The 71,908-nt window shown below is 48.1% G+C and overlaps 1 protein-coding gene across 1 annotated transcript; it reads right to left on the minus strand.

Annotated features, from left to right (window-relative positions):
• Positions 1–14,455: 14,455 nt before the first annotated feature.
• Positions 14,456–41,971, minus strand: LOC149370917 (uncharacterized). The gene is made up of 3 exons (XM_089578839.1): positions 41,573–41,971; positions 20,375–20,668; positions 14,456–17,371 (listed from the first exon to the last, which is right to left on the minus strand). Exons 1-3 carry the CDS (start codon positions 41,969–41,971, stop codon positions 14,750–14,752), a joined length of 3,315 nt encoding a protein of 1,104 aa, XP_089434965.1. The 3' UTR covers positions 14,456–14,749.
• Positions 41,972–71,908: the final 29,937 nt, after the last annotated feature.

The raw sequence follows: 71,908 nt of genomic DNA on the forward strand, positions 1-71,908 counted from the left end.
ACAGCGTCCTACCCCGCGAAATCCGCAGGTCGTCGTGACGTCTCTGAGACAGACACGGAAGAAAAGCAAACGCGCAAAACTGGATATATAGCTGGGTCAGTGGACACCTCATTCTCGTTTTGAGCTAAGTGGCGGTAGTGGTAGAGAGATGTACGCTGCATGCTTTGGCAGAAACGCGGTACTGCATGGGCCGCGGCGGCCGCGTTTCAAATGCGGTGAAACGCAAAAGGCTCCCGTGTGCTGTTCGATGTCAATGCACGTTGAATATTCCTGGGTGTTCGAAATTATTCCGGAGCCGTCCACTACGGCACCTCTTTCTTTCTTTCTTTCTTTCTTTCTTTCTTTCTTTCTTTCTTTCTTTCTTTCTTTCTTTCTTTCTTTCTTTCTTTCTTTCTTTCTTTCTTTCTTTCTTTCTTTCTTTCTTTCTTTCTTTCTTTCTTTCTTTCTTTCTTTCTTTCTTTCTCTCTTTCTGTCTTTCTTCCTTTCTCTCTTTCTTTCTTTCTTTCCTTCTTTCTTTCTTTCTTTCTTTCTTTCTTCCTTTCTTTTTTTCCATCTTTCTTTCTTTCTTTCTTTCTTTCTCTCTTTCTTTCTTTCTTTCCATCTTTCTTTCTTTCTTCCTTTCTTTCGTTCCATCTTTCTTTCTTTCTTTCTTTCCATCTTTCTTCCTTCCTTTCTTTCCATCTTTCTTTCTTTCTTTCTCTCTTTCTTTCTTTCCTTCTTTCTTTCTTTCCATCTTTCTTCCTTTCTTTCTTTCCATCTTTCTTTCTTTCTCTCTTTCTTTTTTCCTTTCTTTCTTTCCAACTGTCTTTCTTTCTTTCTCTCTTTCTTCCTTTCTTTCTTCCTTTCTTTCTCTCTTTCTTCCTTCCTTTCTTTCTTCCTTTCTTTCTTTCTTTCTTTCTTTCCTTCTTTCTTTCTTTCTTTCTTTCCATCTTTCTTTCTATCTTCCTTTCTTTCTTTCCATCTTTCTTTCTTTCTTTATTTCTTCCTCTCTTTCTTTCTCTCTCTCTTTCTTTCCCTCCCTTATCCCTTCCTTTACGGCGCGTTTCGGATGCCCACCGAGATGTGAGACAGATACTGCGCCATTTCCTTTTTACAAACCCCTCCTCCCCCCTTTCACCCCCCCCCCCCCTCCGGAAAAAGAAAGGCTATACGCGTTGGAGTTGACTCCCAAGACGAAATGAGTAAAGCATGAACTTTTTGTCTCTACCTCTCTCTTGGGCAAACTGGCAATGACAATGAAAAAGTTAGACAGTTGATTTATAGACGAGCAACGCGGTTGAGATTTTAAAACGCGCGTGACAAGCCTAAGGCGACTCAGTCTGTTCTAAGATAGGTAGCGCGCCTGGGCCTTTACAGAAACAACAGATTGCGGTGGTGTCCCCCCTGCAAAAACCTGCTTTCGCGCAATATTTCGTGCTTAGCAATGCTAAACCGCCATCAATTCTTGCTTGCCTCGCGATTGCCGTAGGGATGCCCCACGATGCTTTGTCGCTGTGTTTTGCAGTAGTTACGAAAGTTGGTCTTAACCGTGGGACGCGTAAAGCATGTAACGTTCAGCGGAGTTTTTTTTTTCCCCATTAAGTAGATGGAACTGAACTAAATTGAATATCGTTCGCCTTACCCGATAACTCATACTCGTTATGTAGCGAAGTCAGCTCTGAAGTAAGCCAGCAAAACTTCGCGCAGTCACTGATTTCCCAAACCGACTACCTTGAAAGAACTCCGAAGTTTTGTCGTCTTGTGTTCATATATTGCCGCCGCGTACGCGGCGGCAATATATGAACACGGCGGCGGCGGCGTACGCGGCGGCGTACGCGGCAGGAGTCGTCTGCTTGTCGTCTCCGTTTGCTGTACGAGCTCGTTTCGTTGGACATGTTCGTAGATAAATGGATCTAACATTATAATCAGTAGTTCAAAACTGAAAAAGAGACGCTGGGTAGTTTTCACGGTCATGCACCACGCTATATTTGACCCAAAACCAGAGCAGAAAAGATGAAAATACACCTGATGGTAGTTTAGAATGGCAGTGCTTGCTTTCATATTCACTTCATTAAGGCTTGGATTTTAAACATGGCTGAGGGAAAATGTGGCCTCATGAGCTCAATGAAGAGCTCAGCGTTGACACTATGTTCTATCACAGTTCCATGTTCATGCAACACATTGCGAGGACCACACTGAAAAAAGCCTGTGAGAATTAGGCCTAAGCGGGGGCTCTAACGGGGTGGCGACACAAACCAAGGAAAGTTAGGTATGGTTAGAGCACTGGAGGCTTCACAGGAGCAATTAAATTATGTACCGTACTGTAGCGGAAAACGGCGACAAGCCGATATCTTGTACCGCGGCAGGCGCCCGTGAAGGAGCAGAAGTCAGCAGAGATCCGGCGACGATGGTAACCAAGCGGTCTTCACTCACCGCCGTTATCAGACGACTGACCAGAAGCAGACGAGACGCTAGGTGGCGGGTGGATTGCACAAAATGGTGTTTTTTTACTCCATTTCGGCACTGGTGGAGTATTTGGCACAATTAACTCCCTTTCTAGACTGGAGTAAATGCTGGTAAATCCTCATTTTTATTCCCTTATTCCCTCATGGGAGTAAAATGGAGGACAGTCCACCTTTTTACTCCCCGCTCATGGAGTAAATGTTTTCACAAATGGAGTAAAAAGGGTGGCCGCCACCCTTTTGGGTATATTTTTGTTTACAGTGTATTGTCGAGCGCATCGCGTCTTCTTCGGACCATCGTCGCCGGGGCCGTGAAACTGTCCACATTGAGCGCCTGAAACCGTACTATGACCCGCTCGTTCTTTCCGCCCCGTAAGTAGCCAAGATGGCTCTTTTCGGCGGGTGTGGGGAGGCATTGTAATGGACCCGCGGCGTCAGACAACGCGACCCCAGTTAGAAGGCAACGAAGATGAGAGCGGACTAATTTGTTTTAGGATAACTGAAATCATCAAGGAGAAATATAGGCGCATTTGGGAATCTGACGACGATGTTACTTAATACATGATCCGAAGATGTCCCGTTAGAGATGCGGACGTGCGCATAACCTCAAAGCAGATCTGTCCGGTTAGTTACACTGTCACAGTTATAAGCCAAGAATGGCCTTTGTTGCAGCTGATGAGAATTTGAGGCTTTTGGGATGTCCTACAGACGTTTGGTGTTGTCTGGTATATAAATACCTTAAGAGATGACGCTGAATATTGCGCTATAAAGCGGTAACCGTCCTGTCAATTTTCTTTACTGTACATTGTATTGGTATTCCGCACTAATATATGCCGGAGAGTACTTTCGGTCCCCGGGTAAGCGCCACTGGCTCCAACAGCAGGTCCAGGAGAGAGAACGCGTTTCGTTTTGTTCGTGGCGGGACAGTAGAAAAAGTATGCTGATAATGACTGCAAACGTTATTTCCACAACTGATAAAATGTCCATTCAGCGCTATGAGTGAATCTTTAACATTCAGACTACAGTCATTTAGTGCAACATTCAAAGTGTGTTCCTGCCCATTTTTACCAGTTAAGTTTCTGACTTCATAGCAAATTTTTCTGGTATCATTAAAGATACGCGTAAATAGTTCCTCGTAGTATTTATGTTTGGCCGGTTTTATTTCCGTATTAACCTTATTGCGAAATTTCTTGTACCGAACAAGTTCACTGGCATGGCGACTCTTTATAAATGAATGGAACATTTTATTCCTCTCTTGTATTCTCCTGTACAGTGTGACATTTATCCATGGTTTACTTACTTTTTTATGCTGGCTAGCCTTTGTTTGCACAGAGAAAGCTCTTTCGTAGCACGTAATAAAATAACCGAAAAATTTATTGTCAGCACCATTTGGGTTTGACTCATTTATTACCGATACCCAATTGACATCTTCAATAAGGATGCGAAAGTGTTCCAGTGAACTTGAATTTATGCGGTGGTAATAATAAACACCTCTTCTACTTATGCTATTACGTTGCTGTATGAAGAAAAAAATTGGTAAATGGCCACTAATGTCTACAGACGTAACGCCAGCTGACGAGTTTTGGCGATGTGCATTTGTGATACACAAGTCTATCAGAGTGGAACTATGCTGGGTGTTACGTGTGGGTATAGTGATAGCGTTCGGACATGCGTAAGTGTTTATTAAAAGGTTAAGCTGCCTTGAACACATGTCGCCGATCAACATATCTATATTCATGTCGCCTAGAATTGCAAACGTTTCGCCGGAGTTATTTAGATACGTCAACAGGTCCTCAAGAAAAGAAAACTGGATTTTGCTCCCGCATGGCGGTCTGTACAACACTGCGGCTAAGGCACCGTTTAAGCGAAGTAAAAGGCATTCCACATTCTGATATATCAGGGAAAATTCAGGGATAACTTCGTGTTTTATAGTCTTTCTTACATAAGCTGCCACATAATCTTTAACCTGCATGGGACTATCGCGCTCGGTTAGTCATGTCTCCGAGAAGAACAATATGCAAGATCTAGTGTGTACAATTAAATTATGTATGCTGTCTTAATTGTTTCTCATGCTACGAGCGTTTATATGTATCATAGAAAGGAACCTATTAAAGTCTGAAGTTTGATTAAACGTTCTGTAATCATAAAAACAGCACTTAAACTTGTTTACAGAGTCCGTTTTCCTTGGTCATCCATATCGCTCGTGTTCAAGTCATCTAACCTGTCATTTGATTTAGGTCTGCTGTACAGGCCTAGTGCATGCTGTCGCGCCTACGCAGATTTTAAATGCTAGCTTACTTTTTATTTTCCTTTTAGCAAGGCAAATGATCAGAAGTCGGCAAATTTTAATTGGCTCCATCGAGAGCCATTCCTGGCTTTTAACTGAACACGCCATACCAGGAGTATGTTGGCAACCTTCTTTCGGCCAGTCTTAAGCCATTGTGAATCACCAGCGTTGGACCAAGCTCACCAGGAGGCGTCGGCCCATGCGTCGTCCCGCCATTTGGGCTTGCACTGGCCTAATGCTGGCCGAAAGTACGCATAACCTTAATGTGAATCCTGTCCGGTCAGTTACACTCTCATATAGTTACAAGCTAAGAATGACCTGTGCTGGAGCCGATGAGAATTTGAGGCTTTTGGTCGGCTATTTGCTATATTTTAAGTAAAGTAATAAAAGCTGACCAGCATGTAAAATCTGTGCCGCCGTGAGAGTGTATGTAGGTCATTGTTATGTCCAGCATTTAAGTCGCCCTACCCGTTCACTAAAGCCTGTCCTTTGATCTACTTTGTTTTGTTTCTAGTTCACTAAAACTGACTTTATTTGGAATTATAAATTCCAAGTCATCACAGGTCTCTGCTGTGGTTTCCTGTGCTAGAGATGAAGGACCTTGCACTGCAAAATAATATGCTTCATCGTTTTTTTTTCTCGCGTGCAGCACGACGTCACTTTCATCCTATCCATCCAGCGCCATCTGGAAGTCGTAGGCCTAACAAAAGACTATGAACTAAGCCTCCGAGATTGGCGTCTGTCGACGCGAGATGTGGGTTGCATTGTCATTAGGTTGAAACTTTTAGGAACACATGCCAACCTTTCACCTGTGGTTGCACAGGTCGCTACACTCATCAACACTCGTTGCCTTCAGCGCCAAGGGCGTCCGCAGAATTTTTTGCAGGGGGGGGCCCCGTTGGTGCCCCGGGGGGGGGGGGGGGGGGGGGGTATGTTCGTAGCAGAAAGGCGCTATTTGCGGAGTAAATTTATTTACTTATATATAAATAAAAATTAAACAAAATGCACACATGAAAGAAAAATTACAAACAGCAAATTAAAGCGCGGCTAGGAGAGGTACATTGGAGTTTATCAACGAAGAAACAACTAAAATTAATAAAAATGCAAAAAGATGCTATATCACTTCGTGGAGAAGAGTGCTCAGTCTTGCTGCATACGGGTTCTCGACTCACCCGGATTGATGACCAGCACACAGCACAATATGTTCACAAACACGCAACTACAGTCACTCAGTCAGTCTTCCTTGAACAGCAACTGTAGGCGCCTCGGATTTTTCAGGGCGAATTGCGTAATTACACGTGTGATAAATTCACTTCTGTGCTTCATTACACGCTCTCGGTGCACACTCATCATACACATTGATTGGAAAAACTGTTGAACGCGTACGTTGAAAACAAAAGATGACTATATATACAACGAAAACTTATTTACAAGATAAATGCACGCTCGCAGCTTCATACACCTCGCTCCATCTTGCTTGCGCATCCGCACAGTCGAGCAACCGCACACACACTGCTCTCCGCTCGTCGTTTTCTCGTCCGCTGTCTTGGTTGTTCTCAGCTTCGCTGACAACCGGCCACTAAAAACACCCAAGCACAAACACAGAGGCGCGCACACGTGCAAGGGCTTACTTGCCGCAGTATCCCCGAATGCGCACTTTGGGGGTGAAAGGAACGCCGCGCAACTTCCGAGGGGAAGGGACACTCGGCACTCCGGTCGGAAAATTTGTTTTTGTGTTTTTATGGGGTTCAGAGCCCCAAAACGACTCAGGCTATGAGGGATGGAGTAGTACAGAGTTCCGGGTAATGTCGACCACCTGGGTCTCTTTACCATGCACTGACACGCACAGTACATGGGCGCTGTTGTGATTTGAGGCCCAGCCAGAGGTGACAGGCGAGCCAGGCAGGCGCCATCGGGCTGCGTTGACCAAAGGCGCTGGTTTTCACAGAAGACGCAAAGAACGCTGGTGTGGGGGCGCCTCGGGAGACTGCGTCGCCGTGAACAAAAGCAGCTAATCCCCTTTGCCGGAGATTCTGAAAGCGGCGCTTCTACCGAACTGCGCTACACGTGGATCGGAGGAGACAGCGAGCGGCGGCGGCGCCAACTCATCGCCCGCTTGCCCCTGAGCAGCCCGACAAAGCGGGGGTGGACACGGCTGATTTGTCCTTCCCTCCTTAAGAATTCATCGGTGACCGGCGTAACGACATAGGCGAAAACAAGATGCCCCGTGCACTGTCTGCCTCCGTGTCGCTATCTCTCTAGAGATCAAAGAAACAGACACCCATCTCAAGGCGGCTCGAAACACATGCTCGCCGGTGCCGCTGTATGTCTGGAACAGGTCGCCCTTCAGTAGAGCTAACGATGGCGTGGTTTGAAAACGGCGGAACGACGCACGCCCGGACGCGGCATTTCGCAGATGTGACCATGCGGGGCTGCTTTTACCCTTTTGACTGAGCGCACCACCGCCCCTGGTGTGCGGCCATCACTCACGGTTCGAGTGAGTGATTTTCCAGGGGGGTGCAACCGCCCCCCCTTGCCCCCCCCTCCGGACGCCCATGTTCAGCGCTGCTTTAGCCACCGAGACAGAGGCCGCAGCCATTATTGTCACGGCCGTTCTGTGCGCTATTCAGTGGAGCATTTTCGAAACGGCATGATGCAGTGGGTAATAGCAAGATCTCCTCCAGCATGGTGGCCATCACCTGCCGCACACTAAACACCTCCAACCTGTGCTTCATGGTATACCCTTTAGCCTATTGGGGCAGAAGGGTAGAGAAATCCGCGAACAGATCACAGTAAAAACACCATAGGTTTTACTCACCCCAGTGATCCACAAGGTCGGACTTGTGATTACGGTAAGAATGCTAATACAGCAGGCTCGAACCGGAACTAACACAGCGCAAAACGATAACACTGCTTCTCCTCTCAGCATTCATGGTGATCTTTTTACACATTGGAAAAACAGCGCAATGAAAGACGACACAAGAGAAGGAGCCGCCGCGGTGGCTCAGTGGGTATGGTGCTCGGCTGCTGTCCCGAAAGACGCGGGTTCGATCCCGGCCGCGGCGGTTGAATTTCTTTGGAGGAGAAATTCGAGGCCCGTGTACTGTGCGATGTCAGTGCACGTTAAAGAACCCCAGGTTGTCGAAATTTCCGGAGCCCTCCACTACGGCGTCTCTCATAGCCTTAGTCGCTTTGGGACGTTAAACCCCATAAACCAAACCAAACCACAAGAGAAGGACAAAACACCAGAGCTAACTAACAACCAAATGGTTTATTGTTACAGGTGAGGCAGCATATAAATGAAATGGCACGAGTAAAAACACAAAATAAGCATGAGAGAAAGATACCGCGCAACCACACAACTTGACTGAAAAAAGGCACGTCACTGATTAGGATACGCAAGTTCCTTAGGTAGTAGATTTATCGATGGGCTGCTGATACAGGTGTTACCAAGCCTCCGAAATGAGCCTTGTGGTCTCTTGCTAGGTAACACCTGTATCAGCAGCCCATCGATAAATCTACTACCTAAGGAACTTGCGTATCTTAATCAGTGACGTGCCTTTTTTTAGTCAAGTTGTGTGGTTGCGCGGTATCTTTCTCTCATGCTTATTTTGTGTTTTTACTCGTGCCATTTCATTTAAATGCTGCCTCACCTGTAGCAATAAACCATTTGGTTATTAGTTAGCTCTGGTGTTTTGTCCTTCTCTTGTGTCGTCTTTCATCGCGCTGTTTTTCCAATTCGTAAAACATGTACCAACCAGCGTATTTGCCCTCTTCTGGAATCTTTTTACAACGGACGCATTTTGCTGCCAGCTTTGCAAACGATAACGTGCGTACGCGGTGGAGGTACGGCTTCACTAACTAATGATCCTCACAAGCATGCGATCGTGCGCAACACCGAGCTCCTCCTGTCCATTCACACACGTTAGAGTAACATGTTTTGAGCTCTATGTTGAAGTTCACGTGCTCGGTGGGTGGTCGCAGACGGCGTGGAGAAGAATCGGAAGAGAGCGAAGATTCCTGGGGGATAGTAAGTTGGAGTGCCTCGTTGAATCGATTCTTCTTCAAATTCAGATGGTGACTGGAGTTGAGTCAAATACAGAGGACGAGGAGAACTTGCGAATATTGCTAGAGGCAGAAAACATAGCACTAATACACCGTAGCGAAGACATTTAAAAAGTTCCTGAAGGTGGGAAAAAGGCTGTCGGAGATGGAATCTGAAGATTACCAAAGGCGTCATAAGGTAATCACATGGCAGGGAATGCGACAGAACGTTAGAATGTGAACGCTCCAAGGAATCTCCGTTTGCACTAGTCCTTGTTCGTGCTCCATTTTTTTTCTTGTCATGTACGAATTTAGAAGGAATTTCGCGGTCTCCTTTCGTTGTCTGCCGATGTTTAGCTCACTGAGGAGGCTGTGACACAAATTGCTAAATTACACAATTCGAGCAGTATGATCAGTTTAGATGTGCTATCGTTCTGGTGAAAAGCAACCAAAGACTGCAAGAACCAAGAGCTTTGGAGTGTGAGGCGGCGATAAAGATTGATATATGCGCTTATGTCTGCTCTATGCTACATGATAGCCCCAGGATGTCAGCTCGTAGCGCAGCCGCTTGTTACGATAGACCGATTTCACCAGCAGTGGGCTTTCTGAAATCGGTCTATTGTAGTTTGTAGTGTTTACATACTCCTTTTTCGCCACACTGACGATGCGTCCTATGTTTCTTTCGACGGAAGCTGAAGGCTAAAACATCCTTGATCCCCGAGCCCCGCGTATTTGAATTTCGGTGAACGTTAAAAAATCTCAAGTGGCTGAAATTAATCGCGAGCCCTCCATTTTCGCGTGCCTCATTGCCCTAGGTGTTACGTTGGCAGGTAAAAATGAAAAATGAAGCATTACGTATTTCGCGCCGCGCTCTTATACAACTACTTGCCCTCTTTTGGTCTAGATGGCGCTCGCCTCGCGCTTGCGAGCTTAAAGGCATTCGTCGTGCTGGTATAGTTTTTTCTTTTCCTAAGGTAAACAATACATTTGTCGACACAGTGTGAGGTGTCGCGCACGGACCAGAAATACACCGAGCAAGGAAAGGCAAATGAGAATAGAAGACTAAAGCAAGCAATTTGAATTAAGTGCGGTCTAGCTCCCTGGTTACTCTGATAGTGGCGCAGCCGACAGGATTTGAATCCACAGCGGGAAATTAACGCTTGCTATTTATTACAAAAGAGACAAGAAATTTCCGGCCCATGTTTGTCCTGTACTCAGAAACACACGCAGACTTACTATTCCCCACGGTATCTTTTGTCTAACGCGTATATATGTTAGGGTACTGGCTCAAGCATACACCAATCCCTGTCTTGAAAATTTCACAAATGTAATTTACATGGTATGTTGTCTCGGTGCACTCTCACCGCGCAGCCAGCAGTAGGAACTATGGTGTCCACAGGCGCTACCACAAGGGGAAGAGAAAATTCCTGTTGTTCGTTATCACGCTTGTTAAGACAAAGGGATGGATGTATGTTCTCGTCCTGAACCTTGTTAGGCGTTTCGACTTCTGGGTCTGCTTGCGTATGAGGTCAAAATTCTACTTAGGCCTGGATTGTTTTGGCAATCAATGCGACCGATGCACCCTTGGCTAGTATCCCTCCGAGTGGCTCCTTTAACTTTAACTTGGTATAAAGGGATCCTGTCCAGTGCATGACAGTTACAAGCACCCATTTGATTGTGCACGCGTACAGGTGGAAACCTGCCTCCATATTAAAAAAAAAAAAAACTGCTGCCTTCGTGATGTTGAAATTCTTTTCTCCCGACACGTGCATCCGCTAAAATCTACTCACAGGAGCCATAGTCAAATTCGCAGTTACTGGCCAAGGTAGAGGCCATGTTGCCTCACCGGTAGCTAGAGAGGCGTCGATGCGAGATACCAAAATGACTTCTCGTTTATTGAGCTTCTTCTTCCATGCTTTCATATTGTATTTGTCAGGCTGTACAAATATCTACAAAAGCCAGTTTATTGCTCGGTCATGGTGTGCACTTCATATGTGTCGCACATGGCTTTGTCAGAGAGGGAGACAGACTGACAGTTTTATTTGCAAGGCAACTCCCCGAAAAGTAGCTATAAGCAAGGGCGTCCGCAGAACTTTTTCCAGGGGGGTGCACCCGATAGCCGGCTATGGGGGAGGCGGTAGGTTAGCACCAAAAAGGAACTATTTGTGGTCTAAACTGCGCACATTAAACAAAAATGAGAAGTAGCAGATTAGTGCTAGGCTTGGAGAACAAACATTAGAATTTATTAATGAAGAAAGAATTGAACTCAGTAACCAAGAACCGATAACTTAATATCACCTGAGCATGCTAATCAAGCTGTGTAGTTGTTTTCTACAAGTGCATAAATAATATCCTTAATTCCAGGGGGGGGGGGGGGGGGGGCAACCTTTCCCCCTTGCACCCCCTTCCGGACGTCCATGGCTATAAGGTGAACAATGTGACGCACCAAGGGTGTCTGGAGAATCAGTTGGTGAGCCTGTTCTTTTTGTAAGCCAGTCTGAGAAAGGTCTGAAACTCTTCACACATAAAGGGAAGACCATTATCAGCGCCAATGTGGTTTTGGATGCCATGGCGCGAAAACATGTCACCCAGTGCATTCGCAGTGTGCGCATCGTTTTCAGAATTAATCTGCAGGAATAAGGAACATTTTCCCGAGAAAAAATTGGTGGCCGCCACCTATACGGCCCCTGACTAGGGACCCCATATGGAAGGACGATGCACTGCACTCCATTTCAGTCTTTAGTTTATTTAAATGACGCTGAAAAATCCAACCGACGCCGCTTTATAAATAGGTAAGGGGAAAGGCAACTCAACAAGCTTTCAACTGCGTATTTTTGACGTTCGATATCCGAAACTACATTGCCGATTAAGAATATTTGATAAAATTTTAGAGATTTTAAGATTTGGTTTGGTTTATGGGGTTTAACGTCCCAAAACAAATCAGGCTATGAGGGACGCCGTAGTGGAGGGCTCCGGAAATTTCGACCACCTGGGGTTCTTTAACGTGCACTGACATCGCACAGTACACAGGCCTCTAGAATTTCGCCTCCATCGAAATTCGTCCGCCGCGGGCGGGATCGAACCCGCGTACAAGGAAGAAAATGGAACAGCCAAGCACGCCTGGAGGACCAAGAAGGTCATGAAAATTTTGTGGGGGTTCCCCGAGCCCGGAGAATGCCCCGCCTATAGCAAGTAATGTCACAAATGCCGAAAGAATAGCCACTTTGCAACCATGTGCCAAGCAAGCAGGAACAAAATTCGGCATCTTATGTACTCCATTGATGACCATCAAGACGTATAGACGGGGTGTCATGTTTTTTGCAAAGCACAATCTCCACGCCGTCCTTCAACATATCTGCAGTTATTTCATCCTCACCAGCCGCTTCCCCCCTTTTGAATTGCACGTAAGGCTTATTTGCTTCCTCTTTGCTCAATGGTGGGATGTCCCATTCCTCCACACCACTGGCTCCGTCATTACTCTTCTGATTATTTCGGCTGCTTTAGAGACCTTCTCAGAATTCCACGGCTGCATTAACTAAGTATCTTATCCATATTAGTTATGACATTGCCCTCCTCTGCTCTTAAGGCGTGCATCTGATTTTGGCCTATCCCTAGTTTCCTATTGACCGCTTTTAGTCTCCATTCGTTATATATAGTGTGCTTGATTCTCTCCATATTATTATTCCCTATGTCGGTTACCTTGCGCTTATTGATTAGCTGTGACAGTTCTGCCAGTTCTATTTTATCTATGGGGCTAAAAGATTTCATGCTTTTGCGTTTCTTAACCAAACCTTTCGCGTCGTGAGAGAACTTGCCAGTATCCTCTCTAGCCCCGCTACCCCCTACTTCTACCGCACAATCCGCAATGATATTTGTGAGATTATCATTCGTCGCTCGGACACTAAAGTCACCATCCTCGGTTGAAGCAGAATATTAGCTCTGGAGTGAGATCTCGAATACCTCTGCTTTCCTTCTTACTGCTAACTCGTAGATGTGCTTCTTTCTCATTAGTTTCCTCCGTTCGCTCTTCAAGTCTTGGCTAACTAGAGACCTCACCACCCCACGGTCTCTAGAGCTCACATAAATACATACAGCTCATACAGCTTTTTAATTACGCACGCAGAGGAACCTTGTGGTGCAGCTTCATTTCCGGTCATCATCATATGCAGCGCTGTGGAGCGCGGTTTAAGTATAGCGGGTGTTTTTACGAACACTTAGTGCTTAGTGCAAATGGCAAGTTCATAACTACGGAAAATCCAATGTCATGCCGTATTAATTTAAACACAGAAAAAGTCGTTGTCTAGAACCTTGCTACGATAGCAAATCTGCTGCGTTTTCCCGCACGAAACCGGCAAAAAGCGGAACGGCCGCTGGTGAAGTGCCACAGTGCTTATACGACAACCAATTTTAACCGTCTGCGCTGCTGTACCACGGCATGCATTTACTTCTACTTCGTTGCTCTCCAAAATGAAGGCCATGCTGTTGGAAGTAACTGTCCTTTATCTTTCAAAGAATCAACGAAGCAAAAGAGAGTGCATTACACGATACAGCAGCTCAGGCGGTTCGAATTGGCAGCTGCAAGCACTGCAACGTCTTTAAGAGACGTTGCTTTTGCACAGAACTTCGTGGGCCCCTCATGCGCTGTTTCGGTTTTATGTGGGAACAAGCACTAAATTTTCTTGCGCTGCAGGGCTTCAGAAAACGGATGTTTCTTTTTTTTAAAATACTGATACAGCACCGTATTGTCCGTAGCTACGAACTCACCATTGAACCTGACCACCGCAATGTGCTAATCAATACTTAATGAGTAAGGTTAGTAAACTAACGTAATTTTCAAAATTGCTGACGTCCGCCGGGGCTGCGAGTGTGTTCTAGGAAATATTTTGTTCCGGCCACCATATTTTAAGGAATCTTTGAAGGAGTTCGCTCCTGGTGTAAAGTTTTCTTTCCTGAATTTTCTTGTTGCAGGTTAGCACTACCATGAACAGCGCACATGACGTCACCTGCTTCCATCCCGTCGAAGCTGATGACGTCGCGCTCGCCCACTTACCTTTTCCGGGCCTTTTACTCCTCGCTATACGCTCTGCAGATCCCCACTTACCTGAATGCGTGCAGGGTTGCTTTTCTTGCATTGAAAACACGACGCATTGTTCGATAAACTGCATACACTCAGCTTTACTGGACTGAATTACACTATGTACAAGATGCGCCATCCGGCGCTCGCTGCAGACAAAGCTCGACGTCGTACTGATCGGAAGCCAAACGGTGCTGTTTCATTCGATTTCACTCACACTCGCAATCTTTACCGGTTAGTTCCGAGTTAAAAATAAATAAGTTCGTTGGACTGCGGCTGGACAAACGGCGGAACAAAGTAGACGGGCTCTCGGTCGAAATCCGGTGGCACGAAACGTTCTGTCCCACATCGCGCTTTTCTTTCTCGGACGGGGCTATAATACATTCACGCAGACTAATGCTGATGGTAGGGAATCACAAGAAACACACGCAAACACACACGTACGCACACGCGAATTGGTCATTCGTCCCACGCTGAGAGCCAACGGCACCGGTGATGCTGTTGCTGCGCGTATCTTCGTGTTTCATGTGCCTTACCGTTTCATGCGTGCTGCTTCGTTCGGCGTTCCTGTGGCGGTGTCTCGCTGGACCGACTGCAAGTGAGGGTAACTTCAAACCTCTCCATATTTTTTCTAATTTCTTCTCGATTTTAAAGTTGCGCATTAACAATAAACGGCCTTCGCGGCGCGTTTCATCGAATCGTGGATACAGCATCACCTCCCTGTTGGCGTTGTGTTAAGTTCACTATCTTCTTTCATCTAAGAGTGAACTCTTCGTTGCCTTGTTGGTGTTGTACTTGCGGTCTTGTACGCAGCGTTGTACAAGGCGACAAAACCGGCCTGGCAGGCTGGCTATTTTTTGTTTCGCAGTGTAGAAGGGCCTATGTCATTCGTGTCTACCCGGATCAAGACTGGCTTTTTTGTTGTGTCCTGGGCATTTTCAGCCTCGCACCGAACAGGTTAGGGGGCGAATTGGAGCTGTCCTTGTTCTCTGTTGTGGTGGGCTTGTTCGTGGTCGTCTTGAAAGACTTGCGCGTTGTGGCTTGCAGGTTGGCCAGTACAGAGTCGCTGACTGCTCGACCAGAGTTCTCCCTCGGCTGGATGAAGGAATGGTAGGTGTGCTTGTCGCCCGTACTCGTACTCGTGCTCACGGACACGGATGTCTTTACCGCCACTTTCTTCTTGTCTTCTGCTTGAGATCCGACCGTTTCAATCTTGACAGTCGATGTCTGAGAATCCTTGTCTTCCGCCTGCGAATACTGGACCTTGCTTTGCGTTGTCTTCCCTGACAGTTTCTTGTTGAGGTCGCTTTCGGAACCGATGAACTGGATTTCGGCGTCCTTGAAGAGCCTGTTGAATTCCTCCACGGTCATCCGCACGTAACCTGGAGGCGGCTTGTGTTGCGCCGGAGCGTAGTAAGCGTGATAGAGTTGGGCTTTTTCTTCTTCTTCCTTCTGGGCGGCCTGCGTGCGTATCGGATGGAAATGAATCGCTCCTCTCTGACTGGTCTTCTCCTTCTGTTCTTGATGAGGTGTCTCGCTGGTCGGTTTTGCGTCGGGAGCAGTGGTCTCTGTAACTTCATCCGTGTATTGGTCGTAGTCACTTTCCTCTGTTTCGGAGTCCGAGTTGTGGCCTGACTCTTCCCTTGAGTGTTCCCTACTATCTTCCTCTGGAGCCTTTTCTTGAAGGTGCCCCTCCTTCTGGCTTTCCTGGTAGACAGGATCTCCATGGTTCTGGCTTTCCTGTTTGCGATTATCATGATGATAAACGGTGTGGTCATAATAATGGTTCTTGTTTCTGTTAGCGTCGCCAGTGGCGTTGTAATCGCTTTGTTGGTGACTGTCGTGAGCGGGGTCTTGGTGGTGCTGATGCTGGAAGAAAGGTGCGCTCGCTACGTCTTCAGGCCTATGGTAGTGGGTGAACACAGGGGCTGGAGATGGGGCAGATGTTGTAGCCGGAAGTTGTCTAGGAGGGAAAGGCGGAGGTTCGTGGTGCGATGGTGTGATGATGTTGAGGTTGATACCATCCACGCGTATTGGATGGCCGCTCGGATGGATACCCGTAGCTAGGACGTCGGCTGGAACGTCTTCAACGTGGATTCTTGGAGGCTGCCTTGGATCGTAGTCACCCTGCGGTCGTCCTCGAACTATTTCGGCGCTGATAGTGTGCTCCTGGTATCCTGGATAAGGGACTGGATGCTGCTGGTGCTGCTGATGTTGTGGATGCACTGGATTCTGGTTGTACTGTTGGTGTTGCGGCGGTGGCTGGTGGTGCTGTTCTGGATTCAGCGGAGGAGGATGCTGCTGGTGTGGCGGCGGAGGTGGTGGAGGCGGCGGCAGAGGCTGTGGAGGCCTCCTCGGCGCTTGCCTGTCGTAGCTGGGAGCATCGTGAGGCCGGGCAGTAACAAAGTGCTGCTGGCTGTCTGCGTGGGCGACGTCAGCATCCAAGCCCATGAAATGGTGAGCCAACGGTGGAGCTTCGAGCTGCTGCAGCGGGCTTGCGTGGGGTGCGTGGCCGCCGTTTCCTCCCAAGATGGGACCGTGAACTACGGCCAAGTGGACGGGTGTGGCGCCCATAACTTGGTGTTGCACATTCTGCATAGCGTGCAGGGCGTTCTGCACAAGGACCTGCTCGGTATTCATGCCTCCGCCGCCTAGCTGGAAGTTCTTGCCCTGCATATTCATCCCTCCAGTCTTCTTGGGTGCATCCTTATAAGTCGGCTTGTGTGGCGGCGGCGCTGTAGCCCTCGGCTTGGGGTACCAGCGGAAAATATTCTTGTCGGGGCGTGGGATGTATGGCGGCGCCGTCGGGTGCTCACCGTACTGACCTCCGGGACCCGGGTGGGCGAGCGGGACGCCAGGGGGCAGGCCTGGCACTGTCTCCTCGTGGGCATCGTGCACTTGCAGTTCAGGGCCGTGACCCTGTGCTCCCTGAGCTGAGTTCACCATGGCAGCAATGAGACGTTCCACGTCCGGCGCCACTCCGCCGGACGCGTGCACGTGCTGGAGTAGCTGTTCGAGGTTGGACGGCTGGATGCTGCCGTCCAGACCGGACAGTGCCGACATGATGTGCTCTCCCTGGCCCTGAAGAACGGGTTGAATAGAGACCGGCAGTTTGCTGAGCACACTCTCGAGCCCCAATGGCGATGGCCCGTGGCCTTCTGGAGCATCCTGAAGAAGCTGGTGCGGCAGTTGGGGTCTCTCGTCTCCTATGGGACTTCCGTGCACGATCTGCGAGCCACTCGACTTCATGTCTTCCCCTTCGGGCTTGGCGGCGTCCTTCTGGTAGACGTCCTCGTCGTCGTCTCCCGCCAGGTTGGTCTCGGGCCTCGCGGCGTACCAGGCCGGGTTCGAACCTTTGCCCACAGGACCGGAGTTCGACTGATGCTTGACGTACAGCACGGGCTGGAAATCGCAGCAGCCAGCTCCGCCGCTGATAGCTGGGAGGCCCATCGGGACCTGGCGAGCTATCGACTGCGACTCGGCGACTCTTTCCAACGCACTGGAAGCCTCTGCCTTCAGGTCCTCCTGCGAATGGTTTTCGTGGTTAAAAAAAGTAACGTACAAGACGACGTTTGGCTATAATTTACGGGCCATGGCATAAGCACGGTCCCTATTTTTTCCAGGAGTTGCACACCAACAGCACGGAAAGAAAAAAATAAAGCGTAATTTTCACATTTTTAGGTCATACATTGCCAATTGCCCGCTGTTATCAAATTACGTATTGACGGCGTTAATGACGGCCCGGAAATGCGGGGACGTTTATATTGAGGTGAAAAGGCGGCCGCTGCTAATCTGGGCCCCCTCCGACCCAGCTCTACTTTGTCACGAATGGGCGGACGGGTCTCCGCGCACCGCATTTCCGGCGTACGCGTGTGTGCCGTAGGCGCCGCTCATTTTCAGGTCGTGCCGCCGTCGCACTGTTGCTGGACACCAGGAAGCGTTCCTGCGGCGCACTGTGCAAAGAGGTGCCCGAATTTTGTCACCGTGACGACAGCCACCAACACGCAGAAGCACTCGGCTACCTGAGCGTGTCGTCGCTCTCTTTTGCGCCGTTAAGCAGGGCCGGTGGGGACATATGTCGGCGCCTCCGTTATGCGTGCGTCTAGCTCCAGCCTCCAGCCACACTTTTTAACCCAGGACACGATGCTCACGCTCGCTTTTCTACAGGCCACTCACGCTGGCTTCCGTCACGAAAATTTTGCGCTCGGAGAGAGGAAGCGCTGCGCTCGGTGCGCAACCAGTTGATACGCGTGCTTGCTAGTCTGCGTCGGTGCCGGAGTTTCCGTGTAAAACGCTCGAGTGGGGCAACCAGGCTTGTCTGCATGGCAGGCAAAAAGGAGAGAGAGAGCAAAAAGGAAAAGAAAAGATGGCGGACGCGTGACCAGCCTAGAATTCAAAACGGAAAGCAGCGTTTTTTTGTTGAATACGAATGCAAGACCGAAAAGCAAGAAACGAGGCGAGCCCATACGCGTGCGTACGTGCCCCTATAGTGCCTCTGCGAGGCACGATTCTTTTTGCCTACTCAAGACAACGAATGTGTTGCAGGTGACAAGAGTGAGAGACTGGCCTATATATGCTCATGGCGTCAATGTACTGACGCCTGTTACTTTGCGTCTGAGCATGTATGTATAGCCCCTGTGAAACAATAGTTACACCAATAGCTTTAGAGCAGTCCTCCGGCAAGATGTAAGGGGCTTAACGTCCCAAAGCAACTAAGGTTACGAGGGACGCCGTAGTGTAGATAGATAATTTCAACCGCCTGGGTTTCTTTAACGTGCACTTACATCGCACAGCACACGGGTCCTTGCATTTCGCCTCCATAGAAATGCGGACACCGCGGCCGGGATCGAACCCGCGTCTTTGGGATCAGCAGCCGAGCACCATCACCACTGCCTTCCGAAAGATGATTTTTAATAGCTTTTTTTTAACACCCACTTCAGCGCAGCTGTACAGCTGCAAAGGGAAACTGTGTTTTTTTATTTTATGTGAGGGGGAGGAGGGATGTAGCTGCATCGAAGCAGAAGTTAACGAATATCATTTTGCTGTATGAAAATAATATTTTCCCACTGTTTTAATGCTGTGGCTTTATGTGAGCTTCAGAAAGGGTCATACAGGATTATGCTTCTTTAGACAATGCGCGGAGCTCACCGCGACGTGAGCTTGCCGCATGTGCGCACACCTGACCGTGTACTCTGGCAATGACCGCACTTTGCGCTGATAAGACAATAGTGAGCAGAGTGATAGCCATGCGTACGTAATGACATCCGCTGATACGCTTTGGCTATGTACAAACAGCCGACGTCATAGCGACCGCCATGCTGGTAGAGCCAGAATCACAAAGCGTGTTTGCTGGCTCATCTAATCTGCTTATCGTTACCTATATAGCTGATCTGAAGTGTACAGTCGTCCACACATGTGCACTTGCTTTACAGCGCTCTAACGGCGCGCTCTCGAGTTTTTATGACAGTGGCTGCTGAACTACAGGCCAGATATGAGTTTTCAATACGTCAGGAATTAAAACTCGATTCATATGTCAAAGTGCATGCACGGTAAGGTCTTGTTTCGAGCCCTAGGCCTCTCGTAAATGACGGAAATGTACTCCCCAGCGCGCCTTTCGAGTGCTCTAGACAGGCGTGTGGACGACTGTACAGTGGATGTGCCATGCGTGGCCCACCATCATGTATTCAAGGCGCCATGATGTCATGGGCACCATGATGCTGGACAAAATTATGCTTGAGGGCTTGCGGTCGACATCACGAACGCCATGATGGCGGCCGAAGCATAGCTTCCAAAGGGCCCATGAGAGCAGGTCATGATAAACGAATCAAATAAGCTTGAAACATGTGCTGTGCGTGGTACACCACCATGGCACCACGGCACCATGATGGTGGACTAAGCGACCAACTGATAAGTCGGCTGTTCACGGGGCAGAAAGAGTCGGGTTCAAGGTGAAAGAGTTGGTTTCATGGTGAAAGAGATAGCTTCGAGGTGAAAGAGTTGGGTTCAAGGTGAAAGGGTTGGTTTCAAGGTGAACGAGATGGGTTCATGGTGAAAGAGTCGGGTTCAAGGTGAAAGAGTTGGCTTCAAGGTGAAAGAGTCGGGTTCTTGGTGAAAGAGTCGGGTTCAAGGTGAAAGAGTCGGGTTCAAGGTGAAAAAGATGGGTTCGTGGTGAAAGAGTCGGGTTCAAGGTAAAAGAGTTGGCTTCAAGGTGAAAGAGATGGGTTCGTGGTGAAAGAGTCGGGTTCAAGGTGAAAGAGTCGGGTTCAAGGTGAAAAAGTTGGCTTCAAGGTGGAAGAGTCGGGTTCAAGGTGAAAGAGTTGGCTTCAAGGTGAAAGAGGTGGGTTCATGGTGAAAGAGTCGGGTTCAAGGTGAAAGAGTTGGCTTCAAGGTGAAAGAGTTGGCTTCAAGGTGAAAGAGATGGGTTCGTGGTGAAAGAGTTGGCTTCAAGGTGAAAGAGATCGGTTCATGGTGAAAGAGTCGGGTTCAAGTTGAAAGAGTTGGGTTCAAGGTCGAGGCGCGCATATATACCTTGGAGTCCTCCCTGAGGCCAATCGGCGCGCGCATCCGGACAGGCGCATGCGCCGACGCGCTGCCGTCCAGCGCCACGGCGCGGCTGGTCTTCACGAAGAAGAAGGGGCTTCCGGGCATGATGGGCCGCCAGCCGCCGTACTCCCAGCGGATCTGCGACTGCAGCTCGTCCATGGCACCGCGGCGGGAGCGGGTCGCCCCCTGAGCGGCGGGGGCGGCCGACTTCGCGGTCTTGTCGCCACCGGCGGCCACCAGGGCCGCCAGCAGCCACAGCGCCGCCAACAGCGCCGGTAACTGCGGTTGAGGACAAGGACAAGAGGAGAGTTGAAGTGTCCACCAAGATGGGCACCGAACTGAACTGCAGTGGGTTAGAGAAAGAAACATGGGTTTATAACATACTAGCTCAACTCGAGAAGAGGAAATTGGCATGGGCAGGGCATGTGCTGCTGAAAAGAAAATTACCATGTCCCCTTACGGTAAGGGAGGAAACGTGAAGAGACGGTAAATGCTGCAGGAATCAAGGCACAGCAGGTAGTCGGGCGAGCAGACGCGACGAAGCAATTTGCAGGGATAGTTTGGCTGCAGTTAAATTGGCAATTTATTGCATTCCTTTATACTGCAATCGACATAGCTGCACTGTATACTGCAATCGACAACATCATTACCATATTATGATGAAACTGAATTCCGATGCATACTGTAGAGCGAGGAGCTAATCTAGAGTTCATTATTGCACTGAAGAAAACACTACGTTGTAGAAGAAACCACTCTGTAAGAAAATGCCAGCTCCATCGGAAGCGCTCCAAAACTTCCATTCGTTTATCGAACACTCCATTGGAGAAGACAGCTGTGGACTCCATCGGCGCTCGCTCACGCGTAATAATAAATCCCCTGACATTTTGGCTTAGACAGCTACCCTTGCTGCTAGATAATTCAAGAAGAATACAGTATAAATGTCAATACTGTAGGTAAATAAATGGCGCCAGCAGTCGCGCTGAAAACTCGGAGAAATAAGCAAACCGCCTCATTCACATCGTTTTTAACCTTAAAAAATGCGCCCGAAAGCGCATGAACAATAGTGAAGGCGGTCTAGAGGTTGGAGAAACCATTTGGAAACAAATAGAGAATTCATGTGATCCGCACTGCAGTTTCAGATAATGTCATCCTTTTTTATGTCGTTTCATTGGTTCTCTCTCTTCTTTTTCTTTTGCTCATCGTCATGATAGTGTTCCTCACTGCAGCTCAGTTTCGGAAAGGATGTTACGTTTATTTCCTTTCTTTAAATCCTGAAGTCTCTTGTCTGTTCTCCAAAACGTAAGCCAGCTATTCCAAAAGCGGTTTCTCCGTTTTCCTGTACGCCCACGGCTCACGCTGCTGTGACGGGTTTTCGGGCCCGGTTAAGCTGTCCGCCGGGAACTTTTTGCTCCAATCCCCACATAAGGCTTTCTTGCAGATTTTATTGAAACTAAATTACCATCCTAAACAGGGGCTTCATCGGCACAGTTGCGCCCTTTGCAGTACCAAGGACTCTCAAAATAAGCTAACTCTACCCTGCGCCAGCTACAGCAATCATATTCCGATAAGCTTCCTATACTCGTCCATTCTCTCTCCCTTTCTTCCGCCCCTTACTATATTTCCATACTCTTGGTATCCACTCCGTTAGCATAAGTGACCACCGATCATATAATCGAAGATAAGAAAATAAATACTCAGATAAACATTCCAAACATTTGAAATTGCCTTCGTAGTCTCTCCATTTGATTCCAAAACACTGTGGGCTATGCGAAACGCCGTAGTGGAGGGTTCCCGATAAATTTAGGATACCTTTGGTTCTTCAACGTGCGCAGCAACGCAGAATACGGCCGCCTTTTTTTTTATTTCGCCGTCATTAAAATGCGGCCTCAGTGGCTGAGGTCGAATCCGCAAACTTGTTTGTGCTCAGTAGTCATTGAGGCACCGCTCCTGGTAACCGGTTGATTTACGATGTGATCGATTACTTCATTCACGGTATGGTATGGTATGGTATGGTATGGTCTGACATGACGTATGCTATGCCATATGTAAGGTATAGTATGATATGGCTTGGTAAGTCATGGTATAGTCTGGCATGGCGTATGGTATGGCGTATGTATGGTATGTCTGGTAAGGCATCGTATGGTATGGTGTGGTCAGACATGGTGCACGGTATGGCGTTTTAGGTTATACGGTATGGTATGGTATGGTTGGTTTGGTTTATGGGGTTTAACGTCCCAAAGCGACTAAGGCTATGAGAGACGCCGTAGTGGAGGGCTCCGGAAATTTCGACCACCTGGGGTTCTTTAACATGCACTGGAATCGCACAGTACACGGGGTATGGTATGGTGTGGTATGGTATGGTATGGTATGGTATGGTATGGTATGGTATGGTATGGTATGGTATGGTATGGCAGGTTTGGTATGGTATGGTATGGTATGGTATGGTATGGTATGGTATGGTATGGTATGGTATGGTATGGTATGGTATGGTATGGTATGGGTATGGTAGGTATGGTATGGTATGTGGAGTTTAACGCCTTATACTTGCACACAAGCTATGAGGAATTAACTCGCGCTGACATCGCAAAACACTCGCGCGTTTATAGATTGAGTTTGCGTTAAGCCTCCATCGAGTTCCGGCCGCCTGGGCGCGCTTCGGGAATTATTATTTAATGCTTTTCGTAGAGAACACCAAGTAAGTAGCGCAGTACATGTGAACAGACGTGTAGTTAGCTGAGCGCCACCACATGGGGTAGCAACCTGGTATACACCGATGGACGTTCACTCAGCCAATTCACTGGCGATTCTGTGTGGACTATCTGAAGGCTCTCTTAATTTCATTGCTTGTATAAAAATCGCGCAGTGACGATAACTTCAACTGACCAGGAGAAACCCTTTGCCTCTGCGCTGTCATCCTGTGGTTGCATGTCGGATATTCGAAACTGAAACTCGCACAGTTCTTCTGAGGAAAGTAACTTCGCCCATAAATACTATTGAGTTGCTGCAGCTTTCAATAGAAGAGAAAGCTGAAAAGAGGATTGAAAGAGAGAGAAAGATTGGGGAGTGGGGGGGGGGGGGGGGGGGGGCAATAGAGAAATATTTTACCAGGAAAGCAATTTTTGGAAAAAATATAGTTTAAAAAAGTGGATCATGCATGTGAGACCTCCCACACTGGTACGAAAGGCGTCTACAACATGGAGTTCCGTTGTGGGTGAGGACTTACCCTTATGGATGTGCGTGTAAAATGCTTGTTGTTGGGTTTGAATGTTGTAAATTGATTTTGACCAACTCCTCCCACTCAGAAAAAGAAAAAAAAAACACTTCCAGTCTATTTACCGCGAAGATTTGTATTTGCAAAGTACCTGTTATCTATAATTGAAGTCTCGCTTAGGTACGTGCAAGTTCAGAAATGTGCAGGCCGCTCCAGCTGTTTGCTTCGACCATACGCTGCCGCAATATGCAAAGAACTTGACTGCCAATGTGCTAAACGGTTTCCTGGAAGAACATCTGTTCCAGTATCCGAGATATGCAGTTATTTTAATAGATGCCTCTCAACACGGTGAAAAAGTAGCAGCAAGTGTTTATTTCAACGCACTAGATGGGAGTTACTCTGTCCTGGTCCGAGATTATTCGCCAATTTTTCTGCCGGATTTCTCACCATTGGTTTGACCCTTCGAAAAGCTTCCCGCTATATTTATCAAGTAATCATTCTATCGGACTGTCCCTCCGTCTTGGCAGCGCTTGAAAGTACGGGAACTAGTCGCTTGTACCGATCCCTGATGTACATTGTGCCACTTCATGTGCAAGAAGGGCGTTTTCAGTGGATTCCAAGGCACTATGGCATTACTTCAAATTCGATGGCCGATTACTTAGCGAAATCAGCCATCAACGGGCTTGTTTCCCACGTCATTCCAAACCTTAGCCTGCTGACTACGTCCCGTTATGAACGTTTCGAATTACACCAGAACCTGAGCCATGAGCCCATCCTTGCTGTGGCGGACTATGAACACTTAAAATTACCATGGAACGTTCGTTCGCGTGCTTCAAGGCAATATGAGGCTTCCATGACGCTGTTGCGCTGCAGGTTTCCTGGTCTTAATCTATTTACGCCGTTCTGGGATCACGCCGTCGAATCTATGTGCGTCATGCGGGCACGCTGAATCCTTAGACCATTTCATCCTCTCCTGCTGGCGGTTTGCACGGCAGAGAATTAGGTATTTGCAAATTCCCCTCGCTCAGTTAGGGCTGCCGTTTACACTTCCCATCCTCCTCTCCTTCGGTGCAACCGTCAAAGGGCATGCCCTTAAGCTGGTGTGTGAGCTTCTTCACAGGTATGTTATCGAGATCGGGAACATTTCTGTCTTCTTTCCCTTTACTTTTCTCTGAAAAATTATTTAATTACGATTATTTCTTTTTAATTAATTTATCTTAACCCTCACCTCTTTGTTTCCTCGATTTTGATTCCAATCTCTTCAGAATTCTTTATTCGTTTTCCCAGCTTCCTCAAGTTTTATTTATGGGCCGCTTGAGATAAGTCTGGATGAATTTTTCTCCCGTTTGGATCTGCACCAAATCCTGGCCAGTCCCCTACCGTGTGTATGTGCAATCGCTTCAGAGGCAACAAAACAACAAGTGTACAGCGCCAACTCCGTGGCCCATATGTTCTCATAGCACATTGTTATCAGACAGAAGGTCAACACGAGACTCTTCAGTAGAGTCGCACTAATACGACAGAGCTAACGACTGGACCGACGGTGCTTACGCTAGCAAAAAAAGATAACACTTATGTCCGAATCAAAGCAAAACAGCTCAGTTTTGACCATTGCGGCGCTCCCCTTGTGTATCGTTCCTGTCAGTCTTTCCCTTATGTCGTGTAAAACTGCTTTACAGATTCCACGTTCCTTGCCAATGGGACCCATGAGAATTTTCTATGACGTGAAACTCAGAGTTTCGTTCACCATTAAATGCATGCATCTGATCCACCCCGTTCTGAAACCTCATGACGTAGAATTCGCACTTCGTAGAGAAAAGGGCAGTTGAAGTGATTAACATGTCGAGCCGCCAAGGTTCACTCTACCTCCTTTTATTTTTTAATGATAATCGGGGGATATTGGTGCTTCATGCACGAAATTTTAAGCTCTACGAAAAGGCACTCCTCTTCTGGCGTGAACAACTTTGTGTGTGTGAATTTATGCCCATGTCGGTCAGTTGGCATGCATGAAGCGGGAACAGCAATAGCTGTGTCACACATCGTCGCAAGGTACACGTAGCAAACGTGCATCACGAGGTTCTTCATGTGTAGCCCTTTTCAAAATTAAGGAGTCCAAACGGGTTTGGGGATAAAGCGCTCAGTGGGAGCCCTTATTGTATCCCTTGAAAGCCCCGACTTTCGGAGACGTGAGCACGAGAGCTGCTCTCTCCTTCAAAGAAACTGAACTCTGGCTATGCATAATTAGCCGCACAGCATGGCCCAGAAGTAAATGCCTTGGATTCTTCACTTTCGACAAAAGCTGTACCTCATTACTTCATACATTGTGAAGTTCTCTCATCGTGCGCGTTGGTGCAGATCAATGGAAAACAACGTTCCCGCCGGCCAAACGACTCTAAGCGACATTGTGGGACTCGCACAGCGCCTGTTAAAGCATCTTTTGTGCTTCGCGTTGACAAAACTATGGTCTGAGTGGTACAAGGCATGTATGCCTCGGAACACTAATTCGAGAGAGCATGGGGAGGGGATGGGGACCGACCGAGGTTTCGGGGCAAGACCCGCGCAGGCATGCCAATATTGGCTCGGAGGGTGACCGAGATTCCAGAGACACGGCGGCACCGCCGAAGCCAGCCAAGTGCCCCGCCCGTAGGGCGCTGCACCCGCGTGTGTCTGCCCGCGCGCCCGGCGGTGACTGCTGCCGAGGAGCTCAGTCCGGCGCACACGTAAGGGGCTGCGCGAGCAGGAAAAACTGCGCCCCATCCCTCCCCACCAGACGGGCCCGATCTTGACACACTTCTTCCTGCAGCGGCAGCAGCGATTCCTCCCTTGTGCTTCGGGTCCGACGCGCGCTTTCTTAATCTTCGCCTCTTTCTTTGTCTCTTTATGCTTTTCTCGGCCGGCCGTCCGGTCGGGTAGCATTCCAGCTCAGAAACGAGCCCATAGGCCGAAACCGTGGCCGGATTTTTGTGAGTGTGTCTATATGTGTGGAAGGAGGCGGGGGTTCCATAGTGGATGAGCCACCTAATTACGCTGCCCTTGCAGTTTCTCTGGAAGAGTATGCAGACGCTCATACGCAGACGAGTGGGCCGCTGTGGGAGAGCGGTTACGTCTCACCTCTTCAGCGGTGTTTTCGCTGCGAGTCTCGCGTGCCTCGCGAAAGCGTGGCAGAAAACCACATTGGTGTCGGCTACAGGGGAAAACGGGTGTAGCGAATTGTGCCCTGTAATCGTGTGTTGCTTGATAGATGTCCAGATTCGCGATAACTCTCTACTGAGAGTATTCAACGAGCTCACGCCGTACTACGGTTGCACTCATTGCGTGGACAGCACAAATCGCGGTGATGTGTATCTTCTTTAGTGCCGGCTACGATAGGGAAGAGACCACGTGCATTAGGTGCCACCATCGGCATTGCCATCTAAAGGTGGTTAACCAGTTCCTTAGGTACAGCACTTTGCTACGTGCCTTTGAACGCCAGAGCGTACTAGTCCAGCGTCGCGAACTTGCCCTAGATTGCATCGTCTATTCTATTTTTGTAGTGGCAAGCACGTTTGACTTCTGGATTCCCAGCGAGGACTCCTCGCCTCCAAAATGTTCAGGAGACTTTCCGGTTAACCACACGTGATACGAAGAGACTAAAACAACATCAAAATGTCGGCGCGGACTCTAAAGACATGTTCACTTCCTTAGTCATAGGCTACGAGACAAACAGCAACGCAAAAAGAGTGAGCGGACTAAAGCCCCTATGCCACCCGGAAATGGATGTCGTCTAACCAGACCTGTCCAACCCTGTGAAAGTAGAGACCATGGCATGGGGACGGACGTCTGTATCCAATTAAAAAAACCGTAGTACTAAGAGCACCAGTCAGCATCTCAGAGAAAGGCGTCAAAATCAGACAGATATCTTAGGTTGCGAGTTTCAGAAATGCGCGAACTGTAGACGGTCCTTCTGGCTCCATATGCCACCTGCCGGAACAGTGATTTTTTTCCTTCCCACAAATGCGACAGCTGCAGAATTCCAGGCAAAACTTTTAACACCAATATCGTCCCATTTGTATTCGATACACAAAGTAAGCACGTCAACTTCTTTTCAATTTGAGCGTTACATACGAACCTTTTATTAAGGAATTCGTGTATATGCATCAGGCAGAGTGCTCTTTCAGCGCCAGGCTACGCGGAAAGAGGTCGTGTGAAGCCTCCATCAGCATCACCATCCTTTCGTGAAACACGTGATAAAGGCTCTCTGTTGCCTTCCTCGTGGTGCACGCACGTACTCGCACGTACGTGAGAGGACAGCTCCACTTCGCGCCCTTGTCGCACAGCTTTCTCCTTACAAAAAAAAAAAAAAAAGCGGTGTGTCTCAGCTTATCGTCCAAGAGGGACGACGCATCCGCTACTCTTGGAGTGCGGCCGCCTATAGCATCAACGCATGTCACGGCGTGCGATGGGAGATCCTTTGGCTTTGGTCGCTTTGGCGTATCTGAGGACGCAATGGGCAACAGGAAAGAATGATACCTGCAGAACTGAGGTAATGCCTATGTCTGACCCGAGAACAACTGGGTTTTTGTCGCTGTTGTAGAGGAGAGCCCAGAAGTCAATGGCGGTATCTATGGTCCATGTGGATCAAAGCGTGATGTCAGGTACAGAAGTATAGTGTTTATGCCTACTCAGCGGGCTCTGTATTTCGCGAGATTGAAGCTCCTCTTGTTCAGAAATAGAAAGAAGGAGGCTCTGTGCTAATGTTAGGAGGTCTATGCGCACAACCTTAGACAATAAATGGACGGGTTCGGACAGCGAGCACTCATTTTTGTGTGGGTCTCGTCTTCTCTGCAAGGTGTGCTTTGTAACTCTGACAGCCCCTTTTGCGAGACCAGCTGCTTTTCCTTTCTTTGTGATTAGCGGAAACTGGAAGGCGCGTGCTTGAATCCGCAACATCTCATCGGAGGACGAAAGCAGTTGTTTTGTGAAACAATGTCAGTGATCCATGACAACTAGGCTGTGTCTCGCAGATGTGGACTTCCAGTGCGCGGCTAACACATGCCGAAGTCAAACTGAAAAATAACTCGCTAAATATAGCTTAATTAGCCCCCAAGCAAAGGTGGGATTCACCAGCAAAACGTTCATTAGGACCTTTACCCTCGGCCTTTCGGAAACATAAAAAAACCGGCGTTTTTTTATGTGTGCGTGTTTGGCGCTTGCGTCAACGGAGGCCATAAGCTCTATAATTTCTTTGGTTTTAGATGCCAACTCCAAAGAAACCGGCCACGAGACGGCACTCATATTGTGGACTTATTGTGGAGAACCCGCTGAGTAAGTTTCTTAGAACTTTGCGTTGATACTATGGTTGATGATGAAGTCTTCATGCGGCCAGGGATTCTTATTGTTTGCCCAAAGATCTGCAGCTGCACGTGCATGGCTTTTAATGAAACCGTCTATATGTTGATCCTACTCTGCTTCTGATTTTTTTGTCGCTTCCCAGTACTGATGCATGCGTGCTAAAAAGAGAAAGAGAGAGAAAAGGCCTCTGGCAAACTCAGGTAAGTAGATTCAGAAGCAAAGCTAGACACGAGAGAGAATGCCAGAATCACCAAGAGCAACTCATGTTGTGCGAAACTTCTTGTGTCAGTTCACCATACTGTCACAAAGGTCACGCATAACCAGAAAATCTGTGCTGTGGGCCTTACAGAAGCAAAGTGACTCATGCATTTCTTCTTCGATGGCGTAGTGCTTCTATAAAGGAGGCTTTTCTTTGTACGCCTCGACATAAAGCCAGAGTTAAATTCGGATAGGTACAGAGATTTTGCTGTGAAACTGAATGAGAGAGCTACAAGCAGGTTGATTTTCTTCTTGGCATACATCACTGCTCCAAGAGAACAAAGCCCTTCGTCTAGCGCGGTCCTCCCCCACATATTCCCTGTCCGACAACTGCTGAGAGTTGGCTTATGTAGTCGTGTAACTGGGCAAATATAGAGATTCAGAACTGCTCGTTGGTGCCCTTCAAGGAGTTCTCGTGCACGCGCCGGCAACCCAGGCCCCGAATCTAGGGTGGGAACGGGGGGCCCACACAAAACAGGGCTGCGCTTGTGTTTTCCTTTCATCGGCGCTCGTGCGAGGCCTGTCCGTCTCCCCCACTCTCTCTCTCTCTCTTCTAAGAGATCTTCACGCATCACCTGTGCCCCGGCGCCACCGCGGTCGGCTAAGCCAAGAACGAGAAACGCGAAGCGCCTTTCGTTTCCACCTGGTTACTCGCCCTGGGAACCGAAAAAGCTCCGCGACTATTCATAGCCCCGTCAGTCGAGTTGCAACGTCTGCATCACGCGAGGTGTAGCCGTGGTCTTAGGATAAGCGCCCGATGCGCTGTCCCTCTCGCCTTGAAGAGCGACCTCAAACCGAGCATCAACCCGAAGGGGCATGACATTAGGCACCCCGTAGAGTCCGGCGGCGTTTAGAGTCCTTCGCAACCTGACATCTATTTTCCTTTTGAATATTTTTCTTCTAACGCGATAGTGTGAAATGCCCCTTCGTCCAGAAAATCCGGTGTCGGCGTTGTTGGCGTCGTTGCTGTGGGTGTTGGCGTTGTGAGGGAAAAATCACGAGCACAACACTGGCAGGTGGTCCCCAGAGAGCAACCTAGGAGACAGGTGCGGCACCTTGGTCACGTGACCTTGCAGCGTCGTCACAGCGTGGCCACCGGATTGTGAGCAAACTGCCCACCGCGGTAGGTGGCAGTTAAATTAACGATTGGTCGCTCGGGAAGAACAACCTGGGTCGCAGAAGCCCCACCGGGGGCAGCACCTGCCATCGCAGGGCAGTGACGCATCGCTTAACCGCTGCACCACTGCGCCAGGAGGGGCATGAGGACACCCAGGGATCTATGAATGCATTGAGAATGAACTTCTGCATATATGGGAATTAACGCAATACGCTATCGTGCCATACCCTCCAGACGGAGCTTAAGTCTCCCCATCCAATTTTTGTTTTTTTACCCTTGCAGTTTTAGTTTACGCATGCAGGAGCACTCGATCGTCTTCAAAGCCCGAAGCTGTTAGTGAACAATATTTTTTTCTTTTTTGCATTGCTACCCACGTGCCGGTTGAAAACGTAAGTAGAACACCTTCGCTGTTTGAGAAGGCCGTAATAGCGATACAACTGGTCGCGACAGTAGAAACATTTCCTTCTTGAGCTGAAGAAAGTTGCGTCCCGCCGACCAGAGCTGTGCAGTTTTTAGGGGCTGCCCATGAGCCCATGTAAAACATTTAACAACTGTGGCTAACAGTAACGCATGCACGTGCTCATTGTGCGTGGCTATTCATCTTTCCATTGCACCCGCATAGCATGCGCGCGTGCTTCAGGATTAAGAACAGCCTAGAAAGCCGCCTTTCGTGTTGGTCCGCGTACTCCACCAGTGGCTGACTCGATCAGGAGCAAAGAAGAAAGGAAAAGCTCAAAGCGAAGACTGCGAAGAGTGTGCAGACACCTAACATCCTCAGAAGTTCCGCGTTGTTCGCATAGCGTCCTTCGTATCCACTTATCCGCCAATTCACTTCTTCGCTTTTTTCTTATCGCTCCAGCTGTGCACCTCACAGGTCCGTACACATCTCTATCCATCCAGCACCGGTACCCGGACACCAACGACAACTCCCATCCTTTTCCTCGCGGTCTCGTTGCGAGTTGCAATTCGTGACAGCTTCGATGTAGTCATTCCATCGCCACTCCCGCCAGGTGGGTCTGCGCCGCGGTGCCTTCTGATGCCCGACACGCAGAGAGAAGCCCCTAGGAGGGGGGCGTGGCCGGTCCAGCCTCATCCATTCGTGACTAGCGCTCACTGTCCGCAAATACGTGCAGGTAATAGTCGCATAGGCTCGCGCGCAAAGCACAAACTTTGTAACAAACACAAACTGCGTGAGTAGTTGAGAAATAAGAGAAAGATGGGCGACCTCTCCTCCTCCACGCGGCAGATAAGAGTGGTTGGTCGCCCTGTCCGAAGTAGGGCGCTCTGATCCCGGAGGCACGCGACGAGGTGTCGCTGTTCCTTTCTCCGTTGTGCCGCCGAGCAGCACGTGGCACCGATTCGCCGCGCTGTCAGGCCCAGCCGAGCCGAAGACCGAACAGCTTATACAGCGTCACCGCCGCCGCCTCTGCGCGCCGCCGTGTCCCGAAAATTGCCTCGTTCGTCGTCGACGGACGACGCCGTAGCTCCAGGTCGTTCCGAAGAAAAACGGCGTATTAAACTCGATGGGAACGCCGCGCCGCGGTCCTCGCTTTCGCCCCGGCCTTTTTTCCCATCTGCACGGAGCAGAGTCACTCGCCGCCCGCTGGCTCCGCGAGCTGGGAGACGTCAACTGTGAAGAAGAAGCGGGTCTAGCTTCGCTCTCTTTCTTTGTTGTCTTCTTTCTTCGCTTTCTTTCTTTCTAAACTGAGTCGCTTTCGGTTGCGTCAAAGCGAAACGGCGTTCTTTTTGTCCACGCCTGAGGCATTAAAGCCGAGCCCGACGACGATGCCGGTCGAGAGCAGCGTGCGTCTCGCCTCTGTTTCTGCTTTTGTTTGCTTTCTTTTTGCCGCTGAAAAATGTAACGGCGAGTCGGTGCTCACGTCGCAGTCTGTAGGAACGGTGGATGCCACAGTCGCTCCGTGTTTATTTTATTATTATTTTTTTCTTTTGTTATTTTTCGACTGCGAGAGTCACGCTATTACGGCAACAGCGTTTTGGACGCCGCAGAAAGAACGCTTTAGCCAGCCAGCGCACGTTGCAGCTAAGGTTTGCCGGACCGTTCTTGAAAACGCTTAAATCACGATTCCCGAACAGTGCAGTGTAGTTTCTGGTAAGTTAGCAAAGTAAATAAAACAATGTCAGTTTATGCATAATCTGGCTCCATGTCGAGCTCTGTATGTCCATGTGATGTGACCGCTGCCGCTCTCAAAAAGCACCACTATAAACATAAATGCTGCACAGTAGACGTGCTACCCTTAACTGGTCCCAATTTTTTGACGCACGTGCTACAGAGAGCGCAAGAAGGTCAATGGCCGAACTGTTAAAGCGTTTTGCACGTAAAAGAAAAGTTTCTTATCCGTACGAAACAGTTTCTACGAAGGTTTCTAATGCACTTTACTACAACTGTTTCTTATGAAGATTCCTTGTACAGTTTCTCATAAAAGTTTCTGAAAATTGCTCTTCTGCAATCGCCACAGCCGTCATGCAGCCTAATTAAAAAGCGTTCTATTAAGGGACCAATCACGTACCGTTCTCATGCGCGAAAAGCTTCGGCAATTCGGCTCCTAATTTTCTGGCCCCCGTTACAGCTTGCATTTCAGTGGCAGCAGGGTTGTAGGCTGGAGCTGATAAAGTAAAAACCCGTGCTATTCAAGTGTATATCGTATACGCCAGTGTGGTCCGGCTTGTGCACGTGCGGGAACTTGATCGTCCAGCGTTCAGACCCGTGTGCCTCTCAGCGCACTACCTTCGCACGGTTAGGGGCAACGTTTGCGTGAAGAGTTCCTGAGAGGCTTTCCAGCAGCTGTCAGTCACGTTTTCGTGACGAGCAATGGGCTTCGCATGGGACTGATGAGGTAGTGCTACATGGAGAGAGACACCGTGTGCTGTTCAAACCGAATCGCATTTGTTCTCCAAATATCACTGATGCACTCAACCAAACGGTGCTTGCTGCTGCGTTTCTCACTGGGATCACCATAAAGCGAGCGATGCATAGTGTAGCCGCCGACTCATGCTCCTCACATGTCATTAGCAGTATAAGACGTGGGAATGCTGGTTAAGATACATTTTTCTTCTCGTGTACATGTGAAAATGCGAAAAATGGTCAAATCCTTTTGATTGGCATCACCGGCAAGAGTACTCTTGAAGATAGTTCACTTGGAATCTAGGCGCTGCAGCCGATAGGGCTTCACGAGCGGTACTGTGATGTATATGCGCCTCAGATAAAAGCAAATTTAGAGTATAGTTATGTAGAAATTTGCCAAGCTCCCCCCCCCCCCCCCGCCCCCCTAAAAGAAAAAAAAACTCCTTTGCACTACGCTGTATATGATCCTCAGTACAGCAACCTCGAGGTGTCACGTGACCCAGAAGAAAAAAGCGCTTTCCAGAGCGAGAACGGGATGTATCTCGAAGGCAGGCTTCGCGGCTTCTTTCTGTGCCACTGAACTGAGTGACGAGTATGGATAACGACAGCTAAAAAGCTCTCTATTTCTGGACACTCGCATCACACAGGAAGGACCCTTAACAGTGTCATGAACGGTGATGTTTCTTTTCTTTTTACATTAAGCGACGCTACGGCTGACCGATTGGCGGTAGAAATCGCAAAAGCTATATTTCCGCCTGTATCCAGCAAACACTCAACATCAGCACGCTATTCGCGGCACATCAAACCACGGCCAGTCCCGCACATACTCGGGCTGTCCAACTCAGTGCGGTCACAAACGCAAAAAGTTTTCCACTGCGGAGCCCACTCTCACGATTTACTTTCCCGCTCCAACGCAAAGCACACCGGCGACAGACACCCATCTCGACAAGCTCTCCGCAGACACACTGTCCAACGCGGTCGCCCCAGATTACGCCTCCTTAAAGGACATGTACACACTGCGGGCGAGCAAACAATACCGGCAGGCGCTGTCATCACGGTCAGTGCCAGGACCGCCACGCTCCTTCCTCAATCCTGTCAGGGGCATCGCGCCCCGCTCAGAGCGAGTGTCGCATGCAGTGTCGCCACGACTTGTATGTTATCCAGCCTGCCTCCAGATGTCTCTAAGCCCAACGAGCTTCTCGTTATACCGACAGTTCTTCCTCGAACAAAGACTGGTCCAAGTCACGCGACGTGATAGTGGCGCTGCAGTCGCTGGAGCGTCCGTGTATACTCGCGTTTGTGCTTTCGCGGTCTCGCCGCTTAAAGTACGTATCGAGAGCGGAGGAAAAAACTGCACGCTCAAGGTTCCCGCCAAGCAACAACAGCGGAGGTGGCGGTGCAGACAAAACATTTTGCGAGGGAAGGGCTCGTTGAACGTACGTGCTCTTGCACGGCTGGACAGACTTCCGTGACAACTATATTGGGCTTCCACATCCGATGCACGCACGCGCACGCACGCACGCCGTATATGCATGCAGGGCGCGGTGAACAAAGCCACCGCGTTGAGGAAGCGGTCGTTTTTCTCTCTTACCATACGTCCGCATTGCTCGCCCTGGTGCAGCACTGGCTGTCTTCCGTGCGGGCTTGCGTGCTCGAACTTTTTTTCCTCCCCTCCTCAGTGAAGCGTGCTGTGTGCTCCGCACGTGCTCAGCCGAGGAAAGGGCTTATTGGCTCGAATTCGTCCCGGCCGTTCGCTCGCGAGAGCGATTTCACGCGCCCCGTTTTATTTATTTTTCTTTTCGAAGTACGTGCGGTCACGCCAAAGCGAGATTTTAAAAGTTGATGATCCGCACCTCGGTTACCAAGCTCCTTGTCAGATGCGATCCGAAATAAAGAACCGTTTTAGCTTCCTCGAAGTGCCGGCATGCTTCGCCTTTTAGAGGACGGAAGGGAGCAGTCTTCCGCTAGTCACTTTGCTTTTTGGCGATAACGAAACGTGCGCATGTCTTGTGGTGCGTACTATACGTGCATCATCAGTATCTCGTGGGAAATAATCGTGCACTTAGTCTCTTGCGAACGGATGGCACTTTCTAAGCGTACGCCTTTCTATTGCCGGATGGAAAGGCACTTATAGGGCGTGTACTTTGCAAGGGAAGCTCTAGGCGGAGCCCAGGAAAAATGCAACCACAATCCGGTGTAAAACTGGCCAAATGCATTGAGCTAAAATCGGCAGCGGCGATAGTTTCCAAAGGAAGACATAGCCCCTCGCTTCCTCTTCTCAAAAAGAAGAGAAGGCAGAAAACAGAACACTTGTCTCCATTTAGAAAGTTCCTTGGCCGGAGGAAACACAAGGGCCATAAACGCCCATAGCGGAAATTTCCCCATCGGAATGGCGAGGAGTCAAGTCTTGTTCCTGTGTAGCCACAGACATGGAGTGATTTTCGCGAGCTTGACGCGAATCTTTTCAAATCATCGAGGCCTCTTCGAATCCTCTGTCTCTCCTAACTCCGTGACTCCGTAGCTCTCTTAGCTGGCGTCGTAACTGTTGCACGTATATTGTCAAGCGCTGATGGCTGCTTCTAAACAGCTCGAAGAACCAAGCGACCGGGAGCGTTTCAGGCAGCGCATCATCGGAAGACTTGCCGCAAATGAACGCGTTTTACAGACACTGAACAACTACTTTCCGCAATTAAAAGAGAAAAGTTGTGCTCGGGCCAGGACCCAGTGTTTACAAAGAGGAGGTGAAGATGCGCGGCACTGTCTGATGATATGCATCGAGTGTCCGCTCTAGATCTTTCCCACTTGGGCGTCGCCATATTGGGCTCTGGACTGCTGTGAACGCTGAATGCCAGGTGCCCACATAGGTCCAGCCAGCAACGTTATGGCGACACCCAGGTTGGAGAGATCTGTTGGCACAATGGTCACTGCGGCATGTACAATGAGAAAAAGCCGCCTTTTCTGTGTTGGTGCCCGACGCAGACTGCAGCCGCTCTGATGTTGCATTATTTGTACGAAGCAATACCACGCTGATGCAAACATTAGCCACCAAGCTATGAGAACGCGTCGTATCGGAGTCGCAGGTCAGCGTCACGAGTCTGTAATTCTGCTTGCTTGCAAAGTTTGAAAGTCTGTCCATCCCCTGGTGGAAAAGGCCATGGAGGCTCAGAACCCGAGCGCTGAATCGGGACCGCGCGCCACTAAAGCTTACTCTCCTTGCGCGTGCTTGGAACTGCGTATGAACTGAAGCATCGACAAATGTTTTGTTGAATGTAAAGGTGTTCGCCTCAGACAATCAGGGCAATGAACCGGCCCATGGGCACTCAAACGCGTCGAAGTGATGCTGGGTACGGACTACAAAGCTGTGACGGGAGCACGCCATATCACTACGTAGGCACGACGCCATGAACACGTACCGATTTGGGAGAATGTGAGACTAAAATTTCAGCGGGCCCGCGCTTTTCCCTGAGTTCTGTGTTGTATTCAAGATTCATCGTCATTAATCGCCAACCTTGATTCTTCATTTTCCTCCGTTGCTTTCCGACAACGAAGGGTACAGTACCCGGCAAACTATGCACCGATTTCCTGTGTCTTTTCATGCTAACTCATCATCTGCGCCTCAAACATTAACTCACCATGTTAACTCATCATCATTAACTCTTCATGTTAACTCATCATCTGCAAAGCTCTTGCATTACTTATTCTTATATCCTGCAAAGACGGTTCCTTACCTGGCGTGCTATCCGACGATGTTACCGAGAGATTACTCGCTGTATTCCGAATTGCCAGCACCTTTTCTGGGCACCAGTTGAGCAGGCACATAACGTGCTACCTGTCTGCGTTTTTCTCCACGGAGCTTGTAGCTGGCAGCGGCGGACACGCGCTAAAGACCGCGCCGCGTGTTCGTCGGAGCGTCCAGACAAAACTCTTCAGAACTGCGCATACGTCGACGAGCTTCAGGCGCGTGGAGCAGAAACAAACCCGAATCCGGCTCTCTTTTCGTGAACCGGGCTCTTGCGCCCCTTTCTGCCCAGTTTGCTAGCGTCGCTCTTTTCTATATTTTTTCCTCTTTCTCGAGCGTCCAGACAGCACACGGATTCCTCTCACATCGCCGGCGGCAAAAGTCTAGCGCAATTAACGCCTGACCTCGATTTGTTTTTCCTCGGCGCGCGCGGGGGCGCGCTGGGCCTGGTGGCGTTGATATATGACGCGGGATCTCGGGGGGCCTTTCTTAGCGTCGCTGGATGCCTTCTTCTTCTGTGGCGGTGGTGTATTGCTGTGCGCTCATGAAGAAATTGAAAAGGCAGCGAACAAGAACGTAAACAAGAACCTGTGAAATTCGTGTGCAGATGTGTGTATCAGTGTTCCTGACATTGCGTGTCTTATCCTTCATGTGCATGACCGTAGCGCGCACTGGCGATCCGAAAGAGCTTGGAATCTCGGATTCAGCTTGGATGGAAGGAGCGCTTAGGTATAACACGAGAGGCTAGAGGAAACATGCGCATCGAAATTTTTATCAATGCGTAGCCCCAAGATGACTTGAAGTGAACTACTCTTCTTCTCCACTTGGCCTCATTGAGTACTACGGGTTACCTTGGTACAAAGAAGTCCCTGAGACCTAACTTTCTTCAGGAATCCCTGTAAACATTCATTACACCCAGGAGCTCTCAGGATACAGCATTAGAGGGGTATGAAGAGTGGCTTGGTGCTTCGCTAAATGTGCAAACATAGCTTTCAAATGATGCAGGCCGCACCTTTGAGCAGCACACGCAGACGTCCTTGAGATATTATTAAGCATAAACGATGCGCAACTGCACGATTCTTTCCGTAACACCTGGCGTAGCGCATCATCAGGGGCGCGCTTATTCTGGCAGATACGTGCTTATACTTTGTGCCTGCACCGCGTGCACGAGCCGGACGCCTGAAATTCGTAGTCGGGAGCGAATCCCTGGCATGAAGATAAAACAACTAAACGGAATATACATAATGACATGCGTAATCGCGGCAAACCAATATGTAAACGACTCTGAACCATGTTGCCTAATGCATCGCGGATACAATGAGCACCTGCGAGTATGTTTGAGGAGCCTTAAGAGCAGAGGTAACCTAGAGGTATTTCGACAATAAAGAATTTAGTTACGCTGTTAATGGCGACCATGAGTTGAGGTTGTTTTTTTTTTCTAGATGTGCGCGAAAAACGCTTTCAAGAAATATCACTCTGGTTCTCTTTACAGGGTCACCCACACATATGTTCTGTTGATTGTTATTCTAAGCTTTAAAGCATTTGCTCCTGAAATGTGCAAGTTCCCGAAGAGGCAAGGTTTGGTTTGTGCGCTTGATTTCAATATGCGCTTGCAGCTCCGTGAGGTATTTTCATTGCGCCAAGAAATGGAGAGGGCGCCAGTGAAGAGTAAGAATTGGAAGGCCCCTAAAAAAACTTCTAAATACATGTTCGTTTGTGGTTCTTTAATGTGTTCATGAACCCTTCCGCCAGAGAACAACCACCATATATGACCGCTTTCCACTGATATTACTGAATTCACAAGAAGGCAACTCTACCGCTAAATAATATTCCAATGTTCCTTGGTTCGTAGCTGGAGAAAAAAAAAATCTCAGTGAAAGAACTAGATTAGGCACAACTTGTTTCTTCTGACGCTATATTTATGGCAGGAGTTCTTCGACGAGCAAACCCTGACGTACGGAAAACTTAGAGGGAGCTAGTTAAAGCCGGAATCTTTCCAGAGGCACGGTGGTACAGAGGGCAAAACCTTTCTCTAGAACATGTTCTGGGCGTGTTTCGGGTTCAACAAGCGATATCTAGCGACAACATGTGGTTAAAAATGGTCCGGATATAGTCATGTGCAGTTAAACTGATATAATTTCATCATCATTTCTTGCCTTCCTTGTCGCAGCGGATTTTGGGAGCTGCGCAACACACAGTTCGGTTGTTCTAGACATGTTTTTCACTCTGTACATGCCTGGTGGCACAATGCAGACTGGCTTACAACAAAGGAGCGCGTACAATGTAGTATCGACAGAATAACCGCATCGCATTCGCTCGTACACAAGAACTTTCTTTAATTTATGCTAATCGCGCTCGTAAAACATGGTACACGTTTTGCTAGATCATCGTCGACTCCAAGACACCCTTCGGGAGAGATCAAAGTATGTACTGTATTCGTTTTTCTACTTGTTTATCGCAGCACTGTCTACTAAAACTGCGACCGAGGTCGCTGGTGTGAGCGCTGATCTGTTTCGTCATTTGTACTGCACTGCACGATAGAAGAATGTAAACTCACGAGGCCTAGTTGCGTTCCTCAGTTTGAATAGAGGTATCAATCCGACTTTCCTGTTATTATACATTGCGGATGCACGGCTGCCTATAGTGACGTGCACGACGGGAAACATACTGTAGTGGTTGATGAAGGCACCAGGCTGAGGCGTACCGTTTTGAGAACACTAAATTCCTAGTATGTGGGAGTCCACCATGTCAACACCATTGAAACACATCAAGCGAGGCGCTAAATCAACCCTAAAATTTTGAAGAGTTATTGTTGGTTGCAAACGCGCCCATTGCTTCAACATACGATCGAGGCTTCATAGTGTATGTAATGGCCTGGATGGAACAGCCCTGCATAAATATTTCATTTTTGTTTTTCTTTCTCTGGCTCGAAACCTCGAGTGCTACTACACAGAAAGAGCAGAGTGGCCAGGCGATACCTCCTCGAATCTCATCGCCCCTAAATATACTCCTGCGCTGCGCGTGTAGGACAGAGACAAAGGCTTCTCCCGCTTCTTCGTCGTTTGCATTCAATCCCGCACGCTGGTCCTCCAACGATAGAGGGTGGGAGAAAGAGTTTCCTGTCGATTGTTCCCTCCAGAAACACGTTTATCTTTCAATTTCATCTCTTTCTTTCCGACACGTTTACGCACCAATCGCTCGGCTCCTTACGCAAATGACGCAACGCCTAAGCACTACTAATTCCCTGCCGTTCTTTTGTTTTCCGCCCTCGCCACTCGCTCCCGTTCATTATGGAAAGCAGAACGTAGAAGAAGCACAAGTAAAAAAAGGGATAAGTAGGCGAACCGCTATAAACACTCAGCGTACACAGACAGACAGACAGGGGAGACGCCGAAACGCGTCGTGCCGCTATCGGCTTGGTATCCGGCTCTCACGCGCCGTGACCTCTATCCGGCGCGCTCTTCTCTCACGCAGCCGCGTCGCGGGAGCAGTGTGCCAAGGGCAAGGCTGCTGCTTTGCCACCGAAGAAGAAGGCACGTCAATCGCCTGGGTCACGGCTTCTCCGCCGGTCACGGTTCGATCCCGCTGCGTACAGCCGCTGTGGCTGGCGAGCCAGCGCCTCCTGCTCTTTCTTTTTCTGCCCATTTCTATTTCCTCTCTCTCTCCCTCGTCAATCGAGAGTTGTGCGCGATGAGGGGCCGACCCTGTGTGCGCGCGAAATGAGCGCCTGTCACGTTCGGTTAGGGTCGGCATGCGACGGCTGAGAAGCCAGTGACCCGTCCGGCGATGGACTGAAAGCGGTGTTTTCTTGTTGAGAGGTGGTCAGCGTTCCGCGCAGTCGTACTGAGAGACCTAAATGCTTCCCTTGTGCTCCGAGTGGGAGGGGTACTTCAAGTCGCTTCTTTTCTTGCTGTCGCTAGCGCAATGAAATAACAGGTATGCAAGTGGATGGCTGAAATACGGGCCACGCGCTTAATTCCGGATTGCGTCGACAGCTCTGCATTGTCCCCATCTGAAACAAAGGCTTTCGCCGGACTGTTGAATTCTGAGGGAGGGAACAACGGCACACCTCTCACTCGCATCTAAATGGGCATTCTTATGTGCCATTATGCAATGGCTGAATTCATATTTGCGAATGACGCTGGGCGTCCCTCTATCCGCCCCTCTTTGTCCGCGACGGAGCTCACGGAGGCATGAACTTGCTTAGGACCAGCAAGTTGCTTCTTCTCGAAAACGCGCTCTTGAAGCTCATCCACTCGCGCTATTCGTTCAGAACCAGACGCATGAATTCAAACGCTGAAAACAGTTTCCAAGAGAAGCATCTGCGCCCTTACAAGGAGCTCCAATATTAATGGGAACAGTCAGTTTCCACACAAGAACGAATTCGAATAGGCATTATCAATTCAGAGGAAAACCATTTGGAACAAATATAAAAGTGTGCTTCCCGTTCATGCTTATCGAGAAATCATTGTTTGAATGCTGCTAATGTGTTCTCTTTCATATAGGAACTTCCCCTTATGTACTTACAGTGTATATATAACGCGAGCGGACAATCACGATGACAAAGACATAACCACTCAATCTTCGGCCGCAGAGCCCACCGACATTGTACTCCCGGACGGATTATCCTCACCTGATGCATCCTGTCAAGCGATCGCGCACACTTGTCCACGGGGGGCTAGGGGTGGGCCAAGCGGCGCGTAGAAGTCCCGCGGTCCCGGCACAGTGCGACGAAGAAGAAGCAGGGACCTCAGCAGCGGCGCAGGCACACGGTGATGTACCGGCGCCTCCTTGGCGGGCGGAGGAGTCAAGAGTGTGAAGAGTCGTGAAGGAGCAAAGCGAGAGACAGCAGCGCACGCGTCTCCGTCGAACCCAGTCCTCAGTCTCCCCTGGCAGGCCCCGCTGCGGCCGGTGAAAAAGGCTCTCCTCCTCCGACGGCGTCGGTGGTGACAGGGGCTGCTCAGAAGCCGGCCGACACGACGCCGCAGCTGCGGGGTTTCTGGGCCTGACCCAGTGCGGCGCGCGTTTCCTCCGGCGGCCGATCCTCCGGTGGTGCCTCTCATTGGGTCCACATTTGGGTCACCGTGTTTGGGGGTCCGCCGCCGCCGAGGCATCCCTCCCCCTCACTCTCAACACCCCCCCTTACTACTCTTCGGCGTACTGAGAGCTTCCCGACGCCGCTTGAGAGGGGGAGGACGACGACGAATTCTGCACTCCAGCAGAACTCCCCTCCGCAATTCCCCCCCCTCTCACAAAGATTCATCCCGCTTGTGTGTAGCTGCAGACAGCGACCACCACCGCCACCACCACCATTAGACGTCGCTTCACGCAATCGGCGTTTCTCTGGCCTCCCGTGTGCACCTATGCACCGCCGGGATGCACGCGGTCTGCACAGACGCCGTAATGCGACACGTCCTGTCCGCATCTCCGGGTACTCCCCCCTCGTCTCCGCACCCCCAATTTCCAGCGGCTTCTGCTGCGTGTGAATGCATGCTTGGAACGACCGCGGATGGGCCCCTTCCGGACACGGGGCAATCGCCGGTCCTATAGCTGGCGGCGGGTCGTTCTGTTAACTGCCCAGAGAAGGGCTGGTTAAAGTGCCATTCGAACCCTCACATGGCTTCCGTGTGCAGGGTCTTTGTGCTCGCGTGAGTCGCACCGGAACTGGACATTGAGGCACCTTGCAGTGCAACTGTAGTTCACTGACCGAAAGCTGTCGGAGGAATACAACAAGGCTCTACACTTTGTGTATGAGCACGGTTTCTTGGATGCTTTCAAAGACAACTCAGGTCTGTCGTGGGGAAGCACAGCTTCATAAAGCGATAATGCATTTCTGCAGCAAAATCTAGAGCAAGCATAAGCTCCTGCACTTTCACTTTATCGTAGTCCTTGCAGCCTTTTTAATTCAAGAACGCCGTTGGGAACTCGCGTAGATAGATGGAGTCAAACTAAGACCCATAAGCTGAATCAATTCTGCCGACCCTCGTAACGTGTAGAAACCCTTTGTTTGCTTCGCGTTCCTCAAAATATTCATTATAATTGAACTGAAAATTCACAGGGAGGAATAGAATAGACTCTTTTTTTATTCAACATATTAAGCGCCCAGAAGATTTAGAGCCTCGCGGACAAGGGCCTGCTGGAATTCCAGGGGGTCTGACCCGAGCCAAGCCACCCAAGTGGGTGGTGAAGGGTCGAAAAAATGAGGGAACTGAGTGGCCACTGTACACTGAAAAGGGAAATGCTCGAGGTTGGCGTAAGGGCACTGGCAACTGGGGCAAGAGGGATCGAAGGGGAAGCGATATAGAAAGAGACGGGCAGGGGTAAGAGGAGCACTTAGCTGGATTTTCCGGAAGAGATGGGCCTGCTATGTGTACAGCTCATTGGGGGTTGGGGGGGGGGGGGGGGGGGGGGTTGGAATGGTACAGAGGAGGGAGCTTTGGCAGTTCTTATAGAAGGACGTGACTTATCACCGGTAACTAACGGCGTCCTCCTCGGTGGTTGAGTAGGCCCAGGGAGTCGCAAGCTCCCGGTGAAAAGTGTCGCGGGCATGCTGGCAAGCTAGCAGATGCATTTCTTTAAGTGCGCCCCACTTTAGTCGCAGTGGTATTTGGAAATCAGGGCTGATCATGGTGGTGATGGTAACGGGGATGGTGTTAAAATTCCTTACACTGGTGATGTCGGCGATTACGCGTTAAGAGACAGGAAAAGGGCAGGGTGGGTGAGGGAACAAACGCGGGTTAATTACATCCTAGTCGAAATCAAGAGGAAGAAATGGTCTTCGGCAGGGCTTATAATGCGAAGGCAAGATAACCGCTGATCCTTAAGGGCAACGGAGTGGATTCCAAGAGAAGGCAAGCGTAGCAGGGGGCGGCAGAAAATTAGGTGCACGGATGAGATTAAGAAATTTGCGCGAATACGCTGGCCGCAGCTGGCAAAGGACAGGGTTAATTGGAGAGACATGGGAGAGGCCTTTGCACTGCAGTGGGCGTAGTCAGGCTGATGATGGTGATGATGATGATGATATTTGTGCCCAACATTACCGTTCTTCGGCGTTCATGAATTATTGTAATTCTATCATCTTAACTTAATTGTGCAGTATGATAATTTTATTATAGTAGACATATCACTTTTTTACATTTCTGCCTTGTAGGGCCGCCAGTGACGCAATACTGAATGTTCTTAACTTTTATGCATGCTCGATGACACGCACGCACGCACACGCACGTACGCACGCGCACACACACACGCACACACGCGCACACGCGCGCGCTCACACACACACGCACACACGCGTGCGCTCGCGCACGCAAGTTAACAAGCACACTATGTCAGAGTGGCCACACAAAAGATCACTAATACCTAACATCTTACACCATGGTGATGAAGAAAACATTTCGACTGGGCCAAAAATTGGGTCAGATCGTAGGATCTTCGAACCGTTTCGATGGAGGCGAAATTCTAGAGGCCCGTGTGCTGTGCGATGCCAGTGCACGTTAAAGAACCCCAGGTGGTCGAAATTTCCGGAGCCCTTCCCTACGGCGTCCCTCATAGCCTGAGTTGCTTTGGGACGTTAAACTCCGATAACCAAACAAAACCATCTTGTAACCGCTCTTGCCCTTTCGGTGAGCTCGGGTCTGAGATGGACAGCATTTCCTCCCATCGCTCTATCGTCGGTTCTTCTATATTCTTTCTAATTCCGTGTTGTCTTGGCAGGCCCATACCATGTGTCATAAGTATGCTTCTATGCCATGCAGTGTACGCATCGTGGATCTGGATCATAGACACCACTTTCCTCAAAACTTGGGTCCTCCTCTTGGGAGAGCTTGCTCGCACCCCCAACAAAGCAATTCCAACGCATCCTGCTGCCGCTTCTAATCCAGTTAGTCTACAAAGTGCTCGGAGAGGAGTAGTGGAATCATAGCTAAAGAACGCCAGACTAAGCGTTGGAATTTTTTTCTCTTCTCTTTATTTCATACGTGCGGACAATCAGCAGGGATGCATGCACCTGGCATTTACGATCACTGTAAGCCACTGGCGCGCATTCGAATTTCTTTGACTTCCAGGTGTCCGGCACCTCTGGCGAAGCTGTATACAGGCTTAGCTCTGACCCAATCTCTTTGCCGCAGGCGCCACAAGGACACTCGGGCAGTCACCAAAGCGGACAGCGCTCAAAAAACTGAATCCGGCTGAGGTCGGGCGTTTGGCCTCTTAGTTAAGTGCCCCATTAGGTGCCTCATTAATCATTTTCCGCGCTTGCTACCTCCGTGGTACTGTGAGCACATTTCATACGACGATTATAAAAACGAAGAACCGCAGTGGTGGCCTAGTGGTTTGAATATCCGCCTCGTATGCGGCAGGTGGGTGGTTATATCCTGAGTGCTGCCGACTACTCAGTTCAATGCAGTTTTTTTTCCTTGAGAGGTTTTACAGTGGGTTCAAGCTTTCCCTGGCATGGTGCCAGACTTCTCTGAGCGGAAATACTTATGAAAATGGGTCACAAAATTCATTACACCAAATACGCTAGCCATGACATTTATTTCTGACCAAGCCGCCTGAGCGCCATTGAAATCAAAATATCATTGTCGTCATCATCAACAACCGCAGCCTGAATACATTAGTATTAGCGGACTAGATGGTTCATTTTCGAGGAATGTTGGAAACTGTTAGAATGTTAGAAATGGACGAGGACAGGAGGTAAAGACAGGAGGTAAAGACTGCCAACTGTTTGTTCAAGAAAGCGAAAGCTCAGGCTATTTAAGGCGGGGACCCAGGCGCGTGACCGTCCTTGTCACTTGGACAAGTGCAGATAATCACAGGGGAGAGAAATCTACAGCAAAACTGGTACCAATACTTGAGGCCAGGCGAATCGACAAAGAAATCTGAAAACGACCACACAGCATTGCATTACCAAAACAAAGATGCAAAGATTGCATAATGTCTCGTAACAAATAAGTGGAGTATTGGTGAAACGTAACGGAATAAAAACACGCGCAGTGGCAACCTGAATGATACAATTCAAAGGAACACTTAACGATAATAAAGGTGAAGGTGAGGCGATAAAACATGAGATGACTACGTGAATGGCGGAACGTAACAGAACTATCAATCAGAGTAAAGGTTAAGGTGAGGCAGTAGAACGCGATAAGCCATGTGAAAAAAAGGCATAAGGGCAGGGTAACAACAATGAGAGAATGGATGGACGTAAAAAAAGTTAAAAAAAACAATAAAAGTGAGGCCTAAAATTTGTGAACGAGTAAAGAAAGAAATGGTGAAAATCGCGCGAAAAGTTGCAAAAAATTTGCGTGTCCTCTCCAGAAAAGCGACTTCGTTCGGTAGAAGCAAAATGGAGGGCATGCTGACGCATTTGTCGTCAGTTTTTTTGATGCGAAGTGCTTCCACCGCCTCCCTTTCGGCCTCGTCTTTCTACCTGAACAAAAAAGTTGTTTTTTTCAAAGAGCGGTTTGCAAAGCTTATTTTTCTTGCCCTCAACCTTACCTTTGCATCCATTGCAATGTTGGGCTAGGTAGCCTAATGTGTTAATCGTTGCTCAGGTAGTATAAAGTCCGGCATTGAAGGTATTCCGAGTGAACTCCGAGTGCTGTAGAAGTGTGAGGCCCTACACTAAGTCGCTTCAGATTTTATTTCAGCGTGATATGCACGCCTACGTCACTTCCGTTCGACTCGCCGGGTACAAGAAGCCAGCTGTGAATGGTGCAGAGTTCCTGTTGCAACGTGCGAGATTGGCTGTTCCTCAGAAACTTCGAGGTAACCCGTCGGGTAGCACGGTCACCATCCTTGAAGACGCCGCCCTGGCCACAGGCCTACAGCAGATCCTGGAAAAAACCCTCAAGTTCTCGTTCGAGCCCGCTCCTAAACGCTCTCACCTTTTCGCCGTGGTACGACGTGTAGGTGAGCGTGTGTAGGTGAGAAAGTACTGTGAGCGGTTTGCCTGTAAAGAAGCCTTCCATGAAAAAAGTGCTGAACCACACCTCAAAGGAAATGATCTCATTATAGTACAGGCCGACAAGGAAGGCGGCTTTGTCGTCTTTCCTGTCGGTACCTTTGACAAAAAAAGGCCACAGAACCCGTCAGAAATAATTTCAAGCAGATTGAATTCCTTCCGAAAAAACACAAACGTCGTGCTGTCAAGTTACTCAAAAACATGCACTTTGATTCTCTAAGCAAAGCAGTCGAGAACAGTGAGACTGGTTTCCTAGAAATCTTTTATACTGGAAAGAGCCGTAAACCTAAATGTCCCCTGCGTGCCATCGTTTCAGAGAAAGAAACTTGGCAACGAAATATTATGAGGTTCCTATAGTCGAACCTTAAAAAATATAGTTGGAAAGGATTCGTTTTTAGTACGCAGTTCCAGCGAAGTTGTCAAGCTCATGGAAGATGGCTTTCCGACGGCCGCTACAGGATTTTCCATCGACGTAGAAGATCTGTTCTACTCAATAGCCCAAGACGGATTGTTTGAAGCAGTTAGGCAGAATATACGCTCGGCTGCTGACCCGAAAGACGCGGGTTCGATCCCGGCCGCGGCGGTTGAATTTCTGTGGAGGCAAAATTCTGGAGGCCCGTGTACTGTGCGATGTCGGTGCACGCTAAAGAAGCCCAGGAGGTCGAAATTTCCGGAGCCGAATATCAATGGAGGTGAAATTCTAGAGGACCGTCTCCTGTGCGATGCAAGTGCACGTTGAAGAACCCCAGGTGGTTAAATTTCCGGAGCCCTCCACCACGGCGTCCCTCATAGCCTGAGTTGCTTTGGGACGTTAAACCCCAATAAACCAACAAGAGAATGGTGAAGGTGACTTTCAGAATATGACAGGTGTGAGCACAGGACACTTTCTTGAACTGTTAAACATTTATCTGAACACCACTGCCATCGAATTCAATGGAGAATTTCTTTCTACAAAAGGCTGGGATTTGCTTCAGGTCCTATGTGTCAGCTGTCCTCTGCAATATGTATTTGTCAGCATTCGATCAGCGCGTCGCACAGAGACTTTCCGGTCAGCATGTTTTGCGCATTTTTCGCTGTGTTGCCGATTACCTAGTTATACTTCACTTGACTCCTGAGGATAATCTTGACGACGCCGTCAATAACATACTTGAAACATTTTCATCAGTATCTAGAGGCCTCACTTTCACCCACGAGTTCGCAAGTCAGAACTGCTTGCAATACCTGGACCTAAAGGTTCAATTAGCGGTCAAGCACATTTCCTGGTAGTACAACCCTAGAACTAAGAAGACTTCACTGCCGTTTGAAAGCGTGTATTTCGAGCTTGTTAAAGGCACTAACTTACCCTGGCCTGCAGTCCGTCCGGGAAATTTCTCGCAAGCATAAAATGAAAACAAGCTTCACACAACAAGTCCAGTGTTTCCGTACAGCTTGATACCCTGAACATTTAATCACCGGTGCATGTGAAAGTTTACTGCCGAAATTGAAGGGTTGCAAAAAGCAGGAAGACACTATCAAAGAAGGTCTCCTGCATGTTATGCTCAACAGTTATCTTGTTTCGCATAACATTAAAAGCAGTCGTTACGGGGCCAAGATCGTCTTCTCGGCACCATGTAAGCTTAGGAGAGTGTGCCCATTGATGTCTAAAGAAAACATTTCAAACAACATTTCAAAATCAGCACTGCTTTATCAACACGGCAACTTTGTGAATGATCAACAAAAAGAACAAAATACTCTAGGACAAGAAATATTGCTGCGCTGATATTATCAGTCATATTTACAAGTTAACATAATTTTTTAAAGCAGTCAGAAAGATGTGGGAGGGGCAGAAGTGATTTGTACAAGCAGACTGTTTCAATTTCGTATTGTTCTTGAAAAAATACTATATTTGAATGCGTTTACTCGAGAACTGTACTCGCGCACTTTTAATAGGTGGTTAGTGAGGGAAGAGAAATGTAATTAGGCTCATATATATATTTGTCTTCTAGAATACCTGTTTTACCCTTAAGCACATGATAAAAGCGAGTGAGTGAGGGGGAAAACGTTTAATGCATAGCAGAAATCGCAGTTAGTCGGGTGGGCCCTCATTCCAGGAGCCCGATGGCTTTTGTCGCTGCTCTTCGCCCGCTGCACCAGCGAAAGCTGGTCTCCCGAATGTGAGCTTGACGGCGCCGCCTCCCAGTCCTCAGTTGTTTTCAAGTAACGGCCACCCCAACTTGTCGCGCAAACCGGAAGAGCTTTTCTGGAAATCGCCAGAGACAAACCGCTTTTGAGCGCTCTCCAGTTCCTCAATCATCTGTTTTGTATGCGGTGCAAGTGTACTCAAGTATTGACGTACGTTGGACATGAATAAGTTCTTTTTCAGTGTAAGCGGAGCATCCATAAAGTTTCGTTGGAGGAAGTGTAATGTGTGGCCGGCTTTAGCCGATATATAATTTAAATGTTTATTCCATGATAAGTCAGTCAAAAAAAAAAGACTCCTAAGTACTTACAAGTTGAACAGCATATATGTTTGCGCTACCAAAAAAATAGTCTGTTTATAAGAATTGTTTCTTTTTCGTAAACCGGAGAGCTTTAGGGCATCATTCCATTTTTCGCACCAAGAGAAAACGGAGTGAGGTTATTTATGAAGTAGCTGCATCTGCTTCTGAAGAAATTTGCGGTAGGTAAAGCAGTCGTCTACGTAAAGTCTGATTTTACTTGAAATGTTGCTAGTGAGATCATTTATAAGTACGAGAAAAAGAAGAGGACCTAAAACCGACCCTTGCGGAACACCTGAAGTCACGCCTACACTTGCTAAACTGATTCCACCGTGAACTACGCACTGTTTCCTTCCAACATGATACGCTTCCAGCCAAGTTCGGAGTGTTGTAGGGTTATTTGAAAGTGAAAGCTTCTGAACTAATAGTCTGTGAGCAACTAAATCGAACGCGTTTCGAAAGTCTAGAAAAAATACAATCTACTTGACCAGCGGAGTTTGCAGAAACGGAAATCTTATGAGTGAATTTTACGAGCTGTGTTTCACATGCGAAACGGGTCTAAATACATGTTGCGTCGAACAGAAATAGTTGTTGCTTCGTATATGGCTAATCGAATGAGTATATATGATATGCTGGAGTGTTTTGCAAGGAACACTCTCCAGAGATATGGGCTGATAGTTACATGTTTTAGTTCTTATCACCTCTCTTATCTATGGGAATGACATAGGCTTCACTTCAGAGGCTGCGCTGCCTGGGCAAACAAGCTTAATGTCTCACTTTGTCTCTCTAACACGTCCCTGGTTGCCCAAAAAACGCAGCCTCTGAAGTGGCGATATTCCAACGAGCCCAATCTCAAGCACTTTTTGACGTAGGCGATTTTCCAATCAAGAGGTAGACCACAACTTTCTAAAGATCTTTGAGACAATCCCACTAGATACAGGGAAACTGCAGCAGAGCATTTTTTCAAAACGTAATTAAAATTGTTTTCCGGCCCTGGTGCGGATGTAACTTACATTTTCGCTAATAAAATCATGACTCCCTGTTCATAAATTTCAATGTCATTCATTCTGGTCAGGATGTTTGCAGACTGAAAGTGAGTCTGTGTATTAATATGATCGGAAAGCACTGACTGAAAATAAAGATTGAAACTGTTAGTTTTGCCTTTCGAATATTTGCCAAAATCAGTTTGGTTTATTCAGTTCATGAGTATAAGTATCTGAAGTTAATTAGTATAAGTATCTCGGTGTCACTATAGCGAATAACCGAAACCTGAAAGCGCACGTATATAACATATGCTCATCAGCCTTTTGTAAGCTATGATATCTTAGACATAAGCTAAATCTAGCCCCGGAAGAACTCAGAAAATTGGTTTGGTTTGGTTTATGGAGTTTAACGTCCCAAAGCGACTAAGGCTATGAGAGACGCCGTAGTGAAGGGCTCCGGAAATTTCGACCACCTGGGGTTCTTTAACGTGCACTGACATCGCACAGTACACGGGCCTCTAGAATTTCTCCTCCAAAGAAATTCAACCGCCGCGGCCGGGATCGAACCCGCGTCTTTCGAATCAGCAGCCGAGCACCATAACCACTGAGCCACCGCGGCGGCGAACTCAGAAAATTAACCTACTGTTTAATTATAAGGTCAGCACTAGAATACGCATACACCGTCTGGGACTCCTACAACATTGAAGCACTAGAAATGATACAACGCAAAGCCATCCGCTTTATTTTTTTCAAAGTATCCCTTAAATGACTCGCCAACTGACCTCGTTTAAAACAGATGCTTGGGCAAGTTGGTAACTCATTTTCACCGGAACAGCGCGCACTAAGACACGGACAAGAAGGGAGACACGACACACACGAGCGCTGACTTTCAACTAATGTTTATTGTTTGGAACGAGGCATATATACACAGTTCCAACAACACAAGGAAAACAACCATCCATTCATAGATTCATAGTCAATTCATGCATGTCACACTGAACAAGGACGATAACAACATTATCATTTTCCCTTCACTAAAAATGCCAATTCTTTTGAACTGATCGATAAAGAGGGGCTACTGACGCATGAGTCTTTAGACCAGGCGATGTGCGCTGCTTCGATTATTTCGCGTGTTAATTGGTCACTGCTTGGGAAGATGTGCAAAATGGTTAACACTGATTTCGTTCCCAGAGATTGCGACATCAAGCATGAAAATCGATTCGTGTCATGTGAAGAAGGTGTAGTGTATGCCATTCCCTTGTCATGCGGCAAGCTGTATGTGGGTCAGACGGGGAGATGCCTCAATGAACGCCTGAAGGAGCACAATAATAACGTGCATAACACAGTAAAAGGGCATCTCGGGATTCATTGTAGAGACTGTGAAAACAAAACTTGCCACCCTGACTTCACTAGCACACGAATTTTAAGTAAACACAGTGACCAATTAACACGCGAAATAATCGAAGCAGCGCACATCGCCTGGTCTAAAGACTCATGCGTCAGTAGCCCCTCTTTATCGATCAGTTCAAAAGAATTGGCATTTTTAGTGAAGGGAAAATGATAATGTTGTTATCGTCCTTGTTCAGTGTGACATGCATGAATTGACTATGAATCTATGAATGGATGGTTGTTTTCCTTGTGTTGTTGGAACTGTGTATATATGCCTCGTTCCAAACAATAAACATTAGTTGAAAGTCAGCGTTCGTGTGTGTCGTGTCTCCCTTCTTGTCCGTGTCTTAGTGCGCGCTGTTCCGGTGAAAACCTGAGATTCAGACCTTACAAGTGCTCCGAAAGATAGAGAGATTAAAACTACTTTTTTGATAAAAGACCAGAACCTGTCCATGAGACCAGACCATTTCCTTACACCTCTTACAACGCGTCCAACAAGAAACCATCGTGCGCACTCATTAACACTTTACAAATCTATAATTAAAGCATTTAAGTACTCATTTTTCTCTATAGGAGTATAGATAATTGATACAAGTTGACACCAAATCTTCTCAATAGCGCTGATTCTTTTCGTGCAATTGGTTGCTAACGCCTTATTCTAATTTATATTTCAGTATGTCGTTTGTTTTTTGCATTTTCATAGCTTGTATTGTTGTATTCACATTGTGTACATATATAATAAGGGAGTAATTACTCATTGACATCCACCCAAGCGCAGCCATACGGCTACAAAGGAAAGCTATGCAGCTTTCTCAGAAACTTCGCAGTTAAAGAAAAATTCGTCCTGGTCTGGGGTTCGAACCCGGGACCACCACTTCACCGGAGCAGTCGCTCTACCAATTGAGCTAACCGGGACGGCAAGCTCATGGTAGGGCGAGAACAAATTGATCAATAACTCGAAGTGGGAACAGTGTCGGTCAAATGTTTAGGGGAATCCCCCAAGGTGGAGTAGATTTGTAATAAGGGAGTAATTACTCATTGACATCCACCCAAGCGCAGCCATACGGCTACAAATGAAAGCTATACGGCTGTAAATAGCTATACATATAGCTATAGAGCTATACATATAGTTTGTATTTTAACTTTGCATTTTGTAGTTTAAGAGCTGCGTTTCTTTGATCACCTTGTTACTTTATACCGCTTTAGTGCTATGATTCATGGCTTTCTGTGCGCATAATAAGGGAGTAATTACTCATTGGCATGTTTATACCTCTCCTGCTTGGGCCTACTGTACGGCCTGTAGTAAATTTTAAATAAATAAAAATAAATATCAGGTAGAGTTTCACTGGTGTTTCTCTTATTTTTAACATATTTCTAGACTTCCTTTGAGTTTGCTTTGCCCCAGTGTGCTTAAGTATGCCCTGTTAGCCTTGCGTATTTCCTTGGGTAGGTTCCTACCCTCATAAGTATGGTCTGTAGACAGTCTATAGACTTCTTATAGACTCTACTACTTTCCTATAGATATTTTTTGTATTCTATTCATAGTTAAAAGACTGTCTATAGATAAAAGCATACTAAAAGTGTGTGGCCATAAATCTATGGATTGCCTATAGACTGTTTATAGCATTTGCATTGCCTATAGACTGTTCTCTAGGATTTGTCTACAGAGAGTCTATAGAATTTATAGACAGATGTTTATGGACAGTCTACAAACCGTGTAAAAAAATTTTGTAAGGGTAGTTTTTGCTTTTTCACTTCGCAATGCCAAGTTCGCAGGCGTACCACAGTATCTACAAAACAGGTGTTTTCGTGTGTTAATCATAGCTCGCAAATGTCTATTCATGCAATGCTTATCGCCACGACGCTTGGAAGAATTGAAGCTGGACGGGATGAAAATGTGCGTCAGTGAAAGGATTTCAGTTTGAAACAAGTGCCAGAATATATCTTTATTCACATACGGTCGGTGTGAAAGAAACTAAGGAAAAAACACATCGACTGTACTTTTCCTTCGCCTTTACCCTTGTTTTTTTTTTTGCATTTTACCGTTAAGGTGGTCATAGCGCGCGTTTTTATTCCGTCGCTTTTCGCCTTTACTCCAGCTATTCGTTAAGAGACAGTTTGCCACCTTTACATCTTTGTTGTGATGATGCGATTCGGCGTGGTGCGCTTTCAGATTTCCTTGTTGATTCACCTGGCCTGAAGTATTGTTACGGCTTACGTTATAGATTTATCTCCCCTGTGTTCGTCTGTACGTGTCCAAGTCACAAAGATGGTCGCGCGCCTGGGTTTCCGCCTTAGATAGCCTGTGCTTTCGCTTCTTTGAATAAACAGTTGGCAGTCTGCGACCGTGGTGTCGTATTCCTTCCTTTACCTCCTGTCGTCGTCCTTTTGAGCAGTTTCTAATCTTCCTCGAACACTTTAGCGATGACATATTTTGTTAAGCCGCCCATGCGTCAATTAAACCAAAGCACCATTACCATCATCAAGAAGGACTGCAATTGCACAGGACAGAGGAAATGGGACTTAATTATATAGTCGGATACAACTCAACAACGAACCGGGTTTCGTGGCGCCAAGATTAATCCTATTAAGCCGTGGTTAATCCTCTTTCATCTGTCACCCCCTGTTATATCACACTAGCAGGCCCAAGAAGGATCAGCCACGATGTCATGAGAATCGGTCGGAGCTATTGACTGGAGGGCCTCCTTTTCAGGGTCATTTGCCGCTCGATTCTTGAGTTGTATCTGACTAGCAAATGAAACGGCACCCTTAAAGACGAGCTTGAAAGGTGAGGACATGAGTTCTGCTCACATTATATAAATATAGAGCGCCAGGAGTGCAGAAGGTGCGCCACTGTACTGCTGGAAAGCGAACCATTCGGTCTGAAGACTTTAGACCAAGGCTGTGCGCTCTCTCTCTGTCTTCAGAGTCCGGTATGTGCATGTAAGTACAGTCATAAATTACTGCAAACGAGTGCGCTCGCATTCCACTGCATGGCCGCTGCGGACAGGTCTTTTAGGCCTGGCCAGATGAATGGCAAAGGGAACGGCCACCGCTGTCGCTTCAACCACGCGAACAGCTGTCTGCACTGGCCGTCCACAAAGAGTATAGCCGCTTTGTTTCTCAAAGCTGCCCACTGCGACCTATCCCGTGTGTCTTTGAGCCCATTTGCATTCCTGGCAAAGCTCAGTCAGGTTCTGCGCGCCTTGTTCGGTTGTTATTCATGTCCGCCTCCGAGCGTTCACCCGGGCGCGAGAGTGACTTGGAACTTCTCAGGCACGTGCACGTACTGCAGCGCCGCTTCACGCAAGCACGCTCCATCAATTCACTCAAGAGAGGAGCGGCATGCTAGCGCACACGAAAGGGAGCGAGAACGCCTCGTTATTCCGAGTTTGCTTGACCGCTGCTCACGTCTTGGTTTCCAGCTGCGTTGTTGTCCCTCTCCGCTTAGTTTCTGCTTGCTGTTGTTGCAGCGGGAGCAGCGCCGGCAAGCGCAGTGTACGGTTAATTATCCACTGGCGCGCCCTCCTTGCAACCGTCTTCTTCCTCCTTTCCCTCCTCCACGCTTCGTTTCGGCAATCTTGACGTCCTCCCGAAGCGAAAACAGTCATCTCGAATATCCCAGCGCTGCTGACCGTGAGCGGCGAACAGCCGGATCGCCGCTTGCGCAGAACAGGCCAGTTTTCCTTCTCGGACATCGAGCTCTGCCAGCGAGCCTTCTCCGTTTCATTCAGGGCCTCGCGTGTGCGTCTGTTTGTGTTTGTTTGAACGCGTGTACACACAACTAGCGCAGCCTGTCCGACGAGGTGGCGGGGTGTTCTGCACGCACGCACACACCGGACGCTCGATGAGCTGCGCTATCCTACCGGGAGGTGGCGGGGAGATCGTGAGGCGGTTGGCCGAGTTCCGGCGGCCGTCGATTTTTGATACACGACGTCTGGTTTTCTGCGTGCTTCCCTCGCACGCACGTGGTCGCTTCTTCGGTTGTGTGTGATGTTGTGCGACCTGTGGTGTACAGAGAACAAGGCAGAGAGGAGTAGACACGGCTTCCTCTCGTCGTGTGGTGGAGGTGCTGGTAGCGGTGTGTGTTTGCAGCCGAAACTGTACACATGCAGCAACAGCAGCCGTGTACGCGGAGCATATACGCTTGGGCCGGCGTTCGGCTGCACCGCCCTAATCGTGCGACCCCATCTTGTGAGGCGGCGCGGCGAGCGGCGGGCTGTTCTTTTAACGGTCACCCCTTGAACCGGCTGCCCTTCCGGCGTCAGGAAGTCGCCTGCTTCCTTTTGTGCCGCCAGCAGCTAGAGAGCCGCATCCTTTTCGGCACGACGCCTAGCCTACCCGGCGCGCAGCCGTCCCTTTTTTTTTTAATTCTTTCTTTCTTCTTTCTCTCTCTTGCGTGTTTTCATTTTGTCTACTTCTTTTCCCTACAGCTCCAACGCCAGTTGCGTGGCGGCAAGGACGCGGCGGCTCGTCCTCCCGTCTGGTTCGTTCTCTCGAAAGACGAGGAGCACCTCAGCTGCCGCTTCTCTTTAACCGCGGGCTGGCTTCCTCCGTTTCGTGCTACTACTCACTCGTTCATCGCTTCTTCTTCTTCTTTTTCTCTTTTTCTTTTAGTCTGTCTACTTCTCACCCTCCTTCCTTCCTCCATGCGCGCCAACGGAGGAGCTTCCGCGCGACGAATGCCTCGCTCGCTCGCGTTCTCTCGCGCGGAACATGTCGAGCGGTCGCCGATTACTCGGAAGCATGCGTTATGCCGGCAGCCGCAGCATCAGCGGCGTGTAGTCGGCTATGCGCCGTCACCTCGTTTTGTGAGGTCCCTCACGCTTACGCGTGCTGTCACACCTGGACGAGGTTATATACTGCTTGCTGCTACTGCTGCCGTTGCTGCAGGCTGGCGTTGGGGCCGCTCAAAACGCGGTGCCTTTCGCGAATTGCTGCGCACGCTCCTGACACCGGCAGTTTGTGCGAATGCAATCTGCGGAGGCGACGCCAGTGCTGAGCAGTTTTTAACAAAGGCCCCATTTAGGGTCGCGAAGACTTAGCGAAGAGGCGACAACGACTTCCGTACATAATCGCATCGCGCTCAGTCTGAGTACGTATTTGCTCTGCGCCGGTTGTATGTACAAGGAAGTTGTTTGCTGCAGTAAGTCGGCACCTCAATGCGCTGGTTGGCTATGCCTCGTAGTCAGTACCATCGGTGCTGTCTTGGCAAAAGTGTGCATAAGAGTGGCGTGGATCGAACACGAGTGCGGGGGAATCGTGACGCCTGTAAATTTGTATGCGAAACGATATGTGTCTCTAATCATGCAGACCGCTTGCGATGGTTACAGAGGACTTAAGTTTAATTGGTTTGAGACCTCTAGGGGTTGACGTACACCGAGGACCCAGTTCATGGGGAACTGTGGTTTTCCTTAGAAAAATGAATATTTAATTTCTGATATCCTCATTTTTTATCCACAATCAGCTATCACAAGAAGTCTTAAACGCAACTTCTGTTGTTTACTTTTTTTTTTCAGTGAGGTGGCCATTAGGGATTATTGATGAGTTTTGACATTGCTTTTTTCGCGACAAAATAGATTCGACGTTCTGAATAATAGATGGTAATTTTGGCGCTCCGAAGCACAAAAAAAAAAAACAAGTTAATTTTCAGTTAATTACGCCAACTATCGTTTCACTTGCTTTTTGTTTGTTTACCACAGATGGGCACTAGCAGCTACGTTAATCGCCGAAGGGACTAACCACCTGAGCTGGCTAACGGAAAAGTCTTTACTGTGTAGTATTCATCACGTGGTTACAGTTCAGGAATAGCCAGCTGGGGATCAGGATGCGACGATCAGCGCTCCCGCTTCGTGCGACGCATCGCGTACGAGGAAGAGGAGCCGGTTAATTGAGGCAGCATGTGACCGCGTTGATGCGGTTTATGACGCTAGTATAGCCTACCTCGTCTCCACAGGACTCATCTCTGACCTTCTCGCCATCGTCGCCGCCCTACAGTGATCTTAAGGCGGCGTGCGAGGCCACTTCTGCGTGTATACATATAGCCGGTGTCATTTGGAAGCGCGTCCGAAAATGGCGGCCATCTCTGCTCGGCTTTTTGTTCCCACGCCGGACTTCCGGGCTACAGTGTGAGTGCGCGCTGGGTCCGACGGCGACGGGGGGTCATTGGGGTGGGAACGCTCGTCGGCGCCGCGCACTGTGCCCGAAACAGCCACCTCGCGGAGAAATGGAGATGAGTGACCGCGCCTTGATTGCGACTCCCGAGCGGACGACGGGGGCAAGTTCGTGCCCTACATTTCTGGGCGGTGCTCTGAGAGCGGTTTATCAGCGTAGTATCGCTTGACTGTGAGAAAATGATGGGAGGGACTCGAGGGAGGCTGGCCTTCCTGGGTCTGTCCGCTGTTGCGTTCGTTGCTAAACTGGGCTTCAGCACTTGGGTGACAAAAAGAAAAATGAATCCTTTGTAGTGACTGGCTGATCCGCACTTTCGCTGCGTGGGGTCGTTTCCCACTCAGTGAAGAGCTAATCGGTCAAGTAGCTAGGATGTTTGTGACCTTGCTTATTAGCATAACTTTGCTCATGCATGGCGTCCACGCAAAGTGTGCACAGGAAGTGCCCACTCAGGTAACTCGGTTACTCGGTAGTAACTCGAGTAAGCTCGAGTAAGCTCGGGAAAGTTCGAAGGAGCGCCGCGCGAGCTGCAGCCAATGGAAGGAAGCTCGGGTAAGTTCGGAGCAGCGTCGCGCCAACTGCGCGAGGAGTTGCTCGGGAAGAGCAACATGAGTGCCACAACCCCTACCAGTGGCTGTGATGGTTCAACCGCTGCGCCACTGCGTTGGTAGTGGTATGAGGACTCGCCCCCATCTATTAGTGTTAAGTAGAGAGTGACCAATTCTGCATGTATGGGCGTTAACCAACGGAACTTTCGCATTCTTAGCGTGTGAGTAGATTTTGCGCGTGCTGCTGAAGCAACCCGTCGTCTGCACATTTAAAAGGCTAACTGTGGCAACAACGTCCACTTTTCCTTTTCTTCCACTCTTTGTAAATTGACGTAGAAGGCTCTGTGGAGATTTCGGGCACAGAAAACCTCACGCCAAATAGCCGAGGCACCGCTGTTAAAATTTACGGCCCAAACTGCAGTTGCAGTCTTTCAAAAATCGCCTCCTGATACGTGAGCGAAGGTGAACCTGTCAGATCCCGAAATCCTACTTCAGGAAGGACAGTTCAGCCAAACTGGAAACTTTGTTTCAAAACGTTCCAATCTTTCTCAGTTTCTTTTCTATTCATTTTTTTCGCTGATCATTCGATCTTCTCAGTCCTTATCCTCGCCTGCATAGTTTAGAAATCCGTAGCTGTTCGCAGTGGAGCCGGCAAACCAGACGCCGAGCACACAGTGATGTTTTGTTGCGAGGTGGACACACACTGCGTCGCTGCGCCGTCCGTCGACCGGTCTGTAATCTGGGCGCGGACCTCAATCTTGAGCGACCTTGAGTGCTCTCAGCGAAGTGGGCGCATTACGCAAAGGTTGTGCCGACCGTTAATGCCTCGCTGAGGTTTCAGGCAGATCCGACTGCGACGAAGTTGCGCCCCCTAGACAGCCTGCCAGCCTGCTTCACCCCCCCCCCCCCCCCCTCCCCCCTTGGTCTTCCGCAGAAATCCCGCGGTCGCCCGATTGACCCAGAATGCGGAGGACAGTTTTCTGTTGGTATAGTTGAGAAGAGCTGACTGCCTTTCCGGCTCTCTTCCTTCTCTCTTTACTTTTTTTTTCTTTAACCGCTGGCTTAAAGCGCGGAAAGCAGCCGCGCAGGATGTGCCAACGGATCGCGGTTGGTGGAGAGGGAGGTCAATTATAGCGCCCCCCAGCGCAACGACCTTGAACTCGCGCGCCACTGCCTCTCTCCGGCCGTCGGCGGAACGTTCTGTTCGGGGCATGGTTCTGTAGAGGGGTCTAGGCGTCGGTGTGCGAGTAGTGAGTGCGTGAGAAAATAAGTCGGCGAGTCAGAGTGGGTGTCGAGCGAGTGGGTCGCAAAATAAGCGAGTGAGCTAGCGAGTCGGTGAGTGCGCGGTTGACTGAAAGGTTGAGTGTACATGTGATGGAGTCAAATCTGCGAGGGTGTCAATCAGTGTCTCAGTGAGTTTGTGGATTAGCACGAGTGAGGGACTAAGTGAATGTATGGGCGAATAACTGCGCGGGTCAATAAGCGAGTCAGTGTACACCTGCCATCATAAGCTTGTGGAATGCGGCTTTGGCAAAGAAGTGAAATTTTTTTGGAGTGAGTGAGCGAGCGAGCGAACGAGTGGACAGGAGACGAATACAACCGTAGACGGATACTCTGTCAGCCGGGAGCCAAATGCGCATGCGCAGTAGCAGGTGCAGCGTCCACTGCACATGCTCAGCATGCACCTAGTTGCCCTGGCGTGAGAATACGCTATCTCTCCGCAATGGTAAAATTAATGCGACTAATACAATCAGTACAAAATGAGTGAATGCATGAGAGATTGTGTGAGACATTTGAGTCGAGGGGGAGGGGGGGGGGGGCGCATTAAACGTATAAGCAGAGGTCAGCGAGTATATGTTTTGAGTGTATGAATAACTAATTAAGCTAGCAATTGCTTGAGTGTAGTAGCAACAACGAGGTAATCATGAAGAGCTGTGACGTAGTCCTAATGCGTCTTTTGGTTGGCAGTTAGACATATTTTTGGGAAAGCTAAGGTGACGCAAAGAACTGAGCTCAGTGCTTCTCAGGCAGGTTACATTGCGGAAACGGAGGGCGCATCCCGGGGAGCTCACTCCCCTGTCTGTAGTTTGCTGTTCTGCAGGTACGTCGCATCTTTATTCTGCAAAAACAAGCAATGTCAGAAAAAAAAAGTGGCATAATTCGATAGTATAATTAAACAAGTCCAACACGGTCACTATTTTTTTTTTTCTGTTTTGATGATAAGCCGAAAAATTTTTGCACATATGAAGGCAAATAAACTGCATTATACTTTTCCTGCGCAACCTATCAGAAAGCGTCAAAAATATGTATACACATTGAATACGGCTTCTGCTCAGGCTTTAAAAAAAAATGAACATAAAAAACGCTAGCAAGTCTTCGTTGCAAGTCAGCGCCCTCGCCCCCGGTAACAAACTGGCAGCTCCACTTTCACCTTGCGTCATTTAGCTCAGAACGTCTCGAACGCCAGCACCGTGTATGAGGTCCGTGTACGAGACGCTACTCTGTGTTTTACATTCGATTAACGCCAGAAGCCTCTTAGCAGATCGCGACGGATACGCAGGACAGCTTTCCTTGCCATACTATATATCGGGCGATCTCTTGCGAAAGAGGCAGCACTTTGTGCTGATAACCGCGGTAACGGGAGCGGTGCCCCTGAGCAGTATTCCGTATCTGTTTCCGTGTTTTTAGCGTTCGTCAATGCGGTGTCGAAGTCTCGTTTTACTCGGGTTAGATGTGGACACGTTAATGGCAGTGCCCTAACACACGTGGGATCATAGCAGCCTCCTTTATTTTTTTTTTGTACTTGCATGCAGCGCCCTCGTTGTGTCGTCCTAGGGAACACCATTAAATTTGCTTTATCAGCTACTTGCTTTATCAGATACTTGCTTTATCAGCTTCCGATATCAGCATGCGCCGCCTTTACCGTCTGTCGCTTGTACGGCCTCGCCGCGGGGTTGGTTAGCGGACATGTTCCGCAAACACCATCCACTTCTGCGTATACTGCAGCAATTATTGTATCCCTTTTTTTTCTTTTTTCGCTGCATCTTGCGTTGCCGCACGCATTTCCTGGTGGAGCCCACAGCTATACTACAAATATCCTTTTCCGCAGAAGTGTACTTACAAATGGACCGCGTGAAGATTGGGTGGAGGATTCCCGCTCTGACCTGATACACACGACTATCGCTCGCTCTCAGAAACACTCAATCTGAGCATTCCCACAAGGTTGTTCCTGGTAGAGCTGTTTTAGCATATACTCCAAATATCCCCTTCAGCAGCCATGGCTTTGTAAATGGGCCGCGCGAGGATTGTATGGAGGCATCGCATCGTAGACTGATACTCACTATCGGCTGCTCTCAAAGGCTTTTTTAATCTATGCATCCACACAAAGGCAATCTGTTCCTAGCAGAAGCCATCATGTTCGAAGTACCCCTTTCAGAAGCAATGGGTTTCTAAATGGGACACATGCAGATGTGTTGCAGGGTTCACATTGTATGGACTGAAAGACACTATCGTTAGCTCTCAAAGACCCTTAATCTATGCGTTCACACGGAGTGCAGGTTGTTGACTGTGACTTGAAACACAGAGGGCAATGCCGGAGGGGGTTGCAGCATGCTGCTTGCTTTATCGACGTTGCTGTCACCACTCTTCACACGCGCACGTGCTGGCCGGTGGCAGCTATTATAGGCTAACTACATCGGCAAACTAGACCACCGCTGACAACCCTATCGGCCTTTGTTCTCTGGTCTCATATCACGTTCAGGCTTCCATTTGCGTTGACATCTGGGCGCGCATTAGGGACACCGATCACTCTTCCACGCTCTACGGTGTCGGCGCCGCGCTATCGAGTCAGGAAGCTATATACGAGGACCACTCGGCGGTGCCGTCTCTACGAGAAGAGACCTTATAGGAGCGGGGTGGTGCACGTTTGATCGATCTCTGCTCGAGGCCGCCGTAGAAGTCGCGTTCCCGGTTCTTCACTTTTGGATATATACATATCATACGCGCCGAGTGCTTTTTTAATGCCTTTAATCCAGGAAGAAAGAGCCGCCTGATACAAACACACCGCAGGGCAAAGCGATCAGGCCAGTTTTAAAACGTCACCGCCGCAGCGACTGAGTATACATAGTAGCGGTTTCGGCGGTCCACTTCGCTGAGTGCCGGTAAAGAGAAGATTCACATCTTCCCGGAGGACATTAGAAACCACGGCCGGTGGAGGTGGAGGAGCCATTCGGTGCAAGCGGACGACGTGGATCCCGGAAGAGGCGCTGAGAGCGCCAGCGCGTTCGCTCGGTTCGCAGTCGTTGTTTGGCGGCCGGCGACAGCGTATTATCTTCTTCCTTTCCCGCATCTCTTTGTGCGAACTTCGAGGGGCCGCCTAGTTAAGGCAATTGCGCCTCTGTGCGCGCCGGCACGCGTCTGTGCTTTGGACTGCACGGGAACGCACGGATTCCCCGGACCCGGCTATAAATGTCTCGTCGCCGCATTCTTTTGAGTCCGGCGTGGGTATGCGTGTTGTTGACTCGCAGACGCTGCTGCGGGTGTCTTTATGGCTGCGTTCTCACATTGTTTTTTGTTTCGGAACTTTGGGAAGAGGAAGAGGAAACTGGCTGGCTTCCCGGGTTTCCGGCTTATGTGGTTAACGTGGCGTTCATGCAGCGACGGAACGGAGGGTAGCCGACGCGTCTTCCCGGAAGTGTTTACTTTTCTTTGCAGGCCGTGTGGGGAATTAAGATATAATACGAGTGCAGGATAAAGAAGCCCCCAGTCGACGCGTGTCTAGGGAAAGAGTCGGTCGAGAAACGTATCGCTATGTCGCAACGGGTGGACCTGTTATAAGGTTTGCGTGAACGCTGTTGCGAGGTATGTATGCGTTATCTTGCGAAGGCATCAGGCTGGGGTGTATGGCTCGTTTTAAATAAGTCCTGCTGTGCTCGCTAGGGCAGCGAAATAGAACGGTTGTGCTCGGTCATTACTGCGTATGCGGTTATATCCGCAGTTGGAAAACATGTGCCTTCAAGTTTTCTCTCATGTTTGAAAGTTCTGTTAAGGCTGCTACATTATGTCAACCATTTTTTTTTTTTTTTAAAGACGTACCGGCCCTACTTTTAATGCGAAAGCATTATATGGCTGATGGGCAACGAAACTAGCGGTCGGCGTTGACCAGCAGCAGTGACCCAAAAATCGCATATGTCGTCACCGTGGTATCAAAGAAAAATAAAATTATGAAGGTGCGGGGAATTGAGCCAAGGGTATCCAGACTGCGATGCGATCAGGAAAAGCTCCCGTGGCTAGGGCCCGAGCTGCCGCGGAAGCCTCAGGGATCATTGACTAGAGACCCTTCTAGAATTTGTAAATTCTAGGAGGGCCCTCTCCCCTTTAAATAGCCTTTAATTATTGTTTTCCGCCACCACCACCACCCACGGGCCACAAAACCGCGTTGCTCCTTAGCAAACAAAGATGAATCTAGTATAGGAGTTGCCTTACGACTGTATGCTAATGAGTAGGTGTGTCACCGAAAAGCAAGAGAAAAATATAAAAATTAAAAATAAAGAGAAAATACGAATAAAAAATTCTTTCGCATTCGAAGCACGTAAGTAGTCCTAAGTGCATTCCGTATTTCTTCTTCAACCTGACTCATTTTACTGCTGGCAACGTCTTCGTGCATCCTGTATTCAGGGGTTGAAGCAAAAGCACCATTGCTCACAGCTGACCTCAAAGCTACAATACACGCGCCCAACTACAGCGAACGCTTATTCTGGGGCGAAACTAATTTTCGCCTAAGTATTAATGGTTCTACATTTCAGCCGTGGTGCGAAGGACGCACTTGCAATTATAGTGCTCAGCGATGTATATCAGACAATGGGAAACGCTACACCTCCATCTTGTTCTTTTCTTTGGCGCACGTCTTACGCGGAGTAAACTATACCAATGTTGCGGACGAATTAGAGCGTCCTGGAAATGCTACAGCCATGAAATTCTCACGTCTCGTACACAGTTCGCAGTTACCGAAAGATGCCTATCGGAACAACAGCGCATGCTGCGGCAGAAGCACGAGGCTCCTGCGTGGATTCAGTGGAGCGATGCGTAGTCGTGAGCTGCTTGCCGCTGCCCGAGAAGCGTGCGAGAGGCGCCGTTTACAATGGATCAATTTTCTACAAAGAGACGAGCCAAACCGGTGTCTGTTCCTTCTGTACGCCGCGCGCAAAGCGAATGCCGCGCCTCTGACGGTCAGCTGGTTAAGTTCACTCGGGATGGAAGCCAACTGCACCGGCAGTCCGTCGTATGCAATTCGACAGTATTTGCCAAAAGTAAACAGGCTGCACGATTTGCTTCTCAGCCGTATATTAAAACTATTATGTCAACCCTCAAGCTCTGAATCTCTGTATGGTGAGTAGAACCCCTGTCCTCGCCTTCAAAGAACTTTTGGTCTTTAAAGAAGCTGTGAGGGCTCTACTATACGAATGAGAAGCAAACCATGCAGCCTGGTTACTTTTGGCAAAGACTGTCCGTCGCTGTGCGATCATGCATTTTTTTTTTATTGGCGTTTAAGGGGTGATAGAAGCTTCACCAGTAAAACCTAAGCGATGGCGAGTACAAGGCCAGCTGTTTAGCGCCTTGTATTTGAGACTTAGGTGTGCTTGTCGCGTTGAACGAGTCGCCAATCCCATGCAATGCTATGTACACCCCCCGTCAAAAGTATACGGCCCAAGAGGTTTGCTTGCGAGGCCTGCGGTCAGCCTCGTTATGCATCCTCAGCGACCGTAATCTCTCGAAAGAGGATTGGCTATGCGTCCTTAATTTTCCCAAGCTTTGGACTGTTAGACGTGCTAGGACGTCCCGCTAAACAGCTTAGAAGCAAACCCTTGGGCTGTATACTTTTGACGGGGGGTGTACGTTGCGCATAGTTCCTATACAGCCGAACAGTGCCTCCAATTCGAGTAAATCTGTTAGAGGACGTCCGGATATTCAAGAGCTTAATCGAGCATGCGAAAAGGAAACTTTGTGAACACCTAAACTCCACTTTCATGTTCCTGAAGATTTCGTGTCGCCTTAAGGGGTAAGGAGACCGAACTGCCGTTACGTGTTTTCTTCTTTAAAATTGCGGTTATGATATCAGCAAACGCGGATCGTCGTGTAGAATTTGCCTACACATAGTAGAAAAAAATTTCGACAATTTCTTCTTCTGTAGTTTCGGTTTCGGCTGCAGCAGCCGAATGGCGAGTAAGCCTCATAAAGTCTGAGATCCCTTGAGGCTTACAGTCTCTGCGATATAATGGCCGTTTCACTGTTTTAATTCGCTCGTGCTCTTACACTGACCTGCTTCAGAAGCCTTGAACGATAACAAATGAACAGACGGCTATCATAAAGAAGTTTTCACACTCTTCACGTGACCTCAGCCTACTTCTGATGTCGCAGCCACTGTTTGGTTGCTGAAACCGCAACCGGAGCCACACAGCAGAAACACGATTGTAAGTTGCTTAAGAAGTAAGGGCGAAGTTAATGAGGAACGGCTTATATCGATTCGCGTCTTTCAGTATCCCCCAGAAGTAACATATTTAGACGTGTACCGTTAATACGACCCCAGTTAATATGGACGACTCGAATTATGAAAAGTTTTTCTGGGGACCCGCACTTCTTCAATGTATTTGCGCTGGTTAATATGGAAACTCGCCGTCCGCACAATGCACATGGTGAAGCTGCACAGTGTCTGTTGTAGTCCACCTATTTTTGATGCGTTATTATGAATAGTGATGAGAACAAACTCTCTACTGCCCAATAGTGATACAAAACTATCGATAGCACTATCGATAGTTGATTCACTATCGAACTATCGTTGGTAAAAAAAAATATCGATAGTACTATCGATAGTACTTTCGATACTACTTGTTATATATAGTTCTATCGATTCTATAAAATCAACCACGCATACCCACTGCATCCTAAACTTGGTTTCCAGAGTGTTTGGTATAGAGGTGATGGTTTGAGTATCTGACAGGACTCGCCTGTTTTCGCGGCCTACGCGTCATCGAGCTCTGCAGACGTTCCCTATGTAAAGTTGCTGGATAAAATGTTAGCGTGCGAATGTCCTAGTTGCGAATCATGAGTGCGAAAAACATTTCTGCTGGGGTTCCCTCAGCAAGACGGCGTCTGCTGTACGCGATGGTGTCGTGTAAGCCAGCATAACTTGTGCTGTTTGTACTCTCATCGGATGTAGTTCCAGGCATTTTTCCGAACTGTCCCTATGCACTTTAAAAAACCACAGCTGGTTGAAATTTACCCGGAGAACTCCACTACGGCATCCCTCATAGCTTGAGTCTCTTAGGAACGTTAATTCTCATGAGACCGTGAAACCAATCAGGTATCGCAAATGTTTTGGCTATATCGCTGGCTAACAAATACATAATATCAATTTTTTTACTATCGATAGTGTTACTAGCGATAGTGTTACTAGCGATAGTACCGCTATCGATAGCAAGACTTTCGATAGCGGTACTATCGCGAGTAATACTATCAATAGCAACATTATTGATGGTAATACTATCGATTCTACTATCGATAGCAATACTATCGATAGTAATATTATGGATAATATAATCGATAGTATTACTATCGATAGTAGACTATCGATAATACTATCGATAGTCTATCGATAGTTAAAAAAAACTATCAATACTATCGATAGTCAATTTTCAGATAGTTTTGCATCACTACTGCCCAAACAAGATGTTTCCTTCCTCGTATAGTGCGAAGGGGCGAATGCTGAGTGGCTGCTTTTGTTTTTGTAGTTTCAGGCTTTACAATGCCAATGTGTCCGGTCTATGCGTGTTACCATTTGCCGTATTGTATGAATGGCTGAGAACAAAACTCTCTCTGTAGCTTATGGCGCATTGAATTAAAGCAGTTACCAACAGCACTCAGCGGACTGAGTACAGTCGCGAGCATTATGAGAGGGAACACACGTTTTGCACAAAACTGCGACCTTCCTAGTTATTTCTCCATTAAATCTGATAATTGACATTTGAATATTATGCACCAGAAGGAAAAACAGTTAGAAAACAGAACAAAAGCTGCGCTAGTCACACAGCTTGTCACGCATTTTACCACAAGTACATTTCGAAAGTGCACAACTATAACACGCGACGCACAAATTATAATAAAGAAAAATACGCACGAGCTACGGCACCCAGAAACTGACTGACAGAGTTTCCAGCTTTTTAAATGGTCATCATCCTGCTTAGAAAATTATTCAATAAAGCAAGTTAGTGAAAAGCTTGCAAAAGAAACATCGCTTTATACCTGTTATCACCCGAGGAACAACCTTTCTGTTAATTTTCTCTTGTTTTTGTATTTTCGTTTCACGCCATGTATAGACGTTCAATATAAAACACTGCAATGTCTACCGCTCTTTTTGTATTTTCATAGAGCGTGTGTTTTCTGCACCGAATGTCTTGTACTCCTGAATGGGAGCAGGAAGGGGGCAGTCTCTTCCTGAGGCATTTATCTGTCTTTTGGTCTGCCTCCCTTGACAACTGTAACTACGTCGTCTAAATAAGGACATTTTGGCATAATTATGGAATAAAAAAGAAATGAATGCTCAAACTCTGTTCCCTTTCATAGTTGTCACGACTGTACAGACAATGTAGTTACGGCTCGTGGGATGTTAACAGTAGCAGAAAATGGGTAATCAGCCGCGGTGGCTCAGTGGTTAGGGCGCTCGGCTGCTGGCCCGAAAGACACAGTTTCGATCCCGGCCGCGGCGGCCGAATTTCGATGGAGGCGAAATTCCTCAGGTGGTCGAAATTTCCGGAGCCCTTCACTACGGCGTCTCTCATAGCCTGAGTCGCTTTGGGATGTTAAACCCCCATAAACCAAACCAAACCAAACTTCATGGGACGCTTTGACGAGTTTCATGGATTCTGGAGGGGCTTTTTAAACGGTAACGAAATATTTTAAAAGCTATGGTGGCGAGTATAATGAACTTGAGCCTCCAATTTTTCTTTATCCATTTTCCACTTCACTGGCCGCCATTATGCATAAAGCGCACAACAGACTATTTTCTTGTTGTGTAGATGTTTTTTGCTTTTCTTCAGGATTGATTACTATAGACGACTCACTTTATGGAAAAGTTTTGGTTTGGTTTATGGGTTTTAACGTCTCAAAGCGACTCAGGTTATGAGGGGCGCCGTAGTGGAGAGCTCCGTATAATTTCGACAGCCTGGGGTTCTTTAACCTGCACGGACATCGCATAGTACACGGGCCTCTAGAATTTCGCCTCCATCCAAACGCAACTGCCGCGGCAGGAATCGAATCCGTGCCTTTCTCTGGTACCAAAGAGCCCATAGTAACGAGGCACGACTGTATGTCTAACCAGACATTACTTATGGCCTTTCTGTTAATATAGGTCACTGAGCGTTTCCTTTCCGGGTATACGATGCTTTGCTACACGCGTTGAAATACCAATCTAAATAAGAAACAAAACAACGACAGGCTCTATCTATAAACGCTTCCAAAATAGCATACACTGAGTGCGCGATGGTAAATAGTCCAGTGATCTGGCGCCGTATTGAACGCATATAGAGGCACGTCAAACGAGTCCTCCTTTCCGCTCTTTTTTGTTTCAGCTCACGACGTTTATTTTAGAAACAGATGGTGGAGCCTTGGTTTTTCACCGACTCTCCGTTGGTCTGCCCTGATCAGTCACGATGAACTTCATCTGAGAACAGCGCCTTTTCAGCATTTTTAAGACTGAAAAACGGCAACCCGGGTCGTCGCAGTATCACATACGCCCGAGAGCAATTTCCCGGCATCCAAAACACAATGTGTCCTAAAAATGTATCTACGCGCAGTCCGACACAGTACGGCATTCGCAGCGATGCAACGAGTGACAAGCATGAAATACACATTCTAAGCCTAAAATGAATAAAATGGGACCAACTGCAGCATTGCGGTGTGCGAGCTCTTATCATCATGTCCAGTGCTGCGTATGCTATAAAGTTTCAATCAATGCAGCAGTTCGCACTAAATTAGACTTAATCTAGTTGATATAACAATATAACTCTATATTTTTATCGGGAGTAATGGTTTCTTATCGGACAGGAACTAAGTCGGCGCTGAGCAGACATATTTGTGACACACTAGGTTTTTTACTGCCTTAGAGTGAGTTTGCGTAAATGTGCAGTTTTGTCAGGGAAGGCTATTTTGCCTCAACAGGCAGCGAAAAGGCAGCCCAGCTAGCTCTATATTGGTTCCTTAAATTTTGCGCATTCGAAGCTAGGGAGAGTAAAACTGCTGTCGGGATTAGCCCTTGGGGATTAAGTGCATTGCCACCGGAATTAGATCCGGAAAGAGCAGCCGGGTTATTCGCGCAAAGATTAACTGTTGAGGGATATCAACCACAGCTACTATACCGATGGATTAACCACTCGTCTCGACGGTTAATGGGTGGTGCTGTTGTAGTTCCGTTTAACCATTGTTTTATTCGTTTCAAGTGATCCCTGGTCTACCTAAACGGCCGCCTCGTAAGCCGCGGTGACTCAATGTACTGCAGCGTTTAGCTTCTGGATTACAAATTCATCGGCTCACTTTCAGGCCGCGCACGGTGACCACATTTCTGCCGAATCTAAATGCGAAGACACCCGTGTAGTGATATTTTGAAGCAATTTCAGTTGAGCCTCGTGGTTAAAAATTAATCAGGAACACTTCACCTCTCCGGTGTCGCCCGCCGGCGATAAAGCGTGTCGTACAAAATGCCACCATCCAACTATGGAAAACGCAAAACGCCGCACATGCAGACGTGACTGCTCGCCGTGGGAGTACGAAACATACAGCCCGGTTGAAGCCCGAAAGGACCACCCAGTTAGAGTGAATATATTATAGTGAAAAACGTAAACAAGTGGTAAACATTATATATCTATTTATTTATATGTACAGCCCGGTTGAAGCCCGAAAGGACCACCCAGTTAGAGTGAATATATTATAGTGAAAAACGTAAACAAGTGGTAAACATTATATATCTATTTATTTATATGTACTTCACAAACCCTGAAGGGCACTAGGTGAGGGGTGTATACCAAAGAAAAGGAATGTGAAAAATTAAAAACCATACTAACGGTACAACGTTAGTGGTACAAGGCAAATGCGCGAAAGGTGCACGAAATTGATTTGAAGTACAAAACCATAAATAATTGATCTGCTTTTCTGTTATCAAAAAGAGCTCCTCTCATAATTCTCCTTCCTGAGTTTTGCTACGATGGCCAGACAAAATTGCAGTTGTTGCGAATTAATGATTGGATACAAATTTTGCTTGATAACTACAGGAGCGCATCACTAATTTTTCAAGCGAATGATAGCGTGAACAATGCATGATGTTGTGATAGGACTTAAATATTCTTGTCACGTATGTTCATTTATTGCGTTACGAAATTCAAATTCAGTCAGCAAACTGAGGTAATCTCCGTTCATTCTTTTTGTTTATCTCATAATGCCTGTTAAGATCCCCCACAACAATGAGGTGATTTTCAGTCATGTATTTATGAATAAAAGAATACAGCTGATCTAAGATCGCACTGGCATTTGTATTCGGTTGCATATAAATTCAACACAAAGTCTAATTTGCATTTATTTTGCTAATAAACGAAGTGAACGCCTATGCGTCAATAAAACTAACGTCAGTTCTATTTTTCAAGCACTCATTTTTTTTGTGCACAACACTGCTCTGAGTTCTTTACGATTTTGACTTCACAATGAACAATAAGAATATCAGGGCAAAATAAATGTACTCTCTGTCGACACATCATGTATACCTAAGTTAGAATAATGGCGTCATATGTAATCGAATATTTTTTAGCAGCGGTCCTAATTCACTGCCACCAGTATTTGTTCAAGGTTCTTATATCTACATGAAATAATTAAACCAAGTTCATGCTTCAATTTCGCATAATTTTTTTGAGTTTTAGATGTATTATTCAATTCATATTGAATTGAACATTGATGTTATTACTCTTTTGTTGTTGTCTTGCTTTGTGCGAAATCTCTTTTTGTGTTATGTATCATGTATACTAAATGCTGTCTGCATGCTATGGAAATAGTACAGATTAATTTCGTTTTTGAACGTTTTGGGTGAATGTCTATCTATATATTTTTGTAAACACACGCTATTGCCATGTATTGGGTCTCCTGGGCCTAGTCAAGCTCATAGCTTTTAGCTCAGGAGACCTTTCCAATTTCTGGAAAAATAAAATATGTATGTAAATATTTATGCATGTATATTATGTTCACGAAATGAGTCAAATGAACGTATTACGTGAGCTTCTTGCGGTCTCTTTCCTAGTTAATATTAATTATCGGTGGTGGTGGTGGTGAAAAACATTTGTCGTCTATTAAATTTTTTACAGAGAGGTGATTGGGGTAGTACCCTATTGGACCTTTCCCCTAACAATACTAGGTGGAGCCCCTATTCCGGGGCCCCATT

This window comes from Amblyomma mixtum, chromosome 1, assembly GCF_055824585.1.
Source record: "Amblyomma mixtum isolate Tamu chromosome 1, ASM5582458v1, whole genome shotgun sequence".
In the NCBI taxonomy this organism is placed as follows: domain Eukaryota; kingdom Metazoa; phylum Arthropoda; class Arachnida; order Ixodida; family Ixodidae; genus Amblyomma; species Amblyomma mixtum.

What these genes read in the sequence shown, in the direction of transcription:
- LOC149370917 (XM_089578839.1), bottom strand. Translation starts at nt 41,971, where the DNA reads ATGAGAGGCACCACCGGAGGATCGGCCGCCGGAGGAAACGCGCGCCGC. An exon ending in CCCTAGCCCCCCGTGGACAA is followed by an intron (nt 20,669 to 41,572) that starts GTGTGCGCGATC and finishes CCTCAACCGCAG; the next exon opens with TTACCGGCGCTGTTGGCGGC. An exon ending in GCCTCAGGGAGGACTCCAAG is followed by an intron (nt 17,372 to 20,374) that starts GTATATATGCGC and finishes AACCATTCGCAG; the next exon opens with GAGGACCTGAAGGCAGAGGC.